Genomic DNA, 72,089 nt, shown 5'->3' on the forward strand with positions numbered 1-72,089 from the left:
GTCTGGTCTATAACACGTGTACGCCCCCAGAACACTGTGCAAGAGGTCATGATAGGGCCCACCCTATAGGGAGAGTATTAGTCAAATTAATGTCTTGTCTTTTTACTTGAGGTTTATATTGCTTTTGCATATGTACCAAGATGTTCAAATAAACCCAACACTGACCAAACAACAGTGGCACATTCAATGTCAACACCAGCAGATCCAGCAATACAATGAGAAGAATAGATTGAAGAACAAAAGCTTCCACACACAACAACACTGGGATAGAAACAACCATGGACAGTATGAGGGTTCTGTTTTATAGTGACAACCACAGAGATATCAAGCCTCTGAGATCAGGTACTGTATTGGTGATGAGAGGAGAGACCTACAGTACCAGTCAAAAGTTTGGACACACCAACTCATTCAAGGGCTTTTCTTTATTTTTACTATTTTCAACATTGTAGAATAATAGTGAAGACATCAAAACGATGAAATTAAACACATGGAATCATGTAGTAACCAAAAAAAAAGTGTTAAAAATATATTCTAGATTCTTCAAAGTAGCCACAGCTCTGCACATTCTTGGCATTCTCTCAACCAGCTTCATGAGGTAGGCAGCTGGAATGCATTTCTATTAACAGGTGCCTTGTAAAAAGTTTGTTTGTAGAATATCTTTCCTTCTTAATGCATTGGAGTCAATCAGTTGTGTTGTGACAAGGTAGGGGTGGTATACAGAAGATAATATGGACTTGGTCTTTTACCAAATAGGACTATGGCAAGAACAGCTCAAATAAGCAAAGAGAAACAACAGTCCATCATTACTTTAATACATGAAGGTCAGTCAATACGGAACATTTCAAGAACGTTTAAAGTTTCTTCAAGTGCAGTCGCAAAAACCATCATGCGCCATGATGAAACTGGCATTGAGGACCGCCACAGGAAAGGAAGACCCAGAGTTAGCTCTGCTGCAGAGGATAAGTTCATTAGAGTTACCAGCCTCAGAAATGACAGACCAAATAAATGCATCACAGAGTTCAAGTAAGAGACACATCTCAACATCAACTGTTCAGAGGAAACTGCATGAATCAGGCCTTCATGGTCAAATTGCTGCAAAGAAGCCACTACTAAAGGACACCAATAAAAAGAAGACTTGCTTGGGCCAAGAAACACAAGCAATGGACATTAGACCGGTGTCCTTTGGTCTGATCAGTCCAAATGTGAGATTTTTGGTTCTATCTCCACATGTATGGTTACCCCCATGAAGCATGGGGGTGGTGGTGTGATGGTGCTTTGCTGGTGACACTGTCTGTGATTTATTTAGAAATCAAGGCACACTTAACCAGCATGGCTGCCACAGCATTATGCAGCGATACATGCCATCCCATCCGGTTTGCGCTTAGTGGGACTATTATTTGTTTTTCAACAGGACAATGATCCAACAAACCTCCAGGCTGTGTAAGGGCTATTTGACCAAGGAGGAGAGTCATGGAGTGCCGCATCAGATGACCTGTCCTCCACAATCACTCGACCTCAACCAAATTGAGATGGTTTGGGATGAGTTGGACCAGAGTGAAGGCAAAACAGCCAACAAGTGCTCAGCATATGTGGGAACTCCTTCAAGACTGTCGGAAAAGCATTCCAGGTGAAGCTGGTTGACAGAATGCCAAGAGAGTGGAAAGCTGTCAAGGCAAAAGGTGGCTACTATGAAGAATCTCAAATCTAAAATATATTTTTGATTTGTTTAACACTTCTTTGGTTACTACATGATTCCAAGTGTTATTTCATAGTTTGAATGGCTTCACTATTATTCTACAATGTAGAAAATAATACAAAAAAAGAAAAACCCCTGAATGAGTAAGTGTCTAAACATTTGACTGTACCTTCTGAAAAATAAAGAGAGAGGGGAAGGTCCTGGAGATGTCCAGCTTTATCAGGTCCAGACTTGACTCTCTATCCGCCTGCAATGATCCAGAGTCTGTTTTGGAGAAAAAAAAATCATGCAAAAATACAATTAGCTTTTTTTATAATGATCAATAAACAAAGCACAAAATGTGTTTCTAACTTGTTTTAAATAATGATGGGGCTTATTCTTGCTCTAGGTCTTTGTGTTGCCATGGTACCTACCTTCGGTCTCATTTTCAGAGCTGGTCTCACTGAAGCTCTTCCACCTCTCCTTAGCCCGAGACAGAAATATCTCAAACAACTCTACAGTAGCAGACACAATCAACAATACTGTGGTTAATTATAGTTTATCCAGATTATATACTGCTACTGGTCATTCAACAGACTATGTGGGCGGTAGGATGGCCGTCATTGTTATAGTAGGCAACTGCTTAGATTGTATACATTAAAAGCTGCTGTAACAGTGATTATTAGCAAACAGGCTGTGAGAACGGAGGGGGGTTGGATAGACAGCATTAAGTAGAGTGTTGTGTTTTTACCGGGGGTGATGTTGAGCTCGTTGCCGATGGCCAGGCTCCAGACTCGTCCTCGGACGCTGGGAGGAAGGCCCTGCCACCAGAGCTCTCTGACCCGACGCGTGTTACGCCTGCCAGGGGACACAACACACGTCTATCATTCCAGAGGAACTTTAACCTTGTTAAAACTATGGTAGAGTATTAGTCTATATGGCAGTGGAGGCTGCCGAGACAACGGCTCAGAATAATGGCTGGAATGGAGAGCATGGAATGTTTTCAAACACATGAAAACCACGTGTTTGATACCATTCAATTTATTCTGTTCCATTACTATGAGCTGTCCTCCCCTCAGCAGCCTCCACTGATCTATGTACATTTGACAACACAACCTATTTCAGCTTCTGGTAGTCATTTGTTTTAAGTGAAAATAATGTTCAGGAGGATGATTTGTGACAAATCAAGATGTCTGCTGTAGCTCAGTTGGTAGAGCATGGCACTTTCAATGCCAGAATGGTGTGTTTGATTCCCAGGACCACCCATATGTAAAATGTATGCATGCATTAATAATTTGCTTTGTATAAAAGTGTCTGCTAAATGGCATATATTATATAGTATCAAGTGTTTGTGCTGGACGATAAAAGGCATTAAAACAGTACTGATCCCCTCAGTGTAGGGAATACTGACATGCAGTCCCAGTTGGGCAGGACGTCATTGTTCCAGATGACCATGGCGTTGGCGATGCTGTCCTCCTGTTTAAACCTCTCCTTCATCTGACGCTTCTTCTTCTGGGCCTCCTTCAGCTCTGACAGAGAAAAGAGAGAGAATGGGCTAAGTGTGTGTTAAAGTTCAATTTTCAACTTCATGGTCCCAATTGGTTTGGCAGCAAAGGAGCATAAAAACAACATTCAACATACAGTTGAAGTCGGAAGTGTATATACACACACCTTAGCGAAATACATTTAAACACAGTTTTTCATAATTCCTGACATTTAATCCTAGTAAAAATTCTGTTTTAGGTCAGTTAGGATCACCACTTTATTTTAAGAATGTGAAATCTCAGAATAATAGTAGAGAATGATTTATTTAAGCTTCAATTTCTTTCATCACATTCCCAGTGGGTCAGAAGTTTACATACACTCAATTAGTATTTGGTAGCATTTCCTTTAATTGTTTAACTTGGGTCAAACATTTTGGGTAGCCTTCCATAAGTTTCCCACAATAAGTTGGGTGAATTTTATCCCACTCCTCCTGACAGAGCTGGTGTAGGATTCAGGTTTGTAGGCCTCCTTGCTCACAAACGCTTTTTCAGTTCTGCCCACACATTTTCTATAGAATTGAGGTCAGGGCTTTGAGATGGCCACTCCAATACCTTGACTTGGTTGTCCTTAAGCCATTTTGCAGAAACTTTGGAAGTATGCTTGGGGTCATTGTCCATTTGGAAGACCCATTTGCAACCAAGCTTTAACTTCCTGACTGATGTCTTGAGATGTTGCTTCAATATATCCACATAATTGTCCTCCCTCATGATGTCATCTATTTTGTGAAGTGCACCAGTCCCTTCTGCAGCAAAGCACCCCCACAACATGATGCTGCCACCCCCGTGCTTCACAGTTGGGATGGTGTTCTTCGGGTGGCAAGCCTCCCCCTTTTTCCTCCAAACATAACAAGGTCATTATGGCCAAACTGTTCCATTGCTGTTTCATCAGACCAGAGGACATTTCTCCAAAAAGTATGATCTTTGTCCCCATGTGCAGATGCAAACCGTAGTCTGGCTTTTTTATGTCGGTTTTGGAGCAGTGGCTTCTTCCTTGCTGAGCGGCCTTTCAGGTTATGTCGATATAGGACTCATTTTACTGTGGATATAGATGCTTTTGTACCGGTTTCCTCCAGCATCTTCACAAGGTCCTTTGCTGTTGTTCTGGGATTGATTTGCACTTTTCGCACCAAAGTACGTTCATCTCTAGGAGACAGAACAAGTCTCCTTCCTGAGCGGTATGACGGCTGTGTGATCATCCAGTCAACAACATTATCAACGTGCTGACAAAAACAAAAAACAGCAACATATTACCACAGTCATACTCATCCTCATCCCTAGCCTATCAGTCTCTTCCCAGTATTTAAAAAGGCAATGGCCATAGGGGCTAAGGACTGCTTGTACCTGTTAGTCTTAACAGTGGGGCTCTATACTGGGAGCCAGAGAGTAGGACCTGGGGCCAGTTGCATAAAACTTAAGTTAACACCCCCTTATCTTATCCCTTAAAGTTTCCTTAACTGTAACACAGTTGCACTAAACCTTTTAAGGAGAATTTCCCCCTTAAATTAAGTGAAACCGTTAAGGGTGCCCATGAGGTCCCTTAACGGCTTCATTCAGTATGGATTTCAATGTAAACAGCATTTGTGGAGGTGAATGTTGCTTTCATCTGCCCCAGTTACAGAAGGAAAACGTCCAGCAGCTAGCTACTTAGATAAACAATGGAAGGTACGCAATCCATAGCTACAACACGTGTTACTATATTCTGTATCGTTTCGCCCCTCTTAAAATGCAGAAGTTCCATTTTTCGATATCGCATAATAAATGTGATCTCTTCAATGAGACCTTCAGTCAGTGAATCAGGTCCCCTCCATAGTAACCAGTGACTCTTTCTGCCGTACATTCCCTCAAAGTACCATAAAACCCTTAAGTTATGCCCTTACCTAAGGAAATGTTTGAGCGGCTCTATGCAACACCCTTAAAAAAATTCCCTTAGGTAAGGGAACATTATTCTGTAAGGTAAATCCTTAAATCTGCATTGCTTGTCGTTTGGGGTTTTAGGCTGGGCTTCTGTATAAGCACTTTTATTATTATTTTTTACTTAACTAGGCAAGTCAGTTAAGAACAAATTCTTATTTAATACAACGGCCAATCCCGGACGACGCTGGGCCAATTGTGCGCCGCCCTATGGGACTCCCAATCACGGCCGGATGTGATACAGCCTGGATTCGAACCAGGGACTGAGATGCAGTACCTTAGCCCGCTGCGCCACTCGGAAGCAGAGATGTAAAAAGGGCTTTAAGTACATTTGATTTGATGTTTTATGCAACTGATGTTTTATGCAACTGTAGGGGGCGTGGGCACAGTCAGACAGGATGGATTCAGTCTTCCTCACCACTTGTCTGTTGTGCAGATCAGACAGACTCCTCTGCTGGACTCCCCATCATCTTACTGCCCACTTTCACTATTCTAGATAGATATGTTTTGCTTTTACACCAAGGTTGCCGTACCAGCAAATCATAGAAAATGTTAATACAGACTACGTATGACTTATAAAACAGTCATCAAGGTCCTGTCGACCAGGAACTTTGCCAGTTTCCAGAGACAGAAAATGCACTGCTGGACTTTCATACACATAAGTGTTACACTCAAAGTTCAATGTATTATCAATAATTTTGCCAAGATACTTGTAGTTGTCTATAGTGTCTACCACCTGGCCCTTAGTGTTCTGAAATCAATACACATACTAAATCTTTGGTTGTCACATTCAGTTGTAAGAATGCACTGGCACACCAATGCACTAAATCATCAACAACAAGGCTGTGGGCAGTTTCATTAGCATGAAGGAGACGGACTATTACAGAGTCATCCTCAAACTTCAAGATCGGTTCTCTTACTGGCTACGACAATCAACAGTGTACAGGATATAGAGGAGCGGTGAGAGGACACACCCCTTTGGGTGTTGTTGATGACAGCTCCCTGACAGGCACAGTCACCCTCTGGGTGTGTGTAGACAGTTAAAACTGTGGTTAGCACATACCTCTCCTCTTGGCTCCTGCCACCATCTCGTCATACTCTTGTTTGTGACGCATGGCCTCCTCAACAGACTTGGCAGGAAGGTTCCTGAACAGAGGGGACGAGATGGATGCCTTCAGAGAGGTGTGTGGTTTGGGCATACACACTGGCCATACAGAGTATCAGGAATTACATGTGCATGGTGTTTAGATAATATTAATGTGCATTCCAGGAAAACAGGCCATCCCCCTGTATGAGGGCACTGCACTATACACAATCAATCACACACGGGATGTGTACCGAGGGAGTAGCCAACCAGAGGATTTTTATTTATTTTTTTAAACACTCACGATGGCCTGTCCTCTAGTATCAGAGCTGTGGTAGACAACGGCTCAAACTCCAGGTTTTTCCGCCGCGCTGCAGAGAGCTGGACCTGGGGACCTGGAGCTGGTCCAACCTTCACCGGGTACTCCTTTACATAGAAACACAGGAAACAAGGGGACAAAAACATGTTTACAATGAGGTTTAAAACCCACATGTAGGCTGTTCTTCACTGTGGTCTACAATCAAATCAAATTGTCCCATGCTTTGTAAACAGGTGTTGAGTAACAGTGAAATGCTTACTTACGGGCCCTTGCCAAAAATGCAGAGAGAAAAAAATCAAATAATAAATAAATATTAATAACACGAGGAATGAGTAATGATAACTTGGCTAAAAACACAGGGTAGCAGTACTGAGTCCGATGTGCAGGGGCACGAGGTAATTGAGGTATATATGTACATATAGGTAAGAAAAAGTGACTAGAACTATATTTGTTCCAGTTTCAACTGACCTGAGCCCTAGGACCATGCCCCAGGACTACCTGACATGATGACTCCTTGCTGTCCCCAGTCCACCTGACCATGCTGCTGCTCCAGTTTCAACTTCCACCTGACTGTGCTGCTGCTCCAGTTTCAACTGTTCTGCCTTATTATTATTCGACCATGCTGGTCATTTATGAACATTTGAACATCTTGGCCATGTTCTGTTATAATCTCCACCCGGCACAGCCAGAAGAGGACTGGCCACCCCACATAGCCTGGTTCCTCTCTAGGTTTCTTCCTAGGTTTTGGCCTTTCTAGGGAGTTTTTCCTAGCCACCGTGCTTCTACACCTGCATTGCTTGCCGTTTGGGGTTTTAGGCTGGGTTTCTGTACAGCACTTTGAGATATCAGCTGATGTACGAAGGGCTATATAAATACATTTGATTTGATTTAGGCAACAGGATAGATAATAAACTGTAACAGCAGCGTGTGTGATGAGTCAAGAGTTATTGCAAAAGGGATCAATGCAGACAGTGAAATAGTTAACCAATAGCTACCAGGACTAACTATTTAGCAGTCTTATGGATTGGGGGTAGAAGCTGTCCAGGGTCCTGTTGGTTTTAGACTTGGTGCATCGGTACCACATGCCGTGCGGTAGCAGAGAACAGTCTATGACTCCTTTTATGTGTGGATGGACCAGTTATTGTACATAACACACCAGTGTTCATCCATCAACTACGGCCCATCTTTGCTCCTGTAGAAGGCAGCCTAATGGCTATGGGAGGCAGGGCTGTCAGGGCTAGGGACATTCTGTAGGCTTAATAGTGTCTACTTTGTCCTAGGCCTTTTCTGCACTGTGTGTGTACGTACGTGTGATAAAAAAACTCATTCATAGACCCGGGTTAACCACAGGACAACAGATCTTTTATGAGGTTAGTCTGGATGAGACAGTTATCATTCATCACCCACACCCCGCTGGAGTTGGTTCATCTATGCGTGATGTTCTCCCTCTCCCACAGTTAGTGTAGTCATGGATAATGCTTCTATTGTCATGTGAAGCAGGTAGGCAGATGTACATCTGGTAGTCTGATGGGCGAAACATATTTTCTATAGTTCCATGCAAAAAGATGGTGAATAATATGAGATTTAGAAAAAAGGCATCCCATAGCCCTTGATTAAAGAGATTGTGATTAGGTGTCGAGTCGGGCTCAACTGTCTGGATTATGATCCTGATGAAACAAAAACCAGATGTATTTCTGTCAGTATATTGTAGTTTACTACTTTGTTGTGGAATGGGAATAGTCGAAGTGTAACATCCTACTTCTTGCCTTCATCATTATTCATTGAGCTTCAGTCTCAGTTGACCGCTTCTGTAAACAAGTACCCAGTGTGTCTCTGTCTCAATCTCATTTAGAGCAGCTCAGATTCCCACCTGACGTGAGCATGGTAGGAATGCAAACCCACTCAGCGCAGTCAGAGGAAGAGGGCCAGTGAGGAGTAGGGAGGGTGAGCTGTCAGAGACACCGCCACACAGCATGCAGAAGTGTGGTTGGGGGGGCAGAGTAGCCAGCTGGGGCCTCAGCTGCAGACTGCAACAGCAGAGCAGAGAGACATCTACACACCGTCCCACCACCACCACTAGTGGTTCAACCAATAACACCCCCGCCCTTTCATCCAGACACCCACTCCTGTCCCTTTGCCTCAATTCCCACCTGTTGCAGACATACACACCACCACCAGAAGCAGCAGCATCACAACAGAGACATTAAATGGACATTTCCATTCCATTAGTTTGAGTTGGTAGTTCCTACAATGTTAAGAGTTCCAGAGTTTGGATACCAGATCATTTATATGACACCAGGCCAACACAAATATATCTTGATCTTCATTCATTTTTATGGGTAGAACTCAAACAGGTTGTGGTTGAGTCCGACGGGTTGTGGTTGAGTCCGATATAGAGTGATACTAACCTGCTGGATGGTGAAGGAGTCTTTAGGATCTTTAGTAGTGTTCTCCCTCAGGGGGACCTTTCCAAACAACCTCCACCCAGGAATATTCTGAGAAGGTGGCTTTGGCTCTTTGGGCTTCCTAGAAAACAGGTTTCTGGAGGAGAGAGAGTGACAAATATTTAAAATAAGAGGAGACAGACATATATCTGGAAGGGAAATGTACATGGTAGAAGAGGGTGGTACAAATCTCAGGGAAGTAGAGGATGGAAAGAAGGGTGTTGAGCAATGAAAAGATAACATGTACACACATGCTCGCACAAACACACAGTCCCCTGAGGTTCCCAGGCTTTTATCCTGCCCTGTGTACCGTAAGTGTGTGAAGAGTCGTGTTGGGCCATCAGCGAAGCTGCAGTGATATGAGAGAGTTTCTGGCTGTCTGCTGGGTGGAGTGAGTGTGTGGTACAGTGGGGGCCAGGACAGCCATGTTTGTTCTTCCCTCGTTGTGAAGGAATTCAGAAAGGCACCCTCCCAAAGGTCTTGTGTTGCTACGGATTGTTGGATACAGTACATCAGTGATAACTCTTATACAAAAGTGATCCAGGACACTGTCCCTCATCTAGCATCCTCAAACACCTGAAGATTATGATCATCATCGTCATCCCAAACATGCCATCATAATCACCTCAGTGGAATCAAACATAAGAATCCAGCACCACAAACCAGTATTTCCTCTAATGTTGTGCACACAGGCAGTGGGACAGAGTGAGCCGTAGATCACTTGTTATTCATTTCAAAGTGATCAGCAGTGTGGTACAAACAAGTTAATTCCATCTGCAAACATGGATTCTGGTTGGATGAGGACGTTGACAACCGCTGAGTGCTCGTTGCTAGCTCAGCGTAGTACTACTAGGTGTTAGCCTATGCCTCCTCATAATGACTAAATGGCAACCTTGACTGTCAAGAAGTGCACGACACACAGTACCAGCAACACCACAAGTTATGAGTGTGTGCAGTGCTCACAAGAACCTTTGAGCTCAGTATCGACGTGCTGTGGCGATGCTTCTTACGCAGCCTGTAGCCTAACGGAGGTCTAACTTTACCTAGTACTGTAGCTAGGAACCCTGTCCCTGCGCCTCACCAAATGACAGGTTCCATGTCTCCGGGCCATAGATAAAAGATCTAGGGGCTGTGGGGCTGAGTAGCACAGAGATCAGCCACAACACTCCTCACAGCACCTGTCACAAGCAGCTCTCTGTCATTAGACAACATTCTCACAAGTTAAGGAGGGGGTTCAGTTCGTTACGGTCTGGTCTGCATACAGGACCAAGAAACTGCTTTGGAGATTTTAGTTTAGGAGGACTATGCCGTGTGTATAATAAGCTTTAATGGAGAACTGCTACAAAGGCCTATCCTATATAGCTAGGCCTAGCAGTGATGACTTTCTAGAATAAGAGTGTGTCTCCACAGCATTGCAAGCAACTCAAAAATCAATACTCTGAAATTGAATTGATTCAGCTCCAATAGTATAGTACTTTTATAGGGGTGAGAGTAGGGTAGGCGGGAGGGTAGCAGAGAGATTGAGACAGATAGAAAACATTTTCTCTGCAGTCTCATTGCTTGTTGTAGTATGAAATCCAGGCAATAAAGAGGTAGAACACAGCAATTCTCTCCAACATTACCCTGGGCTGCAGGAGAAACTAGAGGCCTGCAAATCTCATGAAGTCAATGCAGGGAGGGAATAGTGTTACAGGTAGATCTTGTGTTGTACAGGATGTCTTATCCAGCTGTCAGGCTTCAGATTACATTTATCCTAGCTGATATTAAAATGCTTCCTGAGTTTAAAGTCTCTTTGCTGTTCAAGCATTTTTGCTTTAATGGCACAAAACAATGACCCAGATGCCTTGTGCTTCATCAACCTGTTCATCTGTAGAAGTTGGACGACATGGGCTAATTTCATTCACAAGCTACACATCCACCCTCCTGTCAAACCCACATTAGCAGGATGATGATCATGAGGAGTTGTGATCGCTTTCTCCAGTCTGCTGCCTTGCACTGTAACGAACATGAAGACGCACCAGATAAACAATGACATTAACCAGGCATGCAGGTGCTTGAATAGATGCTCTCAGTAATTATGCATGGGCCTAGGATAGCAAAACTCCATTAACTTTCAAAAAATAATTTTTCCAGAAATACAGGATTTCCTGCTCATCACCTCATAATTCCAGGAATTCTCATACCAGGATTTCTGGAAAACCAGTTATTTGGGGGAAGTTACCAGAATTTTACAACCCTACAGTATGGGCAGAGTCACTACAAAACATGGTCATTATGGATAACCAGCTACAGTAATGAGCTGCTGGAATAGGGTAGTTGGCTGCTTGTAGGGTAGCCCATCAGTCTCATTAACTATAAATGGCACTGTGGATGCCATCAGAAGTCTAATCCCTAAGGAGATGGGCCTCGCTTAACTATTGCTTAGTCTACCATATCCTTTATTACCACAATAACTGACTAATATCCATTACTACTCTCAACACATGCTCACTATGGTAATTCAACATATAGCATTCCCAAATAAGATGTTTCCCAACACGTGTATGCGTGGGTTTGTTGTAGTGGTGGTGAGGGAGTGTGTGTGTGTGAGCAAGTGCAGTGATGGTTACGCTTTTCATATTACCTGGTGAAAAAATCTGAGATTCCAAACTTCTTAGAAGAGGACAGAACTGTCGACCCGTCGGGGAGTTTCTCTGGAGCACTTTGACGACGACCGACATCATAAGTGTTTCTAGAGCAGTCCGCACCCCCCTCATCTCCAAATAACATGTCCCCATCCTCCGGGCTGAGAGGGGTGGCATCACAGCTGAGAGAGACTGTGATGTTTGGGTTAGTCCTGAGGCTGAGAGGCCTAGCTGGGAGACTGCACTCTCTCAAATCCTCTCTCATGCTGGGTTCTGTGTTTGGACTGTTGGTGTTTTCAGAAAGTGTTGACAGAGAGGGAGACGGGCGTTTGGCACTCGATTCTGAAGGGACACCCTCAGAGTCCGGAACACTACTCGCTGCATCGGGGGGCTTGGCAGCTGCCGGGGGAGCTCCCACTGGGCTGCCATGCCTCAACCCCCCGCTGTTTCTCTCACATAATGCAGGTGATGACTGGATGTTTTGGAGCTGCAGATTAGAAGCATGCACCACGACGACGTCAAATGGAACATTTGTGGTTCTTTCTGAGGAAACAGCATCCAAATCACATGTAGCTTCAGTGTTTACAGTATGCAGGCCACCATTTACTTCCATGACAGAGCAGTCAAGTCCTTGGCATAGCAGTCGGTTGCATGTGTCCATCTGGCTACAATAATCAGTATCCACATCTGTAGACCAATCATCATTTGATAAATAACAATCCATATCCCCATTGGCCATCTTCATGTCCACATCAACAGAGTCTGTGAAAGTGTCATTCTGTTGACGGTTGTCTATAGGCCTACATGACAATGGAGAGAGAGATGGCGGCTGTGGCCCTGGCTCCATATTAGAATCCCCTTCGTTCAGTGTACCCGAGTTGGAATCTTGAGTCTCCCCCTCATAATCCAGTTTTCCCCGCTGTGAAACACGAGCCAGCTGCAGTAACATTCCGTTCCCCTCCTCGTGTCTGTAGGCGCTTGCGGCTGTGTCTGAGCAGGAAAAGGGCCCCCCGTTCCCCCCTCCGTCAGTTTCCGACCCGACCATTAGCTGAACCGATGACTCAGTAAATCCATTAAATCTGTGGTCGTTCGGGTGCGGTGGGTCGTTGCACAGGTTTGAAATTACACAGCTTTCATGCATCTGAATGGGGAGACAGTCTGCAACCAAATCCCGCATTATTGTATTCCCAACTCGGACGTTCTGCGATGGTAACACGACACATTCAACGATTGGACTCTTCCCATTGCTGGCTATATAAACATAACCTTTCCCCGTTTGACCCTCATCCGCCGCGCATACTCGGCTTCCGTTGTCGATCAATGGGCGAGAGGTTGCTATTATATTACAGTCGGCATGTGAACCGTAAGATTTACCTGCCTCTTCATTTTCGTTGACATCGACGGGCAAAACAAGAACCACATCTCCATGTTCTGCTGTTTCCATTTCATGTACCCTCCGCGAAGCTAGTTACAGCTTCGGACATAAAATCCTGCAGCGTCGCCCTCTCGGACGTCTGAGCTCCCAGTCTTCGTTGTTCTTTGAGAGCGTGACCATGTTTTGTAGTCTGTCGTTTTGATTCTGGCAGACCCACAAAAACAGCATAATGTTTTGAGGAACGTTTGGTCAAAATAACATTTCAATCGGGCCTGTGCTGTAACAGATTAATGCAATCCCTATGTACCAGTCAGCAGCACTAATACCACAACCAGTAGCCATTTTGAAGTGTTCATGACGTCACGTCTTTCCGGACTCGCTAAACCCAAAAGTCAGATGTCTTGGATACGAAGTGACATCTTCTTTTGAGAAAGCGTAATTAGGAATAAACCACAGGCTAAATCTAGGAATAAACCACAGGCTACATACTCTGTGGATTAAACTTGAATGATATTTTTCTGTGATAGCCTATTGATATAGCTAGCCTACCTTATTCAATAGTTGAACCAAAGACAATAACCCTTTGGTTGAATAGTGGCCATATTTAGGCTGGATTGTATTTTTCTTTTATAGAGGGAAAATGGAGTTATGTATTTGAGTGTGTGATACCAATTAATCGTCTGAAAGTTGCCCACGTTTGCTCTGTCTCTCTCGTGCTCAAGTTCTCGGTGGAACCGCCAGAGGACGTTGTGACCACGCTTGAAACACGACTTTATTTTATACGACCATTGTATTCACGAAGTGCAGTAGGCCATATAAGGCCATATAAACTCAGCAAAAAAAGAAACGTCCCTTTTTCAGGACCCTGCCTTTCAAAGATAATTAGTAAAAATCCAAATAACTTCACAGATCTTCATTGTAAAGAATTTAAATACTGTTTCCAATGGACATGCACCTGTGGAACGTCATTAAGACACTAGCAGCTTACAGATGGTAGGCAATTAAGGTCACAGTTATGACAATCTAGGACACTAAAGAGTCTTTTCTTCTGACTCTGGAAAAACACCAAAAGAAAGATGCCCAGGGTCCCTGCTCAATAAATAAATTGCAATATTCGTACTGAGACACCTAGGACAGCGCTACAGGAAGGCAGGATGGACAGCTGATCTTCCTCGCAGTGGCAGTGGCAGTGGCAGACCACGTGTAACAACACCTTCACAGGATCGGTACATCTAAACATCACACCTGCGGGACAGGTACAGGATGGCAACAACAACTGCCCGAGGTACACCAGGAATGTACAATCCCTCCATCACTCCTGACTGTTCGTAATAGGCTGAGAGAGGCTGGACTGAGGGCTTGTAGGTTGTAAGGCTGGTTGTCCTCACCAGACATCACCGGCAACGTCGCCTATGGGCACAAACCCACCATCGCTGGACCAGACAGGGCTGGCAAAAAGTGCTCTTCACTGACAAGTCGTGGTTTTGTCTCACAAGGGGTGATGGTCGGATTCGCATTTATCGTCGAAGGAATGAGCGTTACACTGAGGCCTGTACTCTGGAGCGGGATCAATTTGGAGGTGGAGGGTCCGTCATGGTCTGGGGTGATGTGTCACAGCATCATTGGACTGAGCTTGTTGTCATTGCAGGCAATCTCAAGACATCCTCCTCCCTCATGTGGTACCCCTCCTGCAGGCTCATCCTGACATGAACCTCCAGCATGATAATGCCACCGGCCATACTGCCCGTTCTGTGCGTGATTCGCTGCAAGACAGGAATGTCAGTGTTCTGCCATGACCAGCGAAGAGCCGGGATCTCAATCCCATTGAGCATGTCTGGGACCTGTTGGATCGGAGGGTGTGGGCTAGGGCTATTCCCCCGAGAAATTTCCGGGAACTTGGGGGCCAAATACAACCACGGGCCGCCAGTTGGGGAACCCTGCCATATAACATTCTAAGTGTTAGGCATATGTAAGGGTGTAATTATTTTAGTACATCAATACAAGAGGTTCTCACAGTATCTTGGCTTATTTACTCTTCTGTTTTCATGAGCCCTTTTTGTTTTTGGAATGAATAGAATGTTTAGAGTTGGTAATAACAATGTAATCACAATACTGTGGGTTCCTTTTACACAAAATAAACCCCTTTTTAGAGTTCAAAATTGCAATGCATACAATAAATGCCTCACGTTTTATGAATGAACCTTGACTCTGTTGCCTACTTTTAGTAACACAGAACATAGACGCCAAGACAATAACATTGAAGCAAAATCCTGTACACAATGAGTGTATGACATAACCTATGGAACCGGTTCCATAAACATTGAAAAAAATGACCCCCCCAAAAATAGTTAACTTTGCTTTAGCAATAAGAAGGCTTCACTATTATCACAGAGTATCTACTATTGTTTTGGTTGCCTCTATTTTTATTAACTCATCACTCTACCCATCATCTCGCTACTCCACCCCCAATTTTAGTTCACCCGTTCAAAGAGACTTTCCGCAATCCTCTATTTACTATCCTCAGTAATCGGTTTGCCCTTTATTCATAACCTTACACATACGGTGCATTCAGAAAGTATTCAGGCCCCTAGACTTCTTCCACATTTTCTTACGTTACAGCGTTATTTTAAAATTGATTAAATTAAAAATGTTCCTAATCAATCTACACACAATACCGCAAAATGACAAAGTGAAAACAGGTTTAGACAAATGTATAAAATATAAAAACAGAAATACCTTATTTACATAGGTATTCAGACCCTTTGCTATGAGACTCGAAATTGAGCTTAGGTGCATCCTGTTTCCACTGATCATCATTGAGAAGTTTCTACAACTTGATTGGAATCCACCTGTGGTAAATTCAATTGACTGGACATGATTTGGAAAGACATACATCTGTCTATATAAAATGTCCCACAGTTGACAGTGCATGTCAGAGCAGAAACCAAGCCATGTCAAAGGAATTGTTTGTAAAGCTCCGAGACAGGCTTGTGTTGAGGCACAGATCTGCGGAAGGGTACCAAAAAATGTCTGCAGCATTGAAGGTGCCCAAGAACACAGTGGCCATCATTATTAAATAGAAGAAGTTTGGAACCACCAAGACTCTTCCTAGAGCTGGCTTCTTGACCAAACTGAGCAATCAGGGGAGAAGGGCCTTGGTCAGGGAGTTGACCAAAAACCTGATGCCCACTCTGACAGAGCTCCAGAGTTCCTCTGTGGAGATGGGAGAACCTTCTAGAATGACAACCATCTCTGCAGCACGACACCAATCAGGCCTTTATGGTAGAGGGGCCCAGACGGAAGCCACTCCTCAGTAAAAGACACATGACAGTGTGCTTGGAGATTGCCAGAAGGCACCTAAGGACTCTTAAGACCATGAGAAACACGATTCTCTGGTCTGATGAAACCAAGATTCCTGGCTTAGGAAGGCCACCAAAAATTCTGACATTTCCATCCCCAATTACAACATTTTCTGACAAGATAGAACTGCCAAAGGGGGCGGAGTTGCAATCTACTGCAGAAATAGCCCGCAGAGTTCTGTCATACTATCCAGGTCTGTGCCCAAACAATTTGAGCTTTAAAAATACACCTTTCCAGAAATAAGTCTCTCACCGTTGCGGCTTGCTATAGACGCCCCTCAGCCCCTAGCTGTAATCTGGACACCATATGTGAATTGATTGCCCCCCATCTATCTTCAGAGTTCGTACTGTTAGGTGACCTAAACTGGGATATGCTTAACACCCCGGCCGTCCTACAATCTAAGCTAGGCCCGCAATCTCAAACAAATTATCAAGGAACCTACCAGGTACAACCCCAAATCCGTAACCATGGGCACCCTCATAGATATCATTCTGACCAACTTTCCCTCTAAATACACCTCTGCTGTCTTCAACCAGGACCTCAGCGATCACTGCCTCATTGCCTGTGTCCGTAATGGATCTGCGGTCAAACGACCACCCCTCATCACTGTCAAATGCTCCCTAAAACCCTTCAACGAGCAGGTCTTTCTAATCGACCTGGCCCGGATATCTTGGAAGGATATTTACCTCATCCCGTCAGTAGAGGATGCCTGGTTGCTTTTAAAAAGTGTTTTCCTCACGATCTTAAATAAGCATGCCCATTCAAAAAATGTAGAACTAAGAACAGATATAGCCCTTGCTTCACCCCAGACTTGACTGGCCTTGACCAGCACAAAAACATCCTGTGGCATACTGCATTAGCATCGAATAGCCCCCGCAATATGCAACTTTTCAGGGAAGTCAGGAACCAATATACACAGTCAGTTAGGGAAGCTAAGGCTAGCTTTTTCAAACAGAAATTTGCATAATGTAACACTAATTCCAAAATGTTTTGGGACACTGTAAAGTCCATGGAGAATAAGAGCGCCTTCTCCCAGCTGCCCACTGCACTGAGGCTAGGAAACACTGTCATCACCGATAAATGTACGATAATCGAAAATCTCAATAAGCATTTTCCTAAGGCTGGCCATGCTTTCCACCTGGCTACCCATACCCCGGCCAACAGCTCTGCACCTGCCGCAGCAACTTGCCCACGCCCCCCTCCCGCGCTTCTCCTTCACCCAAATCCAGAAAGCTGATGTTCTGAAAGAGCGGCAAAATCTGGATCCCTACAAATCAGCTGGTCTAGACAATCTGGACTCTTTCTAAAATTATCTGCTGAAATTGTTGCAAACCCTATTACTAGCCTGTTCAACCTTTCTTTCGTATCGTCTGAGATTCCCAAAGATTGGAAAGCTGCCGCGGTCATCCTCCTCTTCAAAGGGGGAGACACTCTAGACCCAAACTGCCATAGACCTATATCAGCCCTGCCTTTCTAAGGTCTTCGAAAGCCAAGTTGACAAACAGATCACCGACCATTTCGAATCCCACCGTACCCTCTTCACTATGCACTCTGGTTTCCAAACTGGTCATGGGTGCACCTCAGCCACGCTCAAGGTCCTAAACGATATCATAGCCTCCATCGATAAAAGACAGAAATGTGCAGCCGTCTTCATCGACCTGGCCAAGGCTTTCGACTCTGTCAATCACCGAATTCTTATCGGCAGACTCAATAGCCTTGGTTTCTCAAATGACTGGCTCGCCTGGTTCACCAACTACTTCTCAGATAGAGTTCAGTGTGTCAAATCAGAGGGCCTGTTCTCCGGACCTCTTGCAGTTTCTATGGGGGTACCACAGGGTTCAATTCTCGGGCAGAGTCTTTTTCTCTGTATATATCAATGATGTCACTTTTGCTGCTGGTGATTCTCTGATCGACCTCTACGCAGATGACACCATTCTGTATACATCTGGCCCTTCTTTGGACACTGTGTTAACTAACCTCCAAACAAGCTTCAATGCCATACAACACTCTTTCCGTGGCCTCCAACTACTTTTCAATTCTAGTAAAACTAAATGCATGCTCTTCAACCGATTGCTGTCCGCACCCGCCTGCCCGATCAGCATCACTACTCTGGACGGTTCTGACAGAATATGTGGAAAACTACAAATACCTAGGTTTCTGGTTAGACTGTAAACTCTCCTTCCAGACTCACATTAATTATCTCCAATCCAAAATTAAATCTAGAATCAGCTTCCAATTTCACAACATAGACACCTTAACTCATGCTGCCAAACATACCCTCGTAAAACTGACTATCCTACCAACCCTTGACTTCGGCGATGTCATTTACAAAATAGCCTCCAACGCTCTACTCAGCAAATTGGATGTAGTCTATCACAGTGCCATCCGTTTTGTCACCAAAGCCCAATATACTACCCACCACTGCGACCTGTATGTTCCCATTGGCTGGCCCTCGCACATATTTGTCGCCAAACCCACTGGCCCCAGATCATCTATAAATCTTTGCTAGGTAAAGCCCCGCCTTATCTCAACTCACTGGTCACCATAGAAGCACCCACCCGTAGCACGTGCTCCAGCAGGTATATTTCACTGGTCATTCCCAAAGCCAACACCTACTCTGGCCGCCTTTCCTTCCAGTTCTCTGCTGCCAATGACTGGAATGAATTGCAATAATCACTGAAGATGGAGACTCATATCTCCCTCTCTAACTTTAAGCATCAGCTGTCAGAGCAGCTTACCGATCACTGTACCTGTACACAGCCCATCTGTAAATAGCACACCAAACTACCTCATCCCCATATCTTATTATTTTTTGTTGTTGCTATTGTCATGACGTTTTTAGTAGGTTGACCCACCCTTGTTTTGTGCGGGATTGTCTTTATGTTACGTGTGTGCGTTTTAGGTAGAGGTGGATTTATTTTCTGAACTTGGCGCCCTGTATTGTTGGGCTTATCATTTTGTGTGCCGAAGTAAAGAGTACTTTTGCACAGTGCAACTCTCTGCGTCTGATTCCTTCACCCACCTAGTCCCGTGTGACAACTATGGCCTATTTATTGCCTTACATCCCTAATCTAACTACATTTTAACACACTGTAAATAGATTTTTCTACTGTGTTATTGACTGTATGTTTGTTTATCCCATGTGTAACTCTGTGTTATTGTTTTTGTCGAACTGCTTTGCTTTATCTTTTCCAGATCACAGTTATAAATGAGAACTTGTTCTCAACTGGCCTACCTGGTTAAATAAATAAAAACGTTTTTTTTTTAAAGATTGTACTCTTTGGCCTGAATGCCAAGCGTCACGTCTGGAGGAAACCAGGCACCATCCCTACGGTGAAGCATGGTGGTGGCAGTATCATACTGATGAGATGTTTTTCAGCACCAGGGACCGGTAGACTAGTCAGGATCGAGGTTAAGATGAAGGTACAGAGAGCAAGGTACAGAGAGGTCTTTGATGAATACCTACTTCAGAGAGCTCAGCACCTCAGACTGGGGTGAAGGTTCATCTTCCAACAGGACAACAACTCTAAGTACACAGCCAAGACAATGCAGGAGTGGCTTCGGGATAAGTCTCTGAATGTCCTTGAGTGGCCCAGCCAGAGCCCAGACTTGAACCCAATCAAACATCTCTGCAGATACCTTTTTTTTGCCTTGTCATTATGGGGTATTGTGTGTGGATTGATGGGGGGGTTAATCAATTTAAGAATAAGGTTGTAGCGTAACAAAAATGTGGAAAAAGTCAACAGGACAGAATACTTTCAAAATGTACTGTAGGTTATGCTTATTCATATACATTCTATATATAGGACAAAAAATATTTCACAGGCAGTAGTGGTGACTAGGCACATTTTTAAACAAGGGGCCATTTTAACCCCTTGAACATCTCCAAATAGAAACAAGCTGTGATGAAACTCATTGTCCATTTAGGTTCTCTACCTGCTTGAAAATGTTTTGCCAAATATCTCACCATTCACACGTTATACTGTCCAGAGCATTAATGTCCAATCATTTAAGCTAGTATAATGTTAATCACTAGGCCTAAAGTACCAGTCAAAAGTTGACACACCTGGTCACATTCAATAGTTTCTTTATTTTTACTATTTTCTACATTGTAGAATAATAGTGAAGACATCAAAACTATGAAGTAACACATACGGCCCAGACGGCATCCCCAGCCGCGCCCTCAGAGCATGCGCAGACCAGCTGGCCGGTGTGTTTACGGACATATTCAATCAATCCCTATACCAGTCTGCTGTTCCCACATGCTTCAAGAGGGCCACCATTGTTCCTGTTCCCAAGAAAGCTAAGGTAACTGAGCTAAACGACTACCGCCCCGTAGCACTCACATCCGTCATCATGAAGTGCTTTGAGAGACTAGTCAAGGACCATATCACCTCCACCCTACCTGACACCCTAGACCCACTCCAATTTGCTTACCGCCCAAATAGGTCCACAGACGATGCAATCTCAACCACACTGCACACTGCCCTAACCCATCTGGACAAGAGGAATACCTATGTGAGAATGCTGTTCATCGACTACAGCTCGGCATTCAACACCATAGTACCCTCCAAGCTCGTCATCAAGCTCGAGACCCTGGGTCTCGACCCCGCCCTGTGCAACTGGGTACTGGACTTCCTGACGGGCCGCCCCCAGGTGGTGAGGGTAGGCAACAACATCTCCTCCCCGCTGATCCTCAACACTGGGGCCCCACAAGGGTGCGTTCTGAGCCCTCTCCTGTACTCCCTGTTCACCCACGACTGCGTGGCCACGCACGCCTCCAACTCAATCATCAAGTTTGCGGACGACACAACAGTGGTAGGCTTGATTACCAACAACAACGATACTGTACTCGATATCAGCTACTGTATCTTGCCTATGCTGCTCTGTACCATCACTCATTCATATATCCTTATGTACATATTCTTTATCCCCTTACACTGTGTATAAGACAGTAGTTTTGGAATTGTTAGTTAGATTACTTGTTGGTTATTACTGCATTGTCGGAACTAGAAGCACAAGCATTTCGCTACACTCGCATTAACATCTGCTAACCATGTGTATGTGACAAATAAAAAAAATTGATTTGATTTGATTTGATTTGATATGGAATCATGAGGTAACAAAAAAAGCGTTAAACAAATGAAAATATATTTTATATTCTTCAAAGTAGCCACCCTTTGCCTTGATGACAGCTTTGCACAGTCTTTGTATTCTCTCAACCAGCTTCACCTGGAATGTGGAGCGATAGGTAACGATGCTTTGAGGGTGACTGTTGATGTGTGCAGAGGATCCCTGGTTCGAGCCCGGCGAGGGGGCGGACTAAAGGTATACTGTTACACTTTGGTGCAATTCTTCACAAGTTTGTGGTATATTTTCACAACTCTTAGTACAAAATTCAAAACAGATCATCAAAACTCTAAGAACATTTTCAATTGCTTAAGTGCAACACACAAAATCACAGTCATTTCACCAAACGGAATCAGTGTTTCATCTAGAAATCCACGTTTTACATTGCAATACATGTTCATATGAATTAATTGCCTTTCACAATGCAATGCTCTCTTTTACTTTTGATATGATTCTCTTCTCATTTGTTAAAATACATTTTACTATTACTTAATTCGACTGCTCTTAATTGATAAACCTATAGATTTTAAACTGGTTTGTCTACTACAGAGTTTGAAAAAACACCAGTCTTAACATCTGGGAAGAGGCATCTTCGGGATGCTGGCCTTCTAGGCAGAGTTCCTCTGTCCAAAGTCTATGTTCTTTTGCCCATATTAATCTTTTATTTTTATTGGCCAGTCTGAGAATTGGCTTTTTCTTTGCAACTCTGCCTAGAAGTTCAGCATCCCAGAGTCGCCTCTTCACTGTTGACGTTGAGACTGGTGTTTTGCGAGTACTATTTAATGAAGCTGCCAGTTGAGGACTTGTGAGGCGTCTGTTTCTCAAACTAGATACTCTAATGTACTTGTCCTCTTGCTCAGTTGTGCACCGGGGCCTTCCACTCCTCTTTCTATTCTGGTTAAAGCCGGTTTGCGCTGTTCTGTGAAGGGAGTAGTACACAGCGTTGTACGTGATCTTCAGTTTCTTGGCAATTTCTCGCATGGAATAGCCTTCCTTTCTCAGAACAAGAATTTATTTATTTTTTATTTTTTTATTTTACCTTTATTTAACCAGGTAGGCAAGTTGAGAAAAAGTTCTCATTTACAATTGCGACCTGGCCAAGATAAAGCAAAGCAGTTCGACAGATACAACGACACAGAGTTACACATGGAGTAAAACAAACATACAGTCAATAATACAGTATAAACAAGTCTATATACAATGTGAGCAAATGAGGGGAGAAGGGAGGTAAAGGCAAAAAAGGCCATGGTGGCAAAGTAAATACAATATAGCAAGTAAAACACTGGAATGGTAGTTTTGCAATGGAAGAATGTGCAAAGTATAAATAAAAATAATGGGGTGCAAAGGAGCAAAATAAATAAATAAATCAAAATTAAATACAGTTGGGAAAGAGGTAGTTGTTTGGGCTAAATTATAGGTGGGCTATGTACAGGTGCAGTAATCTGTTAGCTGCTCTGACAGTTGGTGCTTAAAGCTAGTGAGGGAGATAAGTGTTTCCAGTTTCAGAGATTTTTGTAGTTCGTTCCAGTCATTGGCAGCAGAGAACTGGAAGGAGAGGCGGCCAAAGAAAGAATTGGTTTTGGGGGTGACTAGAGAGATATACCTGCTAGAGCGTGTGCTACAGGTGGGAGATGCTATGGTGACCAGCGAGCTGAGATAAGGGGGGACTTTACCTAGCAGGGTCTTGTAGATGACATGGAGCCAGTGGGTTTGGCGACGAGTATGAAGCGAGGGCCAGCCAACGAGAGCGTACAGGTCGCAATGGTGGGTAGTATATGGGGCTTTGGAGACAAAACGGATTGCACTGTGATAGACTGCATCCAATTTGTTGAGTAGGGTATTGGAGGCTATTTTGTAAATGACATCGCCAAAGTCGAGGATTGGTAGGATGGTCAGTTTTACAAGGGTATGTTTGGCAGCATGAGTGAAGGATGCTTTGTTGCGAAATAGGAAGCGAATTCTAGATTTAACTTTGGATTGGAGATGTTTGATATGGGTCTGGAAGGAGAGTTTACAGTCTAACCAGACACCTAAGTATTTGTAGTTGTCCACGTATTCTAAGTCAGAGCTGTCCAGAGTAGTGATGTTGGACAGGCGGGTAGGTGCAGGTAGCGATCGGTTGAAGAGCATGCATTTAGTTTTACTTGTATTTAAGAGCAATTGGAGGCCACGGAAGGAGAGTTGTATGGCATTGAAGCTTGCCCGAATAGACTGATAAGTTTCAGAAAGTGCTTTGTTTCTGCCCATTTTTATCCTATAATCGAACCCACAAATGCTGACGCTCCAGATACTCAACTAGTCTAAAGAAGGACAGTTTTATTGTTCTTTAATCAGAACAACAGTTTTCAGCTGTGCTAACATAACTGCAAAAGGGTTTTCTTATGATCAATTAGCCTTTTAAAATGATAAACTTAGATTAGCTAACACAACGTGCCATTGGAACACAGGAGTGATGGTTGCTGATAATGGGCCTCTGTACACTTGTGTAGATATTCCATTAAAAAATCAGCCGTTTCCAGCTACAATAGTCATGTACAACATTAACAATGTCTACACTGTATTTCTGATCAATTTGATGTTATTTTAAATGGACAAAAATATGTGGTTCTCTTTTCAAAAACGATGACATTTCTAAGTGACCCAAAACTTTTGAATGGTAATGTACATGTGGGTAGGAGTAAAAGTGACTAGGCAATCAGGATATATAACAAACAGAGTAGCAGCAGCGTATGTGAAAGTGTGTCTGTGTGAGTGTTGCGTCAATATGCATGTGTGTGTGTGTGTGTGTGTGTGTGTGTGTGTGTTAGCGTATGTGGTTTGTGTGTGTGTGCGTTGGAGTGTTAGTGTAGTATGTGTGAGTGTGTGGGTAGAGTTTAGTGCGTGTGCATAGAGCCAGTGCAAGGGAGTCAATACAAAACAATTAAAGATAAATAAATAATAAAGGGGTCAATGTAAATAGTCTGAGTAGACATTTGATTAGCTGTTCAGCAGTCTATGACTCGGCAGTAGAAGCTATTCAGGTGCCTTTTGGTCCCAGACTTGGCGCTCCGGTACCGTTTGCCATGCCGTAGCAGAAAGAACAGTTTATGACTTGTGTGGCTGGAGACTTTGACCATTTTTAGGGCCTTGCTCTGACACGGCCTGGTATAGAGGTCCTGGATGGCAGGGAGTTCGGCCCCAGTGGTGTACTGGCCCGTACACACTACCCTCTGTAGCGGCTTGTGGTCGGATGCTGAGCAGTTGCTAAGCGGTGAAGCCAGTACACCACTGGGGCCGAACTCCCTGCCATCCAGGACCTCTATACCAGGCCGTGTCAGAGGAAGGCCCTAAAAATTGTCAGTCATGAGTCCAGTCAAGATGCTCTCAACTATATTTTTTTCTTCACAACTGTTGTTTTTTTTGGATCATAGTAGTTCCTTAGTGATATGGACACTGAGGAACTTGAAGCTCTCGACCCGCTCCACTACAGCCCTGTCGATGTGAATGGCGGCATATTTAATGTGGTCTCAATCAAATGCTCCATAACCTATAGCATGCCTGGGCAATTCCAGTCCTGACTACAATAATCACCTCATCATGATCTTCAATTTAGAATGCAATTTGATTAAATCAGCTGTGTTTGCTAGGGATGGAGATGAAACCAATCAGGCCCTCGAGGACTGGAGTTGTCCACCCCTGGCCTATAGGCTATGAAGTGCATGCTCAGAGAAGCACAGTTATATCTCTAAGATAGCTATTCGGATGGTGTAAATAAAATATTCCAACCCTGAGTCCCGTCCTGCCCTGCTTTTGCTGATCAAAAACAGTTGTGTGCTGCCTAAGAAATAGCTGTGCTTTGTAAGCCATAAGTGGCATTTCAGGAGGCTTCTTCCAAAAATAATTTTTGATTATGCCTAGTGCAGAAAATGCACTGTTCTGTTCAGTTTGAGAAGGAGAGTACGAAGATGAGAAGGAGGACCCGGAGGTTCACTTTGATAACTTGCTACTACAATAATTGATTTTATTAAAAACAATATGTTTTATTAAAAACAATTATGTCCTAATATTTATATATTTCTTAATTCCCTTTTACTTTTAGATCTTTGTGTATTGTTAGATACTACTGCACCGTTGGAGCTAGGAACAAGCATTTCGCTACACCCACAATAGCATCTGCTAAATATGTGTATGTGACCAATACATTTTGATTTGATTTGATCTTTCTTGCCCATCATGCATTTATCAGAGTTATTGACCTCACAATAAACCAGATTGCATAGTGGTGCTGAATCTTGGGTGGCAGGTAGCCTAGTGGTTAGAGTGGTGGATTAGTAACTGAAAGGTTGCAAGATCGAATCCCTGAGCTGACAAGTTAAAAATCTGTTGTTCTGCCCCTGAACAAGGCAGTTAACCAACTGTTCCTAAGCTGTTGTTGAAAATAACAATTTGTTCTTAAATTGACTTACCTAGTAAAATAAAACAGACACAGCACAATCAAATGGACAGCTCATGTGCTGAAAGTAGGCAAATATGAGTAAGAATAATTAATTTCAAACATCTTAATTTGAATTAGACTTTACTAACCACAAGAGGGCTTTGTGTTGGAGACTATTTCTTCCTATTTAAGTGGGCTAAATCAGGTTCACACAGTGTTTCTTGGTAGTCTTAAACAAATCTACTTTGAAACAAAAGTATACACCTCACACACATGGTTATGGACTTAAAAAGAAGAAGACACCTGCACCTTATCAGATATAGAGTTCTGATTATATAAAGTGATCTTTAACAGCACATTTTCCAGCAATGCTTTATGCTAGAAACAAGCTGTAAAATACCCAGGAAAGATGTGACTCAGATGCATGGGGATATTATTAGTTTGTTTCTTTGAAATTCAGAGGCTGAGCTACAACCTTCTATATCCAAGGAGACAAATACATTGACTTTGCTTGGAAAGTAATCTAATTCTGTCACTATCAGTTGACTAAGATATTCCCTTTTTGTACAATAAAAGATGCTAAAACCCAGACAGCTTTTAGGGAAACACGTGTGACCTTCTCTCGTTGGGTTAAGCCACAGAAGAAGATTAGCTAGCAGTTAAAGCTTACATTTTTTTTTTCATTGGTAGGCCTACTCTGTCTGGGGTGAAAGGGTAGGCCTAACTTTTGAAATGTACCATGCTCAAATTTCTAATGACTTCTCAAATTTAATTATTTGCAAACAGGGACAGTTTTGTTGCAAACATGACATACTGATTTGGCATTGGAGAAATATGATAAGATGAACACATTGTCCTATCTCTCTGTCCATTCTTAGCCTGTAATTTTGATAATTTGTGTAGTATTAAAAGAGATTCTGCTAATATGTAAAATGATGTAGAATTGCATGAAATGTTTGGGAAACCTGTTGTAGGCTACAGATATGTCTGCCAATTTACTGGATGAGCTGAACCACTGGTGCTAATTTTGTTTCACGGTTAGTATCATCCTTGAGATGTCCATACCCCTTACCCATACCCAACCCCCTTTACATTGCAACTTCAATGGGGTGACGTTGGAGTTGTGACGTTCCAAGGACACCGTTTAGACTTTTCAATTGTCTCACCTGCTATGAGTCATAGCCTATCACGAGAGAGGGAAGCAACCGATAGTTTTGGACGTTTTCTGTAGCCTCCTTTAGTCCATTTGAATTGATCAGGTTTTGGAAGCTGTCCGCTATATGAAAATAAAGACAGTGAACAATTACGTGGTTCAATGTGAAATCGAAGCGTTTCTACCCAAAGACAGAAAAGTGCAAATGGAAAACTATACTGGAAATGAAACTCAAGTTCGTTCGGAATCGGACAGCACAGACGAGGAAACTGGCGGGAATGGCGTGCGCGCGCTAATTGGATGCATTTTGTTTCTCCTCATTGTGTCGACACTGCTGGGGAACATGCTCGTGTGCGCTGCGGTAGTTAAATTCAGGCACCTCCGGTCCAAGGTAACCAACTTTTTCGTGATTTCTCTGGCGGTGTCTGACCTCTTCGTTGCCGTCCTCGTGATGCCATGGGAGGCAATATCTGAGGTGACTGGCACCTGGCTGTTTGGTAGATTTTGTGGCATCTGGATAGCTTTTGACATAATGTGCTCGACGGCATCTATTCTTAATCTGTGTATCATAAGCGTGGACAGATACTGGGCTATAGCTAGTCCTTTTAGATATGAACGGAAAATGACCCACAGAGTTGCATTTATCATGATTGGAGTGGCGTGGACGCTGTCAATTCTCATCTCCTTCATACCTGTCCAACTGAACTGGCACATGGCCGACGAGGAGACGTCAGCGGGAAACTTTAGTAACCACTCTGAGAATTGCATAGCAAACTTGAACAAGACCTATGCTATTTCCTCATCACTGATCAGTTTCTATATCCCAGTGGTTATCATGGTTGCCACTTACACGAGGATTTACCGTATTGCGCAAACGCAGATACGGAGGATATCCTCCTTGGAGAGAGCCGCCGAGCAAGCGCAAAATAACCAACACCCAAACGTTTGCGCGCACGAAAACGCATTAAAAACTGCTTTTAAAAAGGAAACAAAAGTGCTAAAGACCCTCTCCATTATCATGGGAGTTTTTGTGTTTTGCTGGCTGCCTTTTTTTGTCCTAAACTGCATGGTACCTTTCTGTGATCCTCCGTGTGTAAGCGACACCACGTTTACAATTTTCGTTTGGTTTGGTTGGGCCAACTCTTCATTAAACCCTGTCATTTACGCATTTAACGCGGATTTCAGAAAAGCCTTTACAACTATTCTGGGCTGCAATAAAATTTGCTCAAGCAATACAGTGGAGGCTGTTAATTTCAGCAATGAATTGGTCTCCTATCACCACGACACAACGCTCCAAAAAGACGCACAAGTCTTGATGGCTACACAGCATCCTCACGCAATCCCGAACGTTGGAGAGGACACAACCCCACTGTCCGACAAAGTTTCTCTTATCTCAAACGCATCTCGCAATCACAAGAACACGTTGCTGCCAGCCATCGTCCAATTCCAGTGTGACGGGGAAATTTCACTGGATACCATAACGCCATTTACTTCGGCCGGAGCCATGGAATGCGACTCAATCCCTGGTCAAATCCACGATTAGAATCTTGCCCAATTAATTGTAGGTTATGATTAATTGAAGTATTGCATTCTTGATTTGTTTATTTAAAATTATATTTTATTGTAAGATCATTAATTTATTTTATGCCGTGCGTAAGTCCGTGCGTAATGTTATAATAGCTTAATTATCTCACTGATCGGCATCGATACATTTATGCTGTGATTCTTTTAAATAGGCATGTCTTGATAAACGAAGGAATTCACAAAGAAATGTTAGCCTAGTTTTAGTTTTGCCATTACACACATTTCTAATTAATGGGACACAATTGAATGAATAAGCGATGTTGTGTATTGTACGAGAGGATATCCATTACATTTTGATTGTGAATGCATTTTATAGTCATGCCAAAATACTTGCTTTAATTCATGAGAATGGTGGTGGTATTTCTGTAGTCAAGTAGCTCTCAGACATGGGAGTAATCTATTTATCAGCAATATTGGTAAAATAATTATTCACAAAAAGGCAATGATTTTGGTATAAATTGAAATGTTTAATCAGATATATAATAATAGAAACATAACTTGACATTATTATGTTGTGAAAATAGCTGTAAAAATGTCTTGCAATCTCTTTGCCACCTTTTACTAAAGTTAAGTCAAGTCATATTTTATTTAAAGTACATTTCACAATGTCTCAAAACATTCTAGAGAAAATTAATGACAAAATATAAAATACAACATTTGTAAATTTAATATAAGTCTAAAAAATATGTAGAACAGATTATGTTCTCGCCATGTCACTTCACTATAATTGTATGATGCATCTTGTCTTCTGTATAGTTCCTGACAACACCATGTAACCCATGGTAACTGAACCACATCTTCCCCTCTGATAATTGCATCTATTTTTATTTTATGATTATTTTAGTGTCTTAAGCTGCTCTGCAGTATTGGGAGATAGAAAATAGTATAGTGAGCCCTAATCCAAACTCCAATGTCCCCAAATGTTATCAAAATACAATTTGGAATATGATCTAAATGATCTCCCCTCAAAGCCATTGCTTCCTATGAATCTATTATGAACACATAGGCCTATGTTTTATAGGTGTTGTAGCCTACTGTTCCAAAAATGAACACATTTCACTTCACATCTGTTTAAAAAAAATACTTCAGATTCCTGAGAGCATCAAATTACATCAGCGCCCCTTTCATCTTCACAGGACAAAGGGTTGAAAAACAAAAGTAGCAGTATCCAGGACACTGACCTGGTGAACCGCATGGCAGGTGTGTGAAGTGGACTGGACACACACACACACACGAGTGTGTTTCATAGATACACAAGCCGGCCAGGATAGTGGTGGTGGAGGAGTGGGGGGTTGGGTGGGGGCTAGTCTGAGTGAATGCCTGTATTTCCCCCCAAAAAAGCCTCAGCTACTGTAATGTCATACTACCATCTCATGTTATTAGTGGTGGTATTTCAGCATATTAATATGACATTATCCTCCTCTCACCTCCCCTTCATTTAGCTTTCCAAATGGCTGCAGACATTTAATGAGACATTTCAGAGACCGTAATTAGTTTTACCATTTTGCAGTTTGACATTTTAGCATGGACTCATGTAGTGACTTGATCAAAATATAGAATTTTAAAATCTTATTTTTGGGGGTTTTGAATTACCATTGATATTATATCTTTAGGAAGAGCATGTGGAAAACGAATTTAGGCAAAGAGAAATAGATCAAACATGCATACCTGAGCATATATAGCCACACATACAATGGTGCACACACACACAAACTACTTTAATAATTTTTCCATTGCAAGATGAGCAAATTTAAGTATGACATGCCAGCAACAAACGCTGACACTACACATCCAAGTGTATCTGACTAAATTATGAAAGACAAGCATTGTAAATTTGAATTCCAAAAAGTAAGTGTGGAAGAGGTAAAAAAAAGATTGTCTATCAACAATGACAAGCCACTGGGGTCTTACAACTTGAATGGAAGATTACTGAGGATAATAGCGGACAATATTGCCACTCCTATTTGCCATATTTTCAATTTGAGCAAAAGTCATTCCGCTACCTAAGAATAGTAAAGCCCCCTTTACTGGCTCAAATAGCCAACCAATCAGCCAAAATTGTGTTTGACCAGATACAATGCTATTTTACAATAAACTAATTGACAACAAACTTTCAGCACGCTTATAGGGAAGGACATTCAACAAGCACAAAACTTACACAAATGACTGATGGTTGACTGAGAGAAATTGATGATAAAAAAGATTGTGGGGGCTGTTTTGTTAGACTTCAGTGTGGCTTTTGACATTATCGATCATAGTCTGCTGCTGGAAAAACTTGTGTTATGGCTTTACACCCCCTGCTACATTGTGGATAAAGAGTGACCTGTCTAACAGAACACAGAGGGTGTTCTTTAATGGAAGTCTCTACAACATAATCCAGGTAAAATCAAGAATTCCCCAGGGCAGCTGTCTAGGTGCCTTACTTTTTTCAATCTTTACTAACGACATGCCACTGGTTTTGAGTAACGCCAGCGTGTCTATGAATGCGGATGACTCAACACTATACATGTCAGCTACTACAGCGACTGAAATAACTGCAACACTTTACAAAGAACTGCAGTTAGTTTCAGAGTGGGTGGCAAGGAATAAGATAGTCCTAAATATTTGTAAAAGTAAAATAATTGTATTTGGGACAAATCATTCACTAAACCCTAAACTTCAACTAAATATTGTAATAAATAATGTGGAAATTGAGCAAGTGGAGGTGAGTAAACTGCGTGGAGTAATCCTGGATTGTAAACTGTCATGGTCAAAACATATTTATACAACAGTAGCTAGATGGGGAGAAGTCTGTCCATAATAGCGCTGCTCTACCTTCTTAACAGCACTATCAACAAGGCAGGAGGAGAGATTGACTTCATCACTGCTTGTATTTATGAGAGGTATTGACATGTTGAATGCACCAAGCTATCTGTTTGAACTACTGGCGCACATCTCGGACACCCATGCATACCCCATAAGAGGTCTCTTCACAGTCCTGAAATCCAAAACAGACTATGGGAGGTGCACAGTACTACATGTAGTCATGGCTCTATGGAAATCTATTCCACATCAAGTAACTGATGCAAGCAGTAAAATTAGATAAAGGAACAGCAAAAAATAAACCTTATGGAACAGCGGGACTGTGAAGCAACACAAATGTAGGCACAGACACATGCACACACACACAATAACATACTCACTATACACACACGTACACATGGATTTTGTATTGTAGATATGTGGTAGTGGTGGGGTAGGGGCCGGAGGGCACACAGTGTGTTGTGAAATCTGTGAATGTTTTGTAATGTTTGTAAAATTGTATAACTGCCTTCATTTTGCTGGACCCCAGGAAGAGTAGTGGCTGCCCTAGGCAGCAGCTAATGGGGATCCATAATAAATACAAATACAAAACTGAAAGGTTGCTAGTTCAAATCCCAGAGCCGACAAGTTGAAAAATCTATCGATGTGCCTTTGAGCAAGACACTTAACCCAAATTGCTCCAGGGTTGCTGTTGATAATAGCTGACCCTGACTGTGTTCCCACTCAGAGTGTGTCTCAAGAGAGAGTTGGGATATGCAGAAAACACAGGACAAATATAAGCACCCACCAAATTATTATTATTATTATTATACACACACTTCTCTCTGTGCCCCTTTGTGTCTAATGAATCCCTACACACATAATTTCTAAAAACATCTGCAAAATAATCAGGTCCAATTTATGATTGTTATAATAAACCTGAGTATTTCACAAATCTAAAATTAACCAGTCCTTTGTATGATTTTATCAGTTACCACCAAACTTTCTCTCTCTCTTGCTCTCTCTCACTCCATTTTATTCATTGACTGTAAATATGTGATATTTCTATCTTTTCACAAGAACACTGACCTTTAAGACACAGCTCACATGGTACCTGTCTGAGGTTTACTATACTAAAGCACAGGATGTCTGCCTGCATCAGAAAAGGTGACCCTCCACCATCCCACCCCGAAATGACTTACAGATCAATGAGCTGAAATTCTGTCCGAGGATAGAAGCTAAAGTGCTATGTGCTGCAAAGGTTCATCAGCTGTAGTTACATTCTGAAAGTGCCTGTGCATTTGAACAATGTTACATTTATTTGGTGAAACATCTCAGGCCAGTCATGAATGCAAAGAATTGATCATGTCTCGGAATGAGGTTGTATCAATTTAGACAGTCCATCACAATGGTGCACAGCCACAATGTTATTTTCAGTCTGTTTGGCTCTATGGGAGATAACTAAAATACAATTAAGAAGACTATTGTCCAGAAATATTCTTTCATCTTGTAATCAACTAGACCATTCACTGTCAGTATGAAATCATTATTTAATTTCTGTTTTCAAGGTAGAAATGTTTTAAAGGTAGAAATGTTTTAAACACACATGCACACACGCATGCAGGCAATCATCCACATACATTTTACCCATACCTGAGGGAGAGTAAGGATTACACGTTATTATGGCTTTGTTGACTGAATTCCATCAGTCCAGAAATTGCCATGTGTGAGAGGGTCCCTGTTGTGACCAAACACAGCTAATACTGGGTGACATGATTTCAGCCCGAGGAGAGACTTGCACACGTTGCCTCATCAGAAAATGTTGTTCCATAAAATACCATAGATACTATACTTTAGATGTGCAAACTTATAAAAGGGACATTGTTGTAACCCATTGTTGGTGCATTATTTTCCCGTGTCAGAATGGGAAGGGGCATTAACCCCTTTCCTAGCTTAAAGACCCCGACTAGACAATCATTACTTCTCTCTGTAGTCGGAACGGTGCTATGCCAGAATGTGGACACCGCGGAGCCGGTGCGAGATATGGTTCAGAAAATATACCTCAGTCCAGGGATGGGAGATGGAGCTGTACTCCTAATTATCCCAAAATGATGAATGATGAATTGAGAAGATTAAAATACTGCTAGTTTTTTTTATTAACCTGACTTTTTCGTCCGCATACTAAGCTAGCTAATTCTAAAGCGACCCGTTGAATTCGACAACACTTCCGGTAGCTAGGCCCTACATTCCTCAATGCTAGGTGTTGTATTTTTATGGAATCCAATGGGAATTAGCTACTGCATTGGTGCCTATGGTAGAGCCAACCATTATGTAGACTGGAATTGTCACCGTTGTTTTCAATGGTAAAAGGCCATTCAGAGAAATCTTCATAATCCACAATCTTTGACTTCAGTCATGTTTATTTTACATTTACATCGTGTGACCTCCTGCAGAGGCTGTTAATCAGAGGCTTGTTAGCCACTAATTATGGCCAGCCTTATTCTGTTTCCATAATGATGACAAATGGTTTCTCAGGTGGTCTGCTGGGACAAGAGATAGTGGGTGTGGTTGATTATATCTGTAAAGCCAACCTGATCTCAGGACAATTCGTATGATTTGGGACGTTATTTCTGCCCCTCCTTTAGTATGATGTTATGTGACGTTATATTACGTTGTGTTACATTACGAATGGAATAGCGGTCATATAGATTGAAGGATGTATAGTATCATCCGTTATACCCGGTCGTACAATACCATACAATATGGAGGATGTCTTGCTCTGAGGCCAGGCTGCTTGTTGTGTTAGCATTTGTGGATAATGTTAGTGGCTAGCAGGTTAGGTGAAACTAACATATCAGATTAGGCTACTATGGTTAAGGTTAAGTCAAGGATTAGCTAACATTTCCTAAATAGTAGCAAAACGCTTGTGATTAGCTAAAGTTGCTAATCAGCTAAAGTTGTCCCCGATGTGATTCAAACAGGTGACCTTTGGCCTGCTATACAGCCTTAATCGACATCATCATTGCCCAGGAATAAGTTGTTGAGGTTTAACTGCCTTGCTCAAGAACAAAACAGCAATTTTAACCACCTTGCCAGCTCTGGGATTTGAACCAGCGGCCTTTTCTAGGCCACTCATCCTCCTCGACCAACATGCTGACTTTCATTTCTGTCTTATGTAATCAGGGCCCGGTTTCCTGATAATGATTCAATTTAGGCTTACAAGTGAAACATGCAGAGAGAATTTTTTTTAAGTGTATCATTTTTAAAATTTTAAATTTACCCCCCTTTTCATGGTATGCAATTGTTAGTAGTTACTGTCTTGTCTCATCGCTGCAACTCCCATACGGACTCAGGAGAGGCGAAGGTTGAGAGCCATGCGTCCTCCAAAACACAACCCAATTGAGATTTTCACTGGACAGATACTTTAAACGGCAACATTTTCTCTCAGCCTAGTGGCAAAATGTATTTAGTAGCACAAAATACTTATACTGAATTATAAATATATATAAATATGAAAATTATATATATATATATATATATATATATATATATATATATATATATATATATATATATATATATATATATATATATATATGCGCAACATACAACAATTTCAAAGATTTTGCTGAGTTACAGTTCATATAAAAATTCCCCCCAAAATATAGATGTATTTTTGGGGGGTTGGGGGGGATCTTCCACTTATCCTTCCACTTACACAGTTTCTTTCAAATACCCCCCCATATACCCCTTAAGAGAGGCATAATAAGTGATGTCAAATTGTGTAGAACTGCAGGAAGTGTGTTTATTTTTTTATTCGCCCTTGACACACACACACACACACACACCTCAAAAAGAACCAAGTGAAGTGTCTCATGTTATGACTTTAGAATGGATTGACAGTGCCACCATACCAGTGCACTTTTGTCTAGACGCGTGACAGGATAGCAAAGCCAGGCCATCAGTCAGTATGTCTGTGTTCTTCTTTATGCAATTCAATGAAGCAGTGATTACTAGGTGTCGCAATGGAAATTTGTGCTGAGGACAATCTTCATTGTATTTACATACACTATGGTAACTTTGCTGCAGAGCACGGTGCTTCTCCCCTGCTTCACAATTAGATTCCCTCTGTCATTACAGTCCGAGGGGTGACGACAGAGGCACCGCTCGGAGCCTCAATCAGTGTCTAATCACAGTCAATGGTTTCTTAAAGGCAGTCAGCTAGCAGCACATTGATTGCGAACATCTCTCGACAACAATTTAATGGAGATTGGTCTTCTCAAACCTCCCGCCTCGTCAAGGACTCTCTCAGTGTCATCAGCAGAGTGAAGGGAAAGATTAAGCTTGAAGGAAGGACAGACAAAAGCTAATAGAATCACATTTCTAGAGAAACGTAACTTGTAGGCCAACTGAACACCCTGTTCACCACTTTTGTTTTTGCAGAATTCTGCCGACGTGTGAACGTGTGAATGCAGCAATGGCGTCTGCAATTTCTCTCCTCAAACCCACATGTGTAGGCCTAGCTATGTTGCTGTGTGTCAACGAGCGGTGGCTGTTTTCCCCAATTCAATATGGTGTCTTGCTTGGGAATATTGAGACACTGAATCCCATTCACCTTTCAAGAATAAACACACCACTAGAGGGGGTGAGTGTTGCTCTGTCTTCAGCTGCCTTATACTGCTATTCCCTATCCCCCCACTATCTCTCGATAAAAGACTGACTATTGGTTGTTGACAAATACAGGAAAAGTGTATTGGGGAAAGTCAATAGCCTATGTTATATACTGAATGAACTGGATAGACATCTTTGTTAGCAATTAAATAAAAATGGTCAATTAGAATGTGTCAAATGATTTATGAGAAGACTGAGGGGAAGAAAGGTTCTTGTTGTGTACATTTGACCACCTGGAAAAACGATTGGACTTGGACACTGTATTGGGCACACAAACATTATCATGTATCATACATGCTAGTGTCAACGCATGCATGGACGCAGGAGACATACACACAATAACCACATAGCTGTTCTCTCTGTGCCAACGTAACTGACACCTCTCATTCTGTGCCAGCAAAGAGGGGAGCACAAGGTATACAGAGAGAGAGTAGCACCGAGGGTCTTGGTTGGCATGGACTCAGCCTCTGGCAGTGGAGTGGAACACATTATCACTTAGTGTGAGCTTTTAAGCCTTTGGCCATTCATTTGCCAAGTCCCCACAAGTGACTTTTTCTCACCAGGTTAATCTGGATGCGTACTGATAAACGGAGAATATCCTCTTGTCAAAAGACCTGGAATAAAGACCTGGAATGAAATCATATATACAGTATGCTGGCAGAGTGGGCTCTGCCAACATTCTGTATATATACAAGTGTATTGAATGATTGTACAAAATAAATGGCCATTATCACAGTACAGTCACCATGGTCTTCAATGCTCTTGAAAATACATTATGTTGAACATAATCAAACATATGCATTCTCTTCATTCTCTCTACATTGTTCACTGTACTGTCACTCAATGTGAGAGCTGCTTAAGAAGTCTGTGTGTTGCGAGGAAACGTTGGCAAGTGTGTACATTGTCTTCTTAGCCGTGAAGAGGGGGTGTGTTGGGTATGGGTGTGTGTGAGGCAACACGCCATGACCCAAACTCCACCTCCCACCCCAGCCCCACACACAGATAATACAGTCTTTAGGCAGGGGGTTGAGAGGGGTATTGTTACAGTAGGAGGGGGCCTGCTTAAGGGAGGTCTGGGCAGACCCATTTATGCCCTGAACACTCCCCTCTCTACCCCTCCCCATTCTCCTTTATCCTTCTATAACCCTTTTTTTACGCAAGCGTCCCGGGACCCCGCATTTTGAATAGAAGCAAACACTGGGTCTCCACATGGTAAGTGCAACCTTTAGATACCAAATGTTGAAACTGGAAATAATTTGATTAGTACAATTTGTTTTTGCAGGCAGGGGACTGTATGCTTGCTGTGCATGCATATTTTTTCATGTTACCTGTAAGTAAAAAAATTCTGAGCCGACTTGGGGGTGTTTGTTTTGGTGCATGTCTTTGTTTTGTAGCAGTATATTGGATCACTCCAATATGGTTTCCTTCGCACGGCAGGATACACTCAAAGTAAGGATTTTCAGAGTAGTCCTGTGTAAAAAGCATGAGCTGATTCTTACTCAAAAATGTTTGTAGAGGTGATTTTTATATGGATTAGTCCCGTGTACCAGGTAGCAATGCAGTTTTGGGCTGACCCCAAAAACCCGCAGCTATCTACAGCTTAGAGCTGAAGCTTTCCTCCCTTATTGATTTAATGAGATGTAAAAAAAATATATATATATATATATTATGATTAATTTAAAAGGTGCACTGAAAATAAACATCATAGATGTTGTAAACGTAACATTTGTTACGAATGTGTTTTTAGTTACTCATTTTTGCACAGCTTTTTGGGGTATTCTAAGCAGGGAACATAGCAAAATGTAGTGACATTTCTCGTGTTTTTATGAAAAGAAAGAGAATGGGTTAACTATGTAAGGTGTGTTTAATTCACTTTGTTTTGCCTCTCCTTTTTCACTCCCTGCAGGTATTTTGATTGTGGCGCATCCGATTTTCGTTTCATTCGGGCGTGCTACTGATGCTTGGCTGCATTTGAATATAGAACCCTTCAAGTAGCAGTAATCACCCTGAGCCATGAGGTTCCTGTGGCTTCTGTTCTTCCTCCTGTGCCTCCCTGTCCTGCCCAGCACTGAGGCCAAACGCCAGAACTCCGACAACAAGATGTCGCAGCCCCCACCACCACCACCAGCAGGCAAGAAGCCCAAGAACTCTGTCCCCAGCTCAGGAGGGTTCAGCACAAAGGTTGGCCACAACTGTACATGGGATACGTCCGGGGAGGGCGTAGTGAACTTGCTTGTCAGCTGTAGATCCGAGGAGCAGACCTACTGGTGCCGCTACACTGGACAGCCAGACCTGTGCCAAGCCTACAGTGACAGGAAAGCACAGGTCAGGCATTGGAAACAATTGGTGGGCAAGCTGAAGAAGAGGAGGAGTGCGTGCGACGGTGAAAAGGTGCTGAAGACCCGCTCATGCAAGGCCCCCATGGAGTCACACATGAAGCTCAAAGAGAAGGGGAAAGGCAGAGGGAAGAAGGATTCAGTGCCCCTGGTTCCGGAAATGGTAGAGAAGGAGGAGAAGAAAGAGGATAGGACTCCGTTGTTAGAGGAGAGGGATGGGGAGGTGAACGACATGGAGCCAGTGGAGAATTATTGTGCCGAGGGATGGCATTCTGTCTGCTCATTCTTTGTAAGTTTTTTTGAAGGTTAAAGTCTTTGTATGGTTTTTGTAAGATAAAAAATGGACAAAGCTGATGAACTCACCTCTGTATCCGGGCTTACTTCTTTGCTAGGTAAACAAAAATGTTTTTGTATAAAGTGATATAGAGCCTAAATATAGGCTGCAGAGATTTATTTGTGTTTATTTTATTGTGATACTAATCTTATTTTCTCCAGACAATATTTGCCACTGTTCATTTGTAGTCACTAGACTTGTATCAGATTTATATTTTTTAACTTTAACACAGCATACAAAATTCTACCTGTGAATAAACATACCGTACTATATAACCATTTAACAGTTGTTCAACTCATTTAATAAATCAACACAGATGACATGGTTCTTTTTTTACAAGTTGTTAATTAGTAGGACTATATGGATGATATAGTTGCCTGGTATTTCTATTGTCTATTATATTTGTGCTATTATAAGTACTATTCCAGGAGCTGGGGAAATACAGTGATACTGTATTCAAAACACAATAATATTGACCAGATCTTTGTGCTGTAGTGTTTACACTTGATGATAACAAATCAATTGTAATCAACATGAATAGGATAATCATGAGAACCTTTTATGTCTTTTCCACCTAGTTCATCCCTTAAAATGGTTGCAATTCCAGCTACATATTAGTTGCCAGAAAATAAATCATCTCTCGAGCCATCGTTTATTTTTCTTTACCAAAACTATGTCAACATAACACAGAAAATGCAGTTCTTAAAAATTGCCAACCCTGCTGATCAACAGATTATTTTCAAGTCTTTGTAAGTAGTGAAACATAGGGTCACGTCTGTGAGACCTCGTGAACAGAACTTAGAATAGACATAATGAAAGGGTTAATTGAAAATATATCTTGGGAACCTGTTGTGATCCGTTTCTGAGGTGATACTGACATGTCTCCTCTTGTGAAACATTGAATATTCACATTTTCACAATTGATTGCATGCTCTCCGTGAAATAAATCAGTATTGTGACTACAGTAATAAGTGGATGTTTATAAATAGTTCCTGAAAAAATCTAAAAGTACAATCTTATTTATCTGTGGTTCTATCATGACTTTCTTATCCATGGTTGGATTGAGATTATCTTCATGAGACAACTCAGTGTGGCAGTCAATTGAAATACTGTCTGTCTGGTCCAGAGTTGCTTTGTGTGTAAGCCATTGTGTTATGTGGTAGCCAGTGGCCACAGTCCACAGACAACACACATCCCATTGTGAGTTGCCAATGCTAGCAGATGGCAGGGGGTACCTCCTGGCACTATATTGGGTCCCACACTATTTTCACATTAGACTCAGTTACAAACAATTCAATGAAAGAAACAAATCTTTTTTTTTTGTGTTGTGACAGGGATAGAAGTCCAGCTAAGCTGTTTAAGTCTCCTATTTTGTTCAGGTTAGCAACGCAAACAAAACAAAATAACTTGGACTGATTATACCAACCAGGGCCACAGAGTTCTGCCTAAAAGTCTCACTGTGCTTTTGTGTGTGTGTCCATGTGTGGTCTCTGTGAAATGTATGTGATGATGATGGCCAATTCGAAGGTGGGTTTGTAAATAGAAAGAGGATGGGCTGACAGTCATGGTGTGATTCATCCCGCCTGAACCAGACTTTTCCTACAGGGAATTGATACTCTTCCCTGTCTGTGTCTTTCTGTCACAAAACTGTCCTCCATAACTCTCTGTCTCAGTAACATACTGATTACGCACATCTTCTGGTAGATGGAAAGGCTTTCCCCAAAAACTTCTTATTAAATATTAACTAACTACATAATAGCCTATACCTTCCTGACAGAATGGTATCATGATTATTTGCATCAATCAAATGGACCATTTATTTTGCAAAATCCATCTCATGTGCTACAGAAATAGCAAATCAAACAACATTGCTAGGTGCCTGCACAATTGAAGTTAAAGGATAACTACTCTAAAAAAATACAACATTCTTAGATTTTTCCCAGACCTCAAAAGTGGTCTCCTGATGTGGTTCTAGCATTGTTATGGGCTTAGAAAATAACAATTTGTTATTTTCTGTTAAAAAAGTGGGACTTTGAGAAACAAAACCTGAAAATTTTTTTGAAAATCGTAAACCTGTGAATTTCAGACTCAGTTTATCTGTTTCAATTGCAGACCTACTATTAGCCTACTACACAGTACAGCTACAGTCATTCAGATTGTATGTCACTGTTTCTCATAGAATTTGTCACACAGAACGCCTTTCCTTCGCTGGGCGGCCGTTTGGAAAAATGTTGGCAAAATTAGAGTATACCCACTTCTCCAGGCACCACTACACCACTGTACAGCACATACAGTACCAGTCAAAAGTGTGGACACACCTACTCATTCAAGGGTTTTTCTTTATTTTTTACTGTTTTCTACATTGTAGAATAATATTGATAGTGTTAAACAAATAAAATATATTTTAGATTTTAGATTCATCAAAGTAGCCACCCTTCGTCTTGATGACAGCTTTGCATTCTCTCAACTAGCTTCACCTGTAATGCTTTTCCAACAGTCTTGAAGGAGTTCCCACATATGCTGAGCATTTGTTGGCTGCTTTTCCTTCACTCTGCGGTCCAACTCATCCCAAACCATCTCAATTGGGTTGAGGTCGGGTGATTATGGAGTCCAGGTCATCTGATGCAGCACTCCACTACTCTCCTTCTTGGTCAAATAGCCCTTACACAGCCTGGAGGTGTGTTGGGTCATTGTCCTGTTGAAAACAAATGAGAGACCCAATAGGCGCAAACCAGATGGGATGGTGTATCGCTGCAGAATGTTAAGTGTGCCTTGAATTCTAAACAAATCACAGACAGTGTCACCAGCATAGCACCCCCACACCATCACACCTCCTCCATGCTTCACGGTGGGAACCACATATGCAGAGATCATCCATTCACCTACTCTGCGTCTCACAATGACGAGGCGGTTGGAACCACAAATCTCAAATTTGGACTCATCAGACCAAAGGACAGATTTCCACCGGTCTAATGTCCATTACTCCTGTTTCTTGGCCCAAGCAAGTCTTATCTTCTTATTGATGTCCTTTAGTTTTGTTTTTTGTTGTTGCAGCAATTCGACCATTAAGGCCGGATTCACGGAGTCTCCTCTGAACAGTTGATGTTGAGATGTGTCTCTTACTTGAACTCTGTGACACATTTATTTGGGCTGGAATTTCTGAGACTGATAACTCTAATAAACTTATCCTCTACAGCAGAGGTAACTCTGGTTATTCCTTTTCTGTGGTGGTCCTCATGAGAGGCAGTTTCATCATAGCGCTTGATGGTTTTTGCGACTGCACTTGAAGAAACTTTAAAAGTTCTTGAAATTTTTGTGATTGACTGACCTTCATGTCTTAAAGTAATGACGGACTTTAATTTCCCTTTGCTTATTTGAGCTGTTCTTGCCATAATATGGACTTGGTATTTTACCAAATAGGTATATCTTCTGTATACCACCCCTACCTTGTCACAACTGATTGGCTCAAATGCATTAAGAAGGAAATAAATTCCACTAATTAACTTTTTACAAGGCACACCTGTTAATTGAAATGCATTCCAGGTGACTACCTCAGTAAGCTGATTGAGAGAATTCCAAGAGTGTGCAAAGCTGTCATAAAGGCAAAGGGTGACTACTTTGAAGAATCTATAATATCAAATATATTTTGATATGTTTAACACTTTTTGGTTACTACATGATTCCATATGTGTTATTTCATAGTTTTGATGTCTTCACTATTATTCTACAATGTAGAAAATTGTTTAAAAAAAGTGTGTCCACACTTTTGACCGATACTGTATATTATTAGGACACACACACACACTCACACACACACAGTGCTTATATGCCTGTCTCAACCTAGGGTCCTGTCTTTAGACTCCTCTCCAGGGTGACTCTTCCCCTCTCCACAGTCGCTCCATTGTCCCTCATAGACAAAATAGAGCAGAGATGACTTGTATGCCTCTGCCATGGCAGTGTGCTACCCCCAGAAGCAGGGCTAAGGAAGAATCAGAATACACTACTGTGAGTGACTTGGTATGCAGACAAACAGTGAACTCCAAAGAAGAAATGAAAGTCACACACTCCATTCTTAATTGCAATGTGATTAATTTTACTCTGCAAGAATGCCTACATCATTTAAGCTTTTTCCATGTCTGCCATATTACACACCTCCACCAGCCCCCATTAGCAGGTCAATTATTATTTCATCCAAGCAAAGTTTTTACTGAGTTTCAACAGCAGCAACTTAATATGTCCTTATGTTTACAAGTGAAATGGGCTCTCCTATAATCACCAGGGGCAACTGACACAGACACACGTTTGCATCTGATGATGACAGAGAAATAATTGGCCGCAAATCCAGTCAATTTCCAGACTTGTGCATCCAATTACCAGATGCTTAAGATTGAACAGCAACCCTGCTTGTGATTCAGTGGTTTAAATGAAAGCAAAGGGACGTTTGGAATCACACGTGACTCAAGATATCTGGCTGCACAGTAACATCCTGTTGTAAAGCCTTGTGTACCACTTACCAAATGTTTATGCTTATCAAATCATTCGAAAATTGGTGTCATTGTGAAGCTAGTACCATTCTGGTAGGGTAGAGTGGGATAAGTTCAGCCAAATGGTTAGTTGAGCCACCACTTGTTTCTCGGAAACCATACACAAAATTAATAATGTTACCAAATATTTAGGAAGATATCATAATTTCAAATAGTCTGTGAATGAAGAAACCACATGGAAAAGTGGTAAATAAGTTAGGTCCAAAAAGCAGATTTTTCTTTACAAAGTAAAATGTGTTCTTGTGTTATAGGTTTCATTAATACATTCTATCTAAACAAAGTAGATGCTTTTAAGATTGTTCTATACATCAGTTGGGGTCTCTATAAGCTACCATATGAAGTCCTAAACCTAGCATGAAAGTGTATCCTTGTAGCTGTGTGGGCGGCAGGTGGCCTAGTGGTTAGAGCGTTGGAATCAGCTCAAATCCCTGAGCTGACAAGGTAAAAATCTGTTGTTCTGCCCCTGAACAAGGCAGTTAACCCATTATTCCTAGGCCATCATTGAAAATAAGAATTTGTTCTTAACTGACTTGCCTAGTTAAATAAAGGAAAATAATAATAAAATAGTTTGCCTTCGGGTAAGTTGAGCCAATTGCCATTGGGCTAAGTTGATCGGCCATCATACCCCTTACAAATGATGATTACATTTTGCCTAGTATTTTTGCAAAGTGTCATACATATGAACTCAAGACAGTGCATTTTTATTGTTACAGAGCAGACATCATCATGCCCCGTGTATACAAACGTAAAACAAGCAGGGGCCTAGCCTTCCTTGAGGTTCTTGAGAGAGCAGCCAAGGAAGTGAGAGAAGGGAAGAAGTTCATTGGAGCAGCAGCAAGGATGAATAAATAGACTGAATGACACTGAAGAAGTACATTGACAACAAAGAAATTAACATGTATCTGTGAGAGTGTAATGGAGTAGCAGAGGCACACAAGTTCTTATCTGATGACATGGAGTCTGAGCTTGCTAAACATATCAATAATCAAATGCAGAGAACTTGCCTATGAATTGGCGCATCAAAACAATATGCCTGTCTGAAACAACTGATCAAGAAATGGATGGGTAAGTGATATTGAACAGAGAGATCTATATCTGAATGTAGGCATACATTTGAAGATTTTTTGAACTTTTACTGTTTAAAAGCGATATCCCAAGTAGAAATACAGTAAAGTACACACACTAAAGGGTAAAACAATACAAAATAGACAACTGCAAACTTCAAGGAGTAGGGCATGTCATCTGCCCTCTTACTTGAGGAACAACAGAGGAGCAATAGAGTACAAGTAAGATTTTGTGAGTCCCCCCCACTTATGCGATGTGAGGACTTACCTGGACCACCTCTTGAGATGTTCCTTTTTTAAAAGTAAATCAGGTGTTACATGTAAGATGTGCCAAGAAACCACTTTTTTGGACAAGCTATGTTTTCAAATCTGTTATGTTGACATTAATTCAAATTATTTCCAGGGATGCACAGAATCCTGAAATATATGTTGAGGTATTTGTTAGAAATAATACTATATTTCCCTTGACGGAGTGATGCTGAATGTAACAAATTGCTCAACATACCACACTCTTCCCTACAAGTTTGATTGACAATCTGAAGGTAGTCATTGGTGACAAAGTGGTGGCCTAGGTGATTTCTAGTCCCTTTATTTTTGTCAGGCTGTGTTTTGTCGACTTGATCACATCTAGCAGGTGCTGCCATAAGCTTAAAATGTTTTTATTTTTATAATCTATGTTTATTGCTGATGATGACTGGGAATTTTAATTGAAGGTCTTGTGATGATGTGGGATGCAGTTTTTCTTGAAGAAGATAATCAAGGAGACTTGCAGAGAAGTAATGAAAGTTCTATAGTTTACAGTCCTGTAACAGTGTTCAACAAAACAGAGGCTTGGTTGTAAATTTGATGTCGTGCATATTGTATTTTTGCAGTGAATGAAATACAGGAATGTTAGACAAACATAACAAACATGCTGACATTTTATTTAAAGCAATTTTCAAATATATGATCATATTTTTCTTCTAAATAAATGCTTAGTATTCTCCAAACTCTTCTCAGCTTCACTTTGAGTGACTGCAGTGGCACTATAGACTATAGTGAGAGAGCCCTATTTTGAGAGCCACATCACGTTGGATGGAGCTAGAACACCACATGCAAATTAGTTATAGGCCTACATCTCCCAAAAGTGTAATCTTCCCCCATTTCTCTGGTCTCTTAAAGCCCTCTCCCATCCCCCTGTCCCATGCAATTCATAGGGTTTTAATTTGGCTGTCATTCAGTGCTCGTAAATGAGGTGCCCAATAGGCATGCTGCCAGTGTCCTGTCGCCCCCAGCCCCACACTCAGCACCTCCATGGTGGGCCTCTTTCTAAACGTCCTTGTCCTTGAGACATTCAGTTAGTCCCTCCAGTATTTTTATTGCAAAATCAATAATTCCCCGCATATTATGCGAAAGCTTGCAAATTTGACCCATCACTGCACTATTTCCACATAAAACGGTCAAATCAGTGAGGAGATTTGATTAATCTGGCGCTGGTGTCCAGGTAGGCATGTTTTGCACCGGTGAAGCTGACCGCATTCGTTTTGGAACCGGGCTGCCATCTGGGCATGAGCCAGGTTCCCTTTCAAACCCACAGCGAAGTCAGGTCAAAACAAAAGTTAGGTAATGAGTACGATTTTGTGTTTTCAACGTGCAAAAGTTATTGTTTTTGATTAAAACTAGTTTGAAAATTCTGATATATTTTATGAAAAATAGTATATTTTATTTATATTTTTCTGGACGATGCACCATAATGCAGTGTTGACAACATGGCCAAGCGGCGAAGACTATGGTTTGATTTGAGAAAGGCGCTCCTCGCTCATCGTTTTTGCCTGTTCACGTCACGGGCCGTAGACTGGTGCCCCACGGTTCAGCATAATCAAATCTGACCCAATTTTATCGCATAAAACTGACCAATCACCGCAGTGCAAAAATAGGGCCTGCAATTTCAACCAATTTACCGCATAATATAGTTTGATCAAGCCACACGTCACCAAACTAGTTTGGTATTTCGGGACAAATTGGACAAAGTCATCGCGTTTTGCTATGCAAAATGTCAGAACTGCTGCAGCTAAATCAAGCATTTTTGCTGGCAAATATCACACAAAATAAACGCAATATCCTGGAGGGACTGTTCAGTAGGACAGAGCAGAATGGGTAACATCTTTGATAGATCTGGAAAAAAGCTCAGATAAAAGATACTGGATGGCTTCCCACATAAAGCTAAATGGACAGCAGATAGTTTAATATACTCACCCATTAGTATCGTATATTTGAAAACGTTTCTTTAATCCTTTATTTGACTTCAATAATGTCAATACTCAAGTTTTAGTGTGAACTGCCCATGAAGATGTTGACATCTGCTGGAGGATATTACTCCCTACAGGTGTCTGTCCATCACCACTACTAAAAGACGAGTGGATTTACACATGGTGCCTTTCCGAAAGTATTCACAACCCTTTACCTTTTCCACATTTTCATGTGTTACAAAGTGGGATTCAAATGGATTGAATTGTCAATCGTTGTCAACGATCTACACAAAATACTATCTAGTGTCTTTTTTTAGTTTAATGGACAATAAGTAAGTTGATCATTGCTAGACAGCCATTTTCAAGTATTGCCATTTTGCCAAGCTGATCAAAACTGTAACTAGGCCATTCAGGAACATTCAATGTCATCTTGGTAAACAACTCCAGTGTATATTTGGCCTTGTGTTCTAGGTTAATGTTCTGCTGAAAGGTGAATGTCTCCCAGTGTCTATTGGAAAGCAGACTGAACCAGGTTTTCCACTTGGATTTTGCCTGTGCTTAGCTCTACTCAGCTTCCCTTTATCCAACAAAAATAAACCCTAGGAACCACCAAGACTCTTCCTAGAGCTGGCCTCCCGGCCAAACTGAGCAATAGGGAGAGAAGAGCCTTATTCAGGGAGATGACCAAGAACTAGATGGTCACTCTGATAGAGCTCCAGAGTTCCTCTGGGAGAACCTTCCAGAAGGACAACCGTTTCTGCCGCACTCCACCAATCAGGCCTTTATGGTAGAGTTGCCAGACGGAAGCCACTCCTCAGTAAAAGGCACATCAAAACAAATCAAACTTTATTTGCCACATGCACCGAATACAACAAGTGAAGACTTCACCGTGAAATGCTTAATTACAAGCCCTTAAACAACAGTGCAGTTCAAGAAGAAAATAATTACCATGTAGGCTAAAATAAAAAGTAATAATAAAAAGTAACACAAAAAGTAACACATGACAGCCTGCTTGGAGTTTGCCAAAATTCACCTAAAGACTCTCAGATCATGAGAAACAAGATTCTCTGGTCTGATAAAATCAAGATTTAAGTTGGTCTGAAAGTCAAGCGTCAATTCTGAAGGAAAGTTGGCACCATCCCAACTGTGAACCATTGTGGTGGCAGCATCATGCTGTGGGGATGTATTTCAGAGACAGGGACTGGGAGACTAGTCGGGATCGAGGGAAACGGAGCAAAGTACAGGGTGATCCTTGAAGAAAACCCACTCCAGAGCACACAGGACCTCAGAATGGGGCAAAGGTTCACCTTCCAACAGGACAATGACCCTAAGCACACAGCCAAGACAATACAGGAGTGGCTTCGGGACAAGTCTCTGAATGTCCTTGTGTGGCCCAGCCAGAGCCCGAAAATAGCTGTGCATCGACACTCCCCATCCAACCTGAGGGAGCTTGAGAGGATCTGCAGAGAAGAATGGGAGAGACTCCCCAAATACAGCTGTGCCAAGCTTGTAGCATCATACCTAAGATGACTCAAGGCTGTAATTGTTGCCAAAGGCGCCTCAACAAAGTACTGAGTAAAGGGTCTGAATACTTATGTAAATGTGATATTTTAGTTTTTATTTGTAATATAATTGCAAAAAATACATTAAAAACTGTTTTTGCTTTGTCAAAATGGGGTTTTGTGTGTTGATTAATGAGGAATTAAATTACATTTAATCAATTTTACAATAAGGCTTTAACATAAAAAAATGTGGAAAAAGTCAAGCAGGTAAGACCTCCTCAAAATGTTCACAAATTGGAATTCATTTCTTGGCTTCTGCTCCTGCACTTTATACTCAAACAGACACAGGCTGACTGACTGCCGAATTGAATGTTGAAGTATGTCACAACACATTACATCCAATGGTGCAACCTTCCCCTTACTGTACGCTGTGCTTCTCCAGTCTATTGTCCCTCTCTACCCATGAAAACATTGTGGAGGGCTTGGTATTCTGTTATTTTCTGTTATACTCTGTAAGGAGTGTGACACCTTTGGTTGAAGTTAAAGTCTCTCCTCAATGTGCTACTGCCTACAACTTGCTACTGCCTACAACATGATTGACATGTATTACCACTGGTGTCAGGGCAAAGAAAGAGATGTTTCATCAGCCAAGCATATCACAGATTTCAGCCAATCAGCAAGAGCGATCCTCTCCTGACCACCAGGCCACGACGCACTGCAAGGTCAGTGGGTGGGCAGGCAGTAACCTAACCATGCCAACTGACCTGTCGGAAAATCCATAAGTCATTGACTGGACTTTCAGGGTGTCAGAACTTCTCCACTTTCTGCCAGGTTTGTGTTGCAACGTTGCTCAATCCAGTATCCCTGACCATAAACAAATAGGCTAGTTTTGATCGGCAATTGCTGATATGGATGAATTAGCGGATTCCACACCTGTTTAAAATAACTATGTGGCTGGAGGTCAAGTTAAACACACAGTGGAAGACTGATAGTGGTGTTGACCCATGTGAGTGTCTATCTAATGTGAGTGCAGCCACTGTGGAGAAAGATGCAACTGGGGCTGTCCCACTCCCATTGATCATCTGTAATGGTCAGGGATAAGGACATTGCAATATTTATACTATCCAACACAGGAGCATGCAGTATTACAAAAATCTCATATTCATCTCTGGTTGGGATACACATCTCTGAATGCTCAGGGCCAGTACTCAACACCACCAACTCCCAAATGGCTGTTATACTATGGATCTTCAGCCAGGTCCTCCAAAATGGTTGCGTCCTTTCGTATTAAATTAATGATTATAAAGCATTTAATGAACATAATTACCTCAGCTATTAGTATGGCAAAATTAATACAGAAACATTTGGACTATTCATGACATACTGGTATTTCTAGATCTTTTTAATTTGACTTTGCTCTCAAGTGTTAGATTTATTTAGCCATATCTGAACAAGTGTATATTTATTAAACCATGAATGTAATCTATGAGTACAGATAACTAACTACCATGACCATGAGCATAATAACTGGCAACTACAACACATAATGCATTCACTATACATGCCCACAGGTATCCTTGAATTATAGATGTTCATTTGTAACATTATGACAAATGTTTTGCAATAGTGCTTTGATGAAGGAGCTTGCTACAGCCCAAATATTGAAGGGAATTAAGTTGCCATCCTGAACAATCTTTTAACATCAAATATATTCACTCAATTTAAAGAATAGGAAAACACACACAATGATTTGATGACTGATTTCTATATACTAATTTAAAACCCCCAAAATATGTTTAAAGTGAGAAGTAGGCATTGGTCTGAAGCCGAAAAAGAACGGAAATTCACATGAGCACAAACTCATGCTCTACCAAGGTTTTCCACCCATGCTCTACCAAGGTTTTCCACCCATGCTCTACCAAGGTTTTCCACCCATGCTCTACCAAGGTTTTCCACCCATGCTCTACCAAGGTTTTCCAGCCATGCTCTACCAAGGTTTTCCACCCATGCTCTACCAAGGTTTTCCACCCATGCTCTACCAAGGTTTTCCACCCATGCTCTACCAAGGTTTTCCACCCATGCTCTACCAAGGTTTTCCACCCATTCTCTTTTCCACCCATGCTCTAGGTTTTCCACCCATGCTCTACCATGGTTTTCCACCCATGCTCTACCAAGGTTTTCCACCCATGCTCTACCAAGGTTTCCACCCATGCTCTACCAAGGTTTTCCACCCATGCTCTACCAAGGTTTTCCAGCCATGCTCTACCAAGGTTTTCCACCCATGCTCTACCAAGGTTTTCCACCCATGCTCTACCAAGGTTTTCCACCCATGCTCTACCAAGGTTTTCCAGCACACATCCGTTGACCTACTACAGTAGCTATGTTGGTTTACTACCAAAGTTACTTAGGAGTCAAACCTTTTTAAACAGCCTAATTCATACTCTTCAGGTGAATAATGGACTTTACAGTGTCCCGCAATTAAAATAATATATAGGACCAGTCGGTCGGCCAGATAGGTTCTCTGAGCTAGAAACACTTCAACAAACTTTAAAAGACTAATGTTAGACAATTTTCTGTCAATTGAGCCGTTATTATGTGCCATGGTTTGCTTAGCTAGATGCAGGGAGTCTATAGCCCCTGATAGACCTACATCCCGTTTCAGATAGTCTGCAAAATGTACGTAGATGTAGATGTAGACTGAACTTTGCTTAGTTCAAATTGTCAAGACTAATTTATTCAACATGAATAGCGAGGTGACTTCGAGGTAAGAAGAGCTTCTGTTCCCAATAGCCTGCTAGAATAGGCTACTGAGGATGGAGTCATAATTTCAATCACATGTAGCCTAATCTGACGGACTATTGATTGGCAATTGCGATAGAGCTTTGATAACTTAAAATTCAATTAACTAAACATGGCCATTAATAATTGCTACTGGGGCTGTCCCACTCCCAAAAGGCTACAACAACAAACTGAAGTTACATGATTTTTATTCAATACATTTGACCGCTCCAGGTAGGTTACACAAGTGGCACAAATGGATTTGCAATGATTCCAGTGATATCATAATTTAAACATATTTTTTGTATGAAATGGTAGCCTACAGTGGCCTACAATGGCATACAGTATAAATTACTATGCAGATTACTACTAACAGATGCAAATGTATCATTATCCATATTTAATGTCAGTTTCATAACAGAAGCACGCCAGGGAGTTCCATAACTTCCATTTCCAATTTCATCTTGAGCAGCCCCGAGACCCAAAAACTGAGCATGCTTAAAACACTTTTTTTGATACCGTTTTCCATAAGCAAAGTAGACATTGGAATGGAGTTTAAACCACGTCCAAGTGAATTTATCGAATGCTCCCAATGTCTTTTTCAAGTGCTTTGCTGCCATTATTTCTTGATGCGGAGCAGTTCTAGCGTGTGAATATGTTTTATGGAAAAATAAGTGTTTCCATAAAGACGATCTAAATAGCCTACCTACACTGGACTTACAGAGTACTGCTCTGGCTCCTCTCACTCACCTGACTCAGCCAATATTGGACTGAGCTGCCTGCTGCAGTGCTTTCTCAACATACACACACACCCACCCACCCCTTTAGGCCCTCCCCACCACTCACTAGCTCACTCACTCAGCAACAGTCTGCCTCACTGCCTGATAGTCAGCAGCAGCGGGTCACAGTGAAATCTTTTTTTTCCATAGAGAAATACCATAGGTGCCGCGGTGCGACGTAAAAGTAGCCCCAAAACCCGACACCCGTGACCAATACATTTTCACATCACATCCTTTTCAAAGTAGCAAAATTCGCAGGAACACTGCGTACATGGCAACCCAGCTTTATGGACACTGTAGCCTCGATTTAATCTAGAATTTAAGATAGGTTTGGCGACCAGCGTGACTATATTATTATCTGTTTATTGTTAGAAAGTGGCTTTAGATCTTATATCAAAGAGATTCAAATCGATTGATTTGGTCTTAGAGGATGTATAATAGTTAACTTATGTCTATGGCACCAAAACCGATTAAGCCAGTAAATACACTTTAAATAGCACTCTTGCAAACAATTGATCAAAAGAAAATCCCCAAATGACTTCTCAAAATGCACTTGATTTTATCTCTAGGGGGAGATAAAATCACTAAACTGAGATTTGCTAAAATCATATTTTTTTTCCATTTAAAAGACATGCCTAACTTCTGTCTCCATTCATATTTTTTTCAATTTTAAACTCCCTGATTCAGAAGGGTTGGGTTAATGAGGGACACACATTTCAGTTGAATGCGTTCAGTTGTACAACTGACTAGATATCCCCTGTTAAACACATGAACCAGAAATAGTGAATTGTCTGCAGCACATGATCAATACCAGCAGAGGTCTACAATGATTCTAAAATAGAAAGTGTCAGTATGAGTAATCCAAACTGGCCCCCCTCAAATGAAAAACTCCATGTGGGTTGGCTAGAGTCCAATGCATAGTTTCTCTGATTGGTTGTGTGAGAAACTATGCGAGCAAAATATGCAAATTGGCTCGAAATTGCAGTTGAAATCACTGGCTCTCATGCATTGGGAGACTGAACTTCAGAGAGAGCAAGAGGGGCATGCCTGCTCAACACTACTGACTGCAAGTTATGAATTCATGACAATATACTTGAACAAAACTAGTTATTACAGTACATTTTAAAGTATATCTTGTTCAATCATCTTTGTCTTGGAACCTCTCTCTTCATTTTTCAAATGAGTGCCACGAGGTAAGGATCATTGTTTTGTTTTTTAATGTAGCCTTAAAGTAGATGTTTGCAGTTCAAGGCAATAACTCATTTGGATGGGTTCTCAATTTGTAAGCAGAATAAAATATTGTATTGATCATTTTAAAACGTTTTTGGTTTTCATTTAGATTTTAGGAATAGCACGATCATGTGAGCTGAACAAAAATCTATGTTTGGCAACAACTTTTCTGGTGAAGTAGATGTTCTTCCAAAAATGTTGACTGCCATGTAATATCATGAGACTAAAAAAACATACATTTAGTAGGTACTTAACGGAGCCCCGTTACGTTGACCTGTATAATATAGTGAAGTGTATAATGAACACATTTAGATGAAGACATTTTGGGACCTCAAAAGACCTGAAGAAAAAATATTGAAGGACTTTATTAAAATACATTCTGTTTGTTCCCCCTTCCTCAGGTACCTCCACGTATTAAATTCATCAGCAATGCCGGTTCCTGTTATGCCTGTAGACATCGCTATGCGCATGTACATCACACACTCGCCACCTCTCCGTAGCTTCCTCAGTTCCCATGAGGACTTGAGGGCCAGGAACCGGGCAAACCACTACAAGCCCCTACAGCCCTGCATCAGCTCCCAGAGGCCCCTGGAGGGCCCCAGTCTGGTCTGGAAGAGCCCCAAGACAACCATGAAGACCTCAAAGGGCAAGAAGAGAGTGGTCTTCGCCGACTCCAAAGGCATGTCCCTCACAGCCATCCACGTCTTTTCAAAGTTTGATGAGGAGCCTGCGCTGTCCAACTTTCAATTTGACCTCATAGACCTGGAGAATGCCACCATGGAGCTGAAGATCAGCACCAAGCGAAGCCTGGCGCTGGACTTCCCCCAACCCGCTGCAGACTATCTGACCTTCCGGAACCGACTGTTGAAGAATTCTGTGTGCCTGGAAAACTGTACACTGCAGGATAAGTCACTCACGGGCACCGTGAAAGTCCGAAACCTTGGCTTTGAGAAATCTGTCCATGTCCGGGTAACTGTTGACTCATGGAAAACCTACACAGACATTGACTGCACCTTTATGAACAACGTCTACAGTTGCCAGGACACAGACACATTCGCCTTTGTCTTCAAACTGCCCCGTTACGTACCTCCTTATAACAGAGTCGAATTCTGCATATGCTTCAGAAGCAAAGACCATGTTTTCTGGGACAATAATGACGGTAAAAACTACATTCTCAAACCAATTGGGTGGAATGGAGATGATGTGAAAACAATGCCCAAAACCCCTGTTGAGCGTAAGAAACCAGAAGAGCACAAGAACTCCAGTAAACTACTGGAGATGGGGTTTGACCAGTTTGCAAGTCCCCACTCATCAAGTGGACTCTTTCCTGGGTTGCAAAGCTGGGGCCGAATTGAGAATGGTGCCAACTACTGGTGAAATTAGGGAAGACTTTCAGCTACAGTGAAGAGTTATAACAGGGATACACTTGGAGCTGAGGGATAGCAGTACTGGTGACATAACTTATCTTAAAATGTCAAAAGCTGCTTTGAATGCAATGAAGCACATCAAGAAATAAAAAGTGTATGGAAATATGGACCATGGCTAGTTTCTACTGCTATTTGGTTACCATAGAGATACTTTCTTAATATGATCAGAGAGATGGAGGCAATTGATTTAATTTTAATTTTACATGTGATTCTTGTGTAAAGTAAGTTAGTGCCTTCTCAATATCCTTCCTGTTATAAAACAAATACCCATTGAAATTTAAGTTTGACAATCTGTAACCTGGTATTAGCCCATTTTCAGGGTTGGAATTTATCGTAAGCAAATGCACTGATTGAGATGAACTTCCTGATTTCCATACATACAGTATGTGGTGGGATCGGACCAATGGGATGTCCTTCATATTGAAGGGTAAGAGTGGTATCATCCATCTGTGAAAAAATAACATACAAATGTATATGAATTTCTCAGTAAATAAGGCAAATTATAAAATGTACCTCCAACATCCTTTGTACCTTCAAAATATATGTTTTTAATGAAGACTCATGTCATTTGATTTCTCAACATTGCTGTCTCATGTATCTCTTTTCAAATGCTTATTATTGTATTTGATGCAATGTGAAGTTGTATTGATAAGATACAATCAGGAAATGTAATTATCACGGTCTGTTGTCTCATACAGGAGTTAATGCTGGTATGTTTTTCTTTCCCAATAAGTGCCCTGATAATGTTAAGTCAGTATTACAGAACTATGCCTTGTGGTGGACCTATTCTATGTTTAACTGGGCTCTATGAATGGTGATTGTTCTTATTTCTATACGTGTAATTCTGGTGTGAGTGTTGAGCAGTGGTGTGGCTGAAGTATGTATGTACACTATTTTATATTATTACTGTGAAAAAAGGTTGGTTTTTGTGCTCTTGAATGTGTGCTTAAAGTGTATGTGATCCTTTTAGAAATAAAATGTTATATCGTACAAAACATTCATGATCCCTAGTCACTTTTTCATCACCTCTTCAGGGGTATGCCACAATGCAGGGCCTAATAATGGCAAAGCTCTCTTCGTGTCACTGACACGTTTTAAACAACTGGCTTTGACTGTGAGGCATCGGAGAGGGTTGAAGTCATACCCCTACTACAGACTCCATTTTACACCTTGGTCAGCAGCATGACAAATAGTTGTCTGTTGACCACTCATGCCAGAGGAGTGCTGAAAGGAAACTCCAGTCTCGCGACACCTTGGTGTTAGAGCAGTGTAGAAACACACAGCTGGATATTACATAGCTAGTTCATACAATAGGGGAGCCTTCAAGTTTCAGTGTGTCATTGGTTATTACATAAATAATTTCATACATTTACAGGGGAGAAGGTGAACCAAGTTATATTCTCATCCTTCTCTTCTTTCAGAGGTAGTGATATGCCCATGCATTATTTTGTCAGTGGAATGTAAATTAAAGGGTTGTCTGACTCCAGTCAGTTTCCTGTGCAGAATTATACCCAGCAGGACACATAATAACTCCTCTGCCTCAACAGGAAGAGCCCCCAGGATAAGACTGCTCACCAGCCCCTGAATGATACCAATATCCTGAAACCTCCTGATAAACATTACATTATGGATGATGACACAATAACATATCTTCCTGCAAGAGGCATTACTGTAAAAAAACACGAGAAGCATTCACTACTGTATATTATATCAGACTCGCCTTGAAACATCCAGTAAAACGCACGTCAGTCGGTCAAATATACTGTAAGTGAAATATTAACGGAGCACTGATGACTACTTGAGGTTAACCTGATAGCAATCATGCAATAAGAACGTAAAAGCAATGGACCCCTCCCATTTACAGATGTTGGATCTTAATTTGATCACCCTGTTCCAGTAGAACTTTCATGCAATGCAGGGCATTTGAAACTTGTGGTGTATTTGAGGTTTAAAAAGGCTTCTGAAGTCTGTAATTTCTACTTTTAAATTTCAGACTTGAACCAACATAATAATTCACATTTCCTGTTGTTGCCGAAATTATTTTCCTGCTTTAGCAAACTTGCTCAAATAACGATCCTACATCTGTAGTATAATATGCTAAAAACAAACAGGCCCTTTTAAGGTAAACTTTTCATGGGACTAGGTGCATGAACACAAAAAAAATAGTTGTGTGTTTTGAACAGAGGTCCACAACCAATACAAATATAACCTACATTTTCACCTGGTGAAGGTTTTTTTGTCCAGTAGTTTTCGACAGTAGTTTTATTGATAAAAACAGTTTTCATAAGGAGTCCTCAAGGCTCAATTTTATGCATCTAATTTGACTTGTAAATTGTAATTTTGAACTGTTCCAGCTAATCAGTTGGACATAATTTGTTTCATCATACTGTGACCCAAGGAGGCTTTGCGTGCTCTACTCAGTGTTATCTATGGTACAGGTTAGCTAATGATAATCTCACAAGGCACATGAACCCAGCCACCATTCAATTGCAGATATAATATAAACATATAGTTAATATGCAGTTCATAAACAGCACCAAAACTTAAGTGGTTTACAATGGATCACACCTACAAAATGTACCTAGACCCGGTGTGGATGTTGGTATTTACTACATGTTGTGTTTTGCCATCATCCAGACATGAAAATAGCATTGTGGTGGTTCATAACAAGGGGTGGGAGGTTGATAAGAAGAGATTCATTATTTTCTCTGAAATTCTGGTGGAACCAAAATACTATTTTGTTTCGTAACTACAAATAAAAAATGATGTTGAACAGAGAACTCACTTCTGACAATAATAGGCAAGGAATTCTACCCAGACACATTGTTCCATCCAGTCTGTTCCAAGGAAAACAACATAATGACACCGATAAATGACCAAGGTCAAATAAAATAAAATTGTATTTGTCACATGCTCCGTAAACAACAGGAGTAGACGAAAGCCTCGTTCACAATATCCATAAGCACTCCGTTAAGTTGCACCGAATGTCTTGCATTTCAATGGGGACGTCCATAATGGAGTGGAAACGCAACGCCACCTTGCGGTTGAAGGCTCTGTTGCGAAGACGGACGCGGCATAATTAGACATTTTTCAAGCTTTGCGTTATCTCCAGTCCAGCCAGAGTCCGTCAAAGAACAGAAGGTTACCAAACCACAGAAGAACATGAAAATATGTGGTTTTTGGTGATTGCTTTATGGGATAGCTAGCAACTTGTAAACAATTACCCATTCCTATAAGTGAGTACTATTTTAATAGTGATGTTAAATAATTTGCATTCTCTGTTAAGCCAATTATATTATATGACTGTTGCCTCCCGTTTAAGTTTATTGTGATGTCAATGATGTTTGTTTTTGATGATAATTATTAGGTGAAGGTCGCTAGCTACAATGCATCTCCAACCTAGCCTAGCCTTTAGCTAGCTAGCTAACTGCTCCGCAGTGCTAGCTAGCTTGACTTGCTTTAAAGATAGACAAACAAGTTGAGGAAAAAGTAACTAAACAAAACACGTTTTATTATCACCTGAAACAATATATTTATCCTGTCTTGAATAAAAAAGGTAATATTTTGCAATCTCACAAAATAAATGTGATCTCTGACAAGAGACAGGCTCTCCTTACAAACACTACACTTTTCCATTCAGTAGCGGGGCAAGACTCCGTGAAGATGACGTACGGTGTAATGAAACACGTCAAGATGTAAATGGGGCAAAACAGGCTAATGATTTTCAACAATGGGCACAGAGAAAATAGAAATATAGACAAAAAATAATAGAATAATAAATACACAATGATGATAACTTGTCTATATACAGTTGAAGTCAGAAGTTTACATACACCTTAGCCAAATACATTTAAATTCAGTTTTTCACAATTCCTGACAGTTAATCCCCGTAAAAATTCCCTGTCTTAGGTGAGTTAGGATCACCACTTTATTTTAAGAATGTGAAATGTCAGAATATTAGTAGAGAGAATGATTTATTTCAGATTTGATTTCTTTCATCACATTCCCAGTGGGTCAGAAGTTTACATACACTCAATTAGTATTTAGTAGCATTGCCTTTAAACTGTTTATAAAGTAAGTTGGGTGAATTTTGGCCCATTCCTCCTGACAGAGCTGGTGTAACCGAGTCATTTTGCCCCCTTGCTCACACACACTTTTTCAGTTCTGCACACACGTTTTCTATAGGATTGAGGTCAGGGCTTTGTGATGGCCACTCCAATACCTTGACTTTGTTGTCCTTAAGCCATTTTGCCACAACTTTGGAAGTATGCTTGGGGTCATTGTCAAATCAAATCAATTTATATAGCCCTTCTTACATCAATTGATATATCAAAGTGCTGTACAGAAACCTAGCCTAAAACCCCAAACAGCAAGCAATGCAGGTGTAGAAGTGTAACAGTATAGCTTCCCCCCCCTCTCCTCTCCTCTCCTCGCCCCGTACCAGGGACCCTCCGCGCACATCAACAACTGACACCCTCGAAGCATCGTTATCCATCTCGCCACAAAAGCCACGGCCCTTGCAGAGCAAGGGGAACAACTACTTCAAGGTCTCAGAGTGAGTGACTTCACCGATTGAAACGCCATTAGTGCGCACCACCGCTAACTAGCTAGCCATTTCACATTGGTTACACTCACCCCCCTTATGACCACCTCCAGTACCGTAGCAACCAGTGATCCGGGTCAACAGCATCAATGTAACAGTTTAGCTTCCTTCCCTCTCCTTGCAAAAGCCGCAGCTTTTGTGGAGTGATTGGTAACGACGCTTCGATCGTGACTGCTGCCTGGGTGCAGAGGGTCCCTGGTTCGGGGTGAGGAGAGGGACGGAAGCTATACTGTTACAAAAGCACGGTGGCTAGGAAAGACTCCCTAGAAAAGCTGAAACCTAGAGAGGAACCAGGCTATGAGGGGTGGCCAGTCCTCTTCTGGCTGTGCCATTTAGAAAACCCATTTGCGACCAAGCTTCAACTTCCTGACTGATGTCTTGAGATGATGCTTCAATATATCCACATAGTTTTCCTCCCTCATGATGCCATCTATTTTGTGAAGTGCATCAGTCCCTCCTGCAGCAAAGCACCCCCACAACCTGATGCTGCCACCCCCGTTCTTCACAGTTGGGATGGTGTTCTTCGGCTTGCAAGCCTCCCCATTTTTCCTCCAAACATAACGATGGTCATTATGGCCAAACCGTTCTATTTTTGTTTCATCAGACCAGAGGACATTTCTTCAAAAAGTATGATCTTTGTCCCCATGTGCAGTTGCAAACCGTAGCCTGGCTTTTTATGGTGGTTTTGGAGCAGTGGCTTCTTCCTTGCTGGGTAGCCTTTTAGGTTATGTCGATATAGGAATCATTTTACTGTGGATATAGATACTATTGTACCTGTTTTCTCCAGCATCTTTACAAGGTCGTTTGCTGTTGTTCTGGGATTGATTTGCACTTTTCGCACCAAAGTACGTTCATCAGGTTAACTTGGCGTTCTTGGGCACAGGGACTATGGTGGTCTGCTTGAAACATAGACATGGTCAGGGAGAGGTTGAAAATGTCAGTGAAGACACTTACCAGCTGATCAGCGCATGCTCTGAGTACGCGTCCATTTAATCCACCTGGCCCCGCGGCCTTGTGAATGTTAACCTGTTTAAAGGTCTTACTTACATCGGCTAGGGCGAGCGAGATCACACAGTTGTCTCGAACAGCTGGTGCTCTTATGCATGGTTCAGTGTTAATTGCCTCGAAGCGAGCATAGAAGGCATTTACAGTGCCTTCAGAAAGTATTCATAGCTCTTGACTTATCCACATTCTGTTGTTAAAGCCTGAATTTAAAATGGATTAAATATATATTTTTCCTCTCACCCATCTACAGTACACACAACACCCCATAATGGCAAAGTGGAAACATGTTTTTAGACATATTTGTAAATGTATTAAAAATGAAATGCAGAAATATACAATTTACATAAGTATTCACACCCCTGAGTCAACACTTTGTAGAAGAACCTTTTGCAACGATTACAATCTGTCACGTTCGTCTTAAAGAGGAGAAAAGCGCAGCGTGATTAGAATACATGTTATATATTTTATGGGCTCTGCACCAAAGGGCTCTGCACCATGAGAACTGAATGCCACAATTAATCTACCTACATACAGTGTCGGTTGAAATTTACAGAAGGGGCCCATGCTGTTAAGTGGTGAATAGCAGTCAATCTAAAGCCAAATACATTACAATAAAGAAGTGATACAGCTGTATGATGAAGCATTCCATACCACAAATCTTAAAAGCCTGCACCTAACCCATCACATCTTTTAGGTTAGATTCTAGGTTTACCTTGCATTCACATTTTATTATCCAAAAATGGAGACACTGCAAATACCAATAATGTAACATTGGTTAACCTTGCAAACACGCTGTAAATATCCTGGGACAAGCTTCAGTGTTGTCTATTGCAGCCTGTTTGGATTTATAACCCCACAGTAAAAAATAGGTCAACTTTGAGTAAGGCCCGGGGGGGGGGTTGTTTTTGCTCAACCATGTCACTCCCTCCCCTGTCTCCAGTCCCTGGACTGAAACTATTTGGAGTCCATCTAGAAAAAAGAAGACAAAAGAGGTATTGTTTCCGTAGTTGGTTCTGGCTATTTTGGCCAACACAGTAAAATGTGTTCTGGGTCCTCTGTGTATCTGATAGGTACCAGTTTAACGAGCCCAATGGAAACTAGTTCCTCTTAAGACCAAACGAACAGAAAAGGAAAAAGTGATCGGTGGCGGCTAGTAGACCGGCGACGACGACCGCCGAGCACCGCCCGAACAGGCAGGGGAGCCAGTACCCCCCCCGTGACAGTACCCCCCCCGACGCGAGCCGCCACCGGCCTCGAGGGCGACCCGGGGGCGAGGCGCTGGGTGATCCGGGGGGAGGCAGTGGAAGTCCCTCAGTAGTGACGGGTCCAAAATGTCCCCCACTGGTACCCAGCACCTCTCCTCCAGACCGTACCCCTCCCAGTCCACGAGGTACTGTAGGCCCCTCACCCGGCGTCTCGAGTCCAGAATAGCATGTACTGTGTATGCAAGGGACCCCTCAATGTCCAGAGGCGGCGGAGGGACCTCCAGCACGTCACCTTCCTGCAGGGGACCAGCCACCACTGGCCTGAGGAGAGACACATGAAACGAGGGGTTAATACGATAGTAAGTAGGAAGCTGTAACCTATAGCACACCTCGTTTATTCTCCTCAGGACTTCAAATGGCCCCACACACTGCGGCCACAGCTTCCGGAAGGGCAGGGCAGGCGGAGGGGCAGGTTTCGGGTCGGGAGCCAGACCCGGTGCGAACACGGGGGCCTCACTGTGGTGCTGGTCAGCGCTCCTCGCTGCCGTCCACTAGCCTGTTTTAATGATTCCTGGACGGCTCTCCAGGTGTCCATTCCTCCACCGCAGGAGCCTCGGTCTGGCTCTGATGCCATGGAGCCAGGACCGGCTGGTAGCCCAACATGCACTGGAATGGAGACATGTTAGTGGAGGAGTGGGGGAGGGAGTTCTGGGCTAGCTCCACCCATGGGACGTACCCCGCTCACTCACCAGGCCGGTCCCGGCAATACGACCGCAGAAACCTACCCATATCCTGGTTTACTCTCTCCACCTGCCCATTACTCTCGGGCTCTCGAGACCCCCAGCCATCCATGAACGCTCTCCAAACTCTGAATGTGAACCTGGGACCCCGATCAGAAACGATGTCCTCAGGCACCCCGTAGAGACGGAAGGACTTAAAAAAACGATCCACAACAACCAGAATCGTGGTGTTTCCCTGAGACAGGGGAAGGTCGGTGAGAAAGTCCACGGACAAGTGCGACCACGGCCGTTGTGGAACGGGGAGGGACTGTAACTTCCCTCTAGGCAGGTGTCGAGGAGCCTTGCTCTGAGTGCACACCGAGCAGGAGGAGACATAAAACCTCACGTATTTTACCAATGTGGGCCACCAGTACCTCCCCCTAAGACTCCGCACTGTCCTCTTGATCCCAGGATGACACGAAAAGGGTAGTGTATGGGCCCATCGAATCAACTTATCACGGACACCAAGTGGCACGTACTGAACACCTGCTGGACACTGAGGGGGTGCAGGTTCCAACCGTAACGCCCGCTCGATCTCCGCGTCCACCTCCCATACCACCGGTGCCATCAGACATGAAGCTGGGAGGACGGGAGTTGGCTCCACTATAAACGCCAAAGAGGGGTCCGGATGAGCCAGCATAGGAGCGTTGGTGAACAACTCCTTCAGGCGACTGAAAGCTCTGCCCGCCTCAGCTGACTACCGCAAGCGTGCCGGCCTCCCCTTCAGCAGTGAAGTAATGGGAGCAGCCACCTGACCAAAACCCCGGATAAACCTCCGGTAGTAATTGGCAAACCCTAAAAACCATTGCACCTCCTTTACCTTCGTCGGAGTCGGCCAATTACGCACGGCTGTAACGCGGTCACGCTCTATCACCACCCCAGAGGTGGAAATGCGATCACCCAGGAATGAAACGGCTTGTTTGGAGAACACACATTTCTCAGCCTTGACGTACAGGTCATGCTCCAGCAGTCGCCCAAGTACCTTGCGCACCAGAGACAGAATAGATCAGTATGTCATTGATATACACTACCACCCCCTGCCCGTGCAGGTCTCTGAGAATCTCGTCTACGAAAGATTGGAAAAACGGCTGGAGCATTCTTCAACCCATACGGCATGACGAGGTACTCATAATGGCCAGATGTGGTACTAAACGCGGTCTTCCACTCATCTCCCTCCCTGATACACACCAGATTATAAGCACTCCTATGGTCCAGTTTTGTGAAGTAACGCGTCCCGTGAAATTTTTCCACCACCGTGGCGATGAGAGGTAGCGGGTAACTAAACCCCACTGTGATGGAATTTAGACCTCTTTAATCAATGCATGGACGCAGACCCTCCGTCCTGCTTGAGGAGACGGGTGACATGGAGGGCCGAATATACCTCTGTCCCAGAGATTCAGTGACTTATTTCTCCATAGCCACTGTCTCCTCCTGGGACAACGGGTACATGTGACTCCTGGGAAGTGCAGCGTTTACCAGGAGGTTTATCTCGCAATCCCCTCGTCGATGAGGTGGTAATTGGGTCTCCCTCTTCTTACAGAACGCGATAGCCAAATCGGCATATTCAGAGGGAATGTGCACAGTGGAAACCTGGTCTGGACTCTCCACCGTCGCCGCACTGATGGAAACTCCTATGCACCTGCCTGAACACTCCTCTGAACACCCTCGGAGAGCCCCCTGTCTCCAAGAAATCTCCGGATTGTGATGAGCCAGCCAGGGAATTCCCAGCACCACTGGAAACGCGGGTGAATCAATAAGGAAGAGACTAATCCGCTCCTTATGATTCCCCTGCGTTACCATGTCCAGTGGAACCGTGGCCTCCCTGACCAGCCCTGACCATAATGGTCGGCTATCTAAGGAGTGCACAGGGAAAGGTTGGTCTAACAACACCAGGGGAATCCCTAGCCTTAACGCTAGTCCACGATCCATAAAGTTTCCAGCTGTGCCTGAATCGACTAGCGCCTTAAGCTGTAGAGAGTGAGAAAAAACAGAAAAAGAAATTAGTAAGAACATATGGCCAACAAGGAGCTCTGGGTGAGTCTGGTGCTGACTCACCTGGGGTGAACGAGGAGTGCTCTGCCTGCCTTCCCGACTCCCAGACGAGCTCCACCAGCACCGATCAGCAGTGTGTCCTCTCCGACCACACCTGGTGCAGGAGGAGCCTCCTCCTCCGGTCCCCCTTGATGCGGCCCCCCCTAACTCCATGGGGGTTGGAGCGGGAGGGCCTGGAGGTGGAATCAACAGAGCCTGTTCTGGACGCCTGCGGGCAGCCAGCAGGTTGTCCAGTCGGATGGACATGTCAATCAGTTCGTCGAGGGAGAGGGAAAGGACTCCCTGCGGACGTCCTACAGTGATAGTGGTCCATCAAAGCCCTGTCGTTCCACCCCGCCCCGGAAGCCAAGGTCCGGAACTCTAGCGCAAAGTCCTGCGCGTTCCTCGTCTCCTGTCGCAGGTGAAACAGCCTTTCACCCACCGCTCGGCCCTCTGGTGGGTGGTCGAAAACGGCCCGGAACCGGCGGGTGAACTCGGGGTAGTGATCCCTCGCTGAGTCTGGGCCATTCCACACTGCGTTGGCCCACTCCAGGGCTCGGCCCGTCAGACAGGAGACGAGGACGCTCACACTCTCCTCCCCCAAGGGAGTCGGACGAACGGTAGCCAGGTACAGCTCCAGCTGTAGTAGGAACCCCTGGCACCCAGCCGCCGTTCCATCGTACTCCCTGGGGAACGCCAGACACAGGGCACCGGATCCGGACGCCGGAGTGGTGGTGTAGGTGTAGGTGGTGCTGGCGGAAGCGGAGCTGGGGGTGAGGTAGGGAGGCCACTCCTCTCCCATCGGTCCATCCTCTCCATCATCTGGTTCATTGCCGACCCGATCGGATTCTGTCAGAGTCCTTTAAGAACAGTGGGTTTGGAGTCAGGCGCAGAGAGCAGAGGGTTCGAATAAATGTATATTTTATTACCGGAAAAAAACGGTCACGCCAAAAACACAAGGCGCATCAACTGACCGGCCCATACACAGGACCCAAAATGTCCGGAAAAATTAAATACAATCGAACATCCACAACTAATAGTAAAACAATCCCGCACAAACCTAGGCGGGCCTAACCGATTTAAATAGACAAAAATCAAGAAACACAATAAGGAACAGGTGCAACTAATAAGACTAAATGAACAGAAAAGGAAAAAGGGATCGGTGGCGGCTAGTACACCGGCGACGATGACCGCCGAGCACCGCTCGAACAGGAAGGGGAGCCACCTTCGGTGGGAGTCGTGACACCCAAAAATGGCCAAAAAGAGTAAAACCAGCTCACCTGCTTTTACACTATAATTAGATGTTCAATGTTTCTTTTGAAAAATAATATGTTTAAAAATAAATAGTTTCACCATATTACAACTAGAGTTCAGTCCATGTAACAGGGAATGAGGAACAGGTTTTGTTTTATCTTAAAATGAATCAGTAATCACACAAAATAAAATATCTTCAGAAATGACTTTGTCAAAGCAACAAAATAACCAGGGCTTTGCAATTAAGGTGAAAACATGGAAAACTTGAAAACTTCCAAGAAGTCACAGAGGATGCACATGTCAAAATGCTACATTTTGTCAAATGAGCAAATCTTTATTATATTTAAAATGTTCAATGTGGTCTATACTAAAGGGCACTTCATTTAATACAACAGGCTTTTAAAATTAAATATTGGTGCACAATATCTACTTAAAATATCAAAGGGACGCAAAAGCACTCATTTGGTGGAATGACCCATTACAATGGCCAAAGTCGACTGACATGAATCAGTGTTGAATCAAGTGTAAATAAATGAAGGTCCCAAAGGTCACAACAAATATCACATGCATGTGCACATGGCTTCTCAAAAGGCTAATCTATAGACAGAAGCAAAAATCAATCAGGCTGCTGATAGCTTATACTGTAATAGTGGTATAAGTCTTCAAATCAAATAACATTGTATTGGTCGCATACACATATTTAGCTGATGTTACAGCGAGTATAGCGAAATGCTTGTGTTCCTAGCTCCAACAATGTAGTAAAATCTAACAATTCACAATACACACAAATCTAAAAGTACAAGAATGAAAATATTAAGAAATATATAATATTAGGACGAGCAATGTCTGAGTCCAGAGTATAAATGCAGTGTATTTACAGTTGAAGTTGGAAGTTTACATACACTTAGATTGGTGTCATTCAAACTAGTTTTTCAACTACTCCACAAATATCTTGTTAACAAACTAGTTTTGGCAAGTCGGTTAGGACACATACTTTGTGCATGACACAAGTAATTATTCCAACAATTGTATATCGACAGATTATGTTTTACATCCGGCGCCGACAGAGATGGCCGCCTCGCTTCGCGTTCTCAGGAAACTATGCAGTATCTTGTTTTTTATGTATTATTTATTACACTGTTACCCCAGGAAATCCTAAGTTTTATTACATAGAGCCGGGAGGAACTATTGGATATAAGAGCAACGTCAACTTACCAACATTACGATCAGGAATACGACTTTCCCGAAGCGGATCCTCTGTTTGGTTCACCACGCAGGACAAGGGATCGGATCACAGCCGGTGACTCAAAACAATGGCACCGCAAGAGGGGCAGGAGAAGCAGTCTTCTGGTCAGGCTCTGTAGACGGGCAAATCGCGCACCGCTCCCGAGTTTACTACTCGCCTACGTCCAGTCTCTTGACAACAAGGTAGATGAAATCCGAGCAAGGGTTGCCTTCGAGAGAGACATCAGAGATTGTAACGTTCTTTGTTTCACGGAAACGTGGCTCACTCGAGACAGGCTATCGGAGTCGGTACAGCCACCTGGTTTCTTCATGCATTGTGCCGACAGAAACAAACATCTCTCTGGTAAGAAGAAGGGCGGGGGCGTATGCCTTATGATTAATGAGACGTGGTGTGATCATAACAACATACAGGACATACAAGCTGACCGAGACCCCCAGACGTTCCATAAACGCCCTCCACACTCGGCATGTGAACTGGGGACCCCGATCAGAGACGATGTCCTCTGGCACCCCGTAGTGCCGGAAGACGTGGGTAAATAGTGCCTCCGCAGTCTGTAGGGCCGTAGGGAGACCGGGCAACGGGAGGTGACGGCAGGACTTAGAAAACAGTGGTGTTCCCCTGAGACGGGGGAAGATCGGTAAGGAAGTCTACTGACAGGTGAGACCACGGCCGTTGTGGAACGGGGAGGGGCTGTAACTTCCCTCTAGGAAGGTGCCTAGGAGCCTTACTCTGGGCGCACACCGAACAGGAAGAGACATAGAACCTAACGCCCCTAGCCAAGGTGGGCCACCAGTACTTCCCGCTAAGACTCCGCAATGTCCTCGCCACACCAGGATGACCCGAAGAAGGTAGTGTGTGAGCCCACCGAATGAATTGATCACGAACACCAAGTGGCACGTACTTACGACCTATAGGACATTGTGGAGGTGCAGGTTCCACCCGTAACGCCCGCTCAATGTCCGTGTCCACCTCCCATACCACCGGTGCCACCAGCCTCGAGGCTGGAAGGATGGAAGTAGGATCGATGGGCCGATCCTCCGTGTCATAGAGACGGGACAGCACGTTGGCCTTAGTATTCAGGGAGCCTGGTCTATATGAGATGGTAAACCTAAATCGGGTGAAGAACATGGCCCACCTTGCCTAACGTGGATTCTGTCTCCTAGCTGCCCGGATATACTCCAGATTCCGGTGGTCAGTCCAGATGAGAAAAGGGTGCTTAGCTCCCTCAAGCCAGTGTCGCCACACCTTCAGAGCCTTTACCACAGCTAACAACTCCCGGTCCCCCACATCATAGTTACACTCCGCCGAACCAAGCTTCTTCGAAAAGAAAGTGCAGGGGCGGAGTTTCGGTGGCGTACCCGAACGCTGTGATAGCACGGCACCCACCCCAGCCTCGGACGCGTCCACCTCCACTATGAACGCTAAAGAAGGGTCCGGGTGCGCCAACACGGGCGCATCTGTGAACAGCACCTTCAACCGATTGAAGGCTCTGTCAGCCTCTGCTGACCACCGCAAGCTCACCGGCCAAAACCTCGGATAAACCTCTGGTAGTAATTGGCAAACCCTAAAAGCCGCTGTACCTCTATCACCGTGGTTGGAGTCGGCCAATTGCGCACGGCCTTAACGCGGTCACACTCCATCACCACCCCCGAGGTGGAAATGCGATAACCCAGGAAGGAGACGGCTCGTTTGGAGAACACACACTTCTCAGCCTTGACGTATAGGTCATGCTCCAGCAGTCTCCCAAGCACTTTGCGCACCAGAAACACATGCGCGGCGCATGTGGCGGAATAGATCAGGATATCATTGATATATACAACCATGCCCTGCCCGTGCAGGTCCCTGAGAATCTTGTCTACAAAGGATTGAAAGACGGCTAGAGCATTCTTTAACCCATACGGCATGACGAGGTACTCATAATGGCCCGATGTTGTACTAAATGCGGTTTTCTACTCGTCTCCCTCCCGAATACGCACCAGATTATACGTGCTCCTGACGTCCAGTTTCGTGAAAAACTGTGCCCTGTGAAATGATTACACCGCTGAAGCGATGAGAGGTAGCGGGTAACTAAACCCCACCGAGATGGAATTGAGACCTCTATAATCAATACACGGACGCAAACCTCCCTCCTTTTTTTCACAAAAAAGAAACTCGAGGAGACGGGTGAAATGGAGGGCCGAATGTACCCCTGTCTCAGAGGTTCCGTGAAATTTGGCTCCATAGCCAACGTCTCCTCCTGTGACAATGGGTACACATGACTCTTGGGAAGCGCAGCGTTTACCTGGAGGTTTATCGCACAATCCCCCTGTCGATGAGGTGGTAATTTAGTCGCCTTCTTCTTACAGAAAGCGATAGCCAAATCGGCATATTCAGGAGGAATGCACACAGTGGAAACCTGGTCTGGACTCTCCACCGACGTGGCACCAATGGAAACTCCCATACACCTACCTGAACACTCCTCTGACCGGCCCTGAAGAACCCCCTGTCTCCACAAAATCCTGGGATTGTGACTGGCCAGCCAAGGAACCCCCAGCACCACTGGAAACGCAGGTGAATCGATAAGGAAGAGACTAATCCGCTCCCTATGATCCCCCCGCGTCACCATGTCCAGTGGAACTGTGGCCTCCCTGACCAGCCCTGACCCTAACAGCCGGCTATCTAAGGAGTGCACGGGGAAGGGGGGGATCTATCGGCACCCGCGGAATTCCCAGCTTGAGGGCGAGTCTGCGATCCATAAAGTTCCCAGCTGCACCTGAATCAACTAGCGCCTTATGCTGGGAAGAGGGAGAAAAATCAAGGGGAAAAAATTATACAAACATGTGACCAACAGGGGGCTCTGGGTGAGTTTGATGCTGACTCACCTGGGGTGACCGAGAAGTGTTCCGCCTGCCCTCTCGACTCCCGGGCGGACTCCTCCAGCACCGGTCGGCCGTGTGTCCTCTCCGACCACAGCTGGTGCAGGAGGAGCCTCCTCCTCCGGTACCCCTCGAAGCAGCCCCCCCCTAACTCCATAGGAATGGGAGCGGGAGGGCTAGGAGGTGGAACTGACAGGATCCTTTCTGTACTCGATACCATCTACTGCATCTTGCCAATGCCGTTCTGTACCATCACTCATTCATATAACTTTATGTACATATTCTTCATCCCTTTACATTTGTGTGTATAAGGTAGTTGTTGTGAAATTGTTAGGTTAGATTACTCATTGGTTATTACTGCATTGTCAGAACTAGAAGCACAAGCATTTCGCTACACTCACATTAACATCTGCTAACCATGTGTATGTGACAAATAAAATTGGATTTGATTTGACATCATTTGAGTCAGTTGGAGGTATACCTGTGGATGTATTTCAAGGCCTACCTTCAAACTCAGTGCCTCTTTACTTGACATCATGGGAAAATCAAAAGAAATCAGCCAAGACCTCAGAAAAAGAATTGTAGACCTACACAAGTCTTGTTGATTCTTGGGAGCAATTTCCAAACACCTGAAGGTACCACGTTCATCTGTACAAACAATAGTACACAAGTATAAACACCATGGGACCACGCAGCCGTCATACCGCTAAGGAAGGAGATGCGTTCTGTCTCCTAGAGATGAACGTACTTTGGTGCGAAAAGTGCAAATCAATACCAGAACAACAGCAAAGGACCTTGTGAAGATGCTGGAGGAAACAGGTACAAAATTATCTATATCCACAGTAAAATTAGTCCAATATCGACATAACCTGAAAGGCCGCTCAGCAAGGAAGAAGCTACTGCTCCATAACCACTATAAAATCCATACTACGGTTTGCAGCTGCACATGGGGACAAATATCGTACTTTCTGAAGAAATGTCCTCTGGTCTGATGAAACAAAAATAGAACGGTTTGGCTATAATGACCATTGTTATGTTTGGAGGAATAAGTGGGAGGCTTGCGAGCCGATGAACACCATCCCAACCGTGAAGCACAGGGGTGGCAGCATCATGGTGCTTTGCTGCAGGAGGGACTGGTGCACTTCACAAAATAGATGGCATCACAAGGAGGGAAAATTATGTGGATATATTGAAGCAACATCTCAAGACATCAGTCAGGAAGTTAAATCTTGGTCGCAAATGGGTCTTCCAAATGGACAATGACCCCAATTATACTTCCAAAGTTGTGGCAAAATGGCTTAAGTACAACAAAGTCAAGTTATTGGATTGGCCATCGAGGCCTGTACTCTGGAGCGGGATCGATTTGGAGGTGGAGGGTCAGTCATGGTCTGTGATGGTGTGTCACAGCATCATCGGCCTGAACTTGTTGTCATTGCAGGCAATCTCAACGCTGTGAGTTACAGGGAAGACATCCTCCTCCCTCATGTCGTACCCTGCCTGCAGGCTCATCCTGACATGACCCTCCAGCATGACAATGCCACCACGCACAGAACGAGCAGTATTGCTGATTTCCTGAAAAACAGGAATGTCAGTGTTCTGCCATGGCCAGCGAAAAGCCCGGATCTCAATCTCATTGAGCACGTCTGAGCCCTGTTGGTTCGGAGGGTGAGGGCTAGGGTCATTCCCCCCATAAATGTCTGGGAACTTACAGGTGTCTTGGTGGAAGAGTGGGGTAATATCTCACAGCAAGAACTTGCAAATCTGGTGCAGTACATGAGGAAGAGACTCATTACAGTACTTAATGCAGCTGGTGGCCACACCAGATACTCTGACTGTGTCACGCCCTGGTCGAAGTATTTTGTGTTTATCTTCATGTATTTGGTCAGGCCAGGGTGTGGCATGGGTTTTTGTATGTGGTGTGTATGTATTGGGATTGTAGCTAGTGGGGTGTTCTAGTTAAGTCTATGGCTGTCTGAAGTGGTTCTCAATCAGAGGCAGGTGTTTATCGTTGTCTCTGATTGGGAACCATATTTAGGCAGCCATATTCTTTGAGTTTTTCGTGGGTAATTGTCCTTAGTGTCCTTGTTCCTGTCTCTGTGTTAGTTTACACTAGTGTAGGCTGTTTTGGTTTTCGTTACGTTTATTGTTTTGTAGTGTTTGTATTTAGATTCGTGTTACGTTTGTTCATTAAACATGGATCGCAATCTACACGCTGCATTTTGGTCCGACTCTCCTTCACACCTAGAAAACCATTACAGAATCACCCACCACAAAAGGACCAAGCAGCGTGTCAACAGGCAGGAGCAGCCCAAAGAGGAGATGCGTAATAAGGATTTCTGGACATGGGAGGAAATCCTCGATGGGAGAGGACCCTGGGCTAAAACAGGGGAGTGTAGCCGCCCAAAGGTGCAGCAGGAGAAGAGGCAACAGGAGCAGCCCAAAGAGGAGTACAGTATGGACTATACTTCTTGGGAGGAGATAGACAGGTGGGCGGTCGACCCAGGGAGAGTGCCGGTGCCCGCCTGGGATTCGATGGAGCAGTGCGCGGAAGGTTATCGGAGAATGGAGTTGGTGAACCAAGCATGGCAGCGCGGACGGAAGCCCGAGAGTCAGCCCCAAAAATGTATTGGGGGGGGCTCACAGGGAGTATGGCTACGCCAGGTAGGAGACCTGCGCAAACTCCCTGTGCTTACCGGGGGGCTAGAGAGACCAGGCAGGCACCGTGTTATGCAGTGGTGCGCACGGTGTCCCCAGTGCGGGTGCATAGCCCGGTGCGGTATATTCCAGCTCCGTGTATCGGCCGGGCTAGAGTGGGCATCG

The 72,089-nt window shown here is 43.1% G+C and overlaps 4 protein-coding genes across 4 annotated transcripts in view; 3 read left to right on the top strand and 1 right to left on the bottom strand.

Moving 5' to 3' along the window:
* Nucleotides 1–13,338, bottom strand: part of tbc1d12a (TBC1 domain family, member 12a) — a 17,211-nt gene extending 3,873 nt beyond the window's left edge. The window contains exons 1-9 of the mRNA XM_024425047.2: nt 11,601–13,338; nt 8,942–9,074; nt 6,519–6,640; nt 6,194–6,276; nt 3,087–3,204; nt 2,427–2,533; nt 2,110–2,190; nt 1,866–1,960; nt 1–63 (exon numbers count right to left, since the gene is read on the bottom strand). The exon at nt 1–63 is cut by the window's left edge and continues 9 nt beyond it. Of these exons, the coding sequence (XP_024280815.1) occupies nt 1–63; nt 1,866–1,960; nt 2,110–2,190; nt 2,427–2,533; nt 3,087–3,204; nt 6,194–6,276; nt 6,519–6,640; nt 8,942–9,074; nt 11,601–13,045 (2,247 nt within the window). The 5' untranslated portion in view covers nt 13,046–13,338. The remainder of the gene's footprint in view (nt 64–1,865; nt 1,961–2,109; nt 2,191–2,426; nt 2,534–3,086; nt 3,205–6,193; nt 6,277–6,518; nt 6,641–8,941; nt 9,075–11,600) is intronic.
* Nucleotides 13,339–27,337: 13,999 nt separating this feature from the next.
* LOC112253438 (D(1C) dopamine receptor-like) lies at nt 27,338–28,349 on the top strand. The gene is given in 2 exon segments (XM_024425418.2): nt 27,338–28,294; nt 28,296–28,349. Coding segments are annotated over 2 exon segments (972 nt in total). The 5' UTR covers nt 27,338–27,376.
* Nucleotides 28,350–37,177: 8,828 nt separating this feature from the next.
* Nucleotides 37,178–39,019, top strand: LOC112253439 (fibroblast growth factor-binding protein 1). Its single transcript, XM_024425419.2, has 2 exons — nt 37,178–37,281; nt 37,976–39,019. Exon 2 carries the CDS (start codon nt 38,083–38,085, stop codon nt 38,713–38,715), a length of 633 nt encoding a protein of 210 aa, XP_024281187.1. The 5' UTR covers nt 37,178–37,281; nt 37,976–38,082; the 3' UTR covers nt 38,716–39,019.
* A 13,633-nt stretch (nt 39,020–52,652) lies between these two features.
* LOC112253115 (protein phosphatase 1 regulatory subunit 3C-B) lies at nt 52,653–55,288 on the top strand. Its single transcript, XM_024425048.1, has 2 exons — nt 52,653–52,827; nt 53,266–55,288. Exons 1-2 carry the CDS (start codon nt 52,814–52,816, stop codon nt 54,239–54,241), a joined length of 990 nt encoding a protein of 329 aa, XP_024280816.1. The 5' UTR covers nt 52,653–52,813; the 3' UTR covers nt 54,242–55,288.
* The last annotated feature ends 16,801 nt before the right edge of the window (nt 55,289–72,089 follow it).

This window comes from Oncorhynchus tshawytscha, linkage group LG06 (genome assembly GCF_018296145.1).
Source record: "Oncorhynchus tshawytscha isolate Ot180627B linkage group LG06, Otsh_v2.0, whole genome shotgun sequence".
NCBI lineage: Eukaryota > Metazoa > Chordata > Actinopteri > Salmoniformes > Salmonidae > Oncorhynchus > Oncorhynchus tshawytscha.

Excerpts from the sequence above, each read along its gene's own strand:
- LOC112253439 (XM_024425419.2), top strand. The coding sequence starts at position 38,083 with ATGAGGTTCCTGTGGCTTCTGTTCTTCCTCCTGTGCCTCCCTGTCCTG.